Consider the following 68,140-nt stretch of genomic DNA (forward strand, 5'->3'; position numbering starts at 1 on the left):
AGATCTTTTAAATGCCCTGTCAGGGAACAAGTGGTTCAGTGTGTTGGATCTGAGGTCCGGGTACTACCAAGTGCCAATGGACTCTGAAGATCAGGAGAAAACAGCTTTCGTGTGCCCGTTAGGGTTTTATCAATTCACGCGCATGCCACAAGGGATATGCGGTGCTCCAGCCACTTTTCAGCGTCTAATGGAGAAGACAATTGGGGATATGAACCCCAGGGAATGCTTAGTGTATCTGGACGATATTATAGTATTCGGGAAGACGCTGGAGCATGAAGAGCGGTTGATGAAAGTACTGGATCGACTCACCGCAGAAGGGCTCAAGCTGTCAATGGATAAGTGTCGGTATTGCCGCACCTCGGTGACCTATGTGGGCCATATTGTCTCTGCAGAAGGAATATCTACTGACCCCGGGAAGATTGAAGCAGTGGTGAATTGGCCGCGACCCAATAACGTTATGGAATTACGTTCATTCCTGGGATTTTGCGGGTACTACCGAAGGTTTGTGGAAGGCTACTCACGCAAAGCGAAGATTCTTAATAACCTTCTGAAAATCTACCCCGAGGATACGGGTCGGAAAGCCGCTTCCGCTCAAGCACCCTTCGGGGATAAGTGGACTCTTGCATGTGAACAGGCATTTCTGGGGTTGAAGAAGAACTTAACACAGGCTCCTGTGCTGGTGTAAAGCCTGAATGCCTGCAGACCTGGCCAGTCCCCAGTACTGAGGTGGGTAAGGGTATAATACGCACCCACAGCAGTGAGGGCGTGCCCGGAGTGTGGTAAGATGCGTTGCTGGGCCTGGTGAGAAAGGGTTAGCCTGATACTTGCTGCGTCCGTGGTGCCAGAAGTCCGAGGGTCAATATCGAAGAGCCGTAGGTCAGGGGCAGGAGAGAGCAGTGTAGTGAGGTCCAAAGCCGAGTCCAGGGGTAGCGAGGTACACAAAGTCAAATGAAAGCCGAGATCAAATCCAAAGGTATCCAACAGGGCAGGGACAGGAATGTGAGCTGTAATACAGAACAGAGCCAGGCATAGACAACCGCACACAGAAGAACTATGCAGAGCGAGGAAGGAGGGGGCAGACTGGGGTTATATATGCAAGAGGACCAATGGTAGCAAGAGGTGGAACGGAGGCCTGTCTGAGCAAGCCCAGGGATAGGTTCAGGTGCGCAGAGTGGGAGTCAGCCAGGTGAGTGGTGGAGATAGCCTGCAGCCGATGGGGGGGACAGAGCCAGCAGTGCGGGAGGACGGCCAAGAGGATCAGGTGCGCGCGCGCCCTGTAAGGTTCCCGTGTGCGCGCCCTGGCCGCGTGTGGGAGGATGCAGCGTGCGCCGCGGAGAGACAGCATGGCGCCTGATGGAAGGAGGTAAGGAGCCGATGGGGAAGGGGTCCAGAACGAGCAGGGAGCTGGGGTGACGGGGACCTGCTGAGAGGCGCGTGTCCCCCGATCCCTTACAGCTGGCCTATGCAGATTCTGATCGGCTGTACATCCTACATGTTGATGCCAGTTTTAACGGTTTAGGAGCCATGTTGCACCAGAAATACGATACCGGACTTCGACCAGTGGCCTATGTTAGTTGGAGTTTAACGCCCAGCGAACAGAACTCTCCTGTGCACAAGCTGGAGTTTTTAGCCCTCAAATGGGCTATCGTGGACAAGCTGCATGACTATTTGTATGGGGTATATTTTGAAGTTAGGACTGATAATAACCCGTTGACATATATCAACACGTCTGTTAAGTTGGATGCTACGGGCCATCGCTGGCTGGCAGCACTCTCGAATTATCAATTCACCCTTAAGTACAAGCCTGGGCCTATGAACATTGGCGCTGACGCCCTATCCCGTCGACCGGGACTAAATCCTTCTCCTGATGAGGGTGTTTGGGAAGAGATTCCGGGACCAGGAGTACGGCCTTGTGCTCCCTAGCAGCGGTGGTGCAAGACAGAGTGACTTTCTCGGAATTGAGGATAGTAGACTCCTTAGGGTGTCAAGCAAAGGCTATTCCAGGAGCATACCGTCACCCGGACGGCATGAACATCACCCCAGACAAAATTATTGCCTGGAAGGATCTGGTAAAATATCAAATTCACGATCCAGTGGTAGGAATAGTCCGTCAAGCTCTTCAACAAGGAATCCTTCATTGCTCAAACGGGCCCCTAAAGAAATGGTAGCCCTGTTAATGAAAGAAATGAACACGTTCGAGATGGATAACTGTCTATTGTATAGGGTAGTGCCGTTTCACAACCATCCAGATAGACGACAGTTGTTCCTACCCAAGATCCTGCAACCTATGGTTCTCCGCGCATTACATGATGACCATGGTCATCTTGGGGTTGACAAAACATTCGGGCTACTTCGTGACCGTTTCTTTTGGCCCAAAATGAGAGAGAATGTGGAGCTACACTGTAGGCGATGTACCCGCTGTATACAGCGAAAGACGCTACCCACCCGGGCTGCACCCATGGCACATCTGAAGAGCTCAGGACCCATGGACCTGGTGTGTATGGACTTTCTTTGCATCAAACCTGACACCCGAGGTATCGGAAATGTATTGGTGATCACAGATCACTACACCAGATATGCTCAAGCCTTCCCTACTAAAGACCAACAGGCTGTTACTGTAGCTAAACTCTTATGGGAGAAGTACTTCCTTCATTATGGACTGCCGAATCGATTGCATTCAGATCAAGGTCGGGACTTTGAAAGTAATCTTATACGAGAATTGCTTAAGTTGCTGAGTATCACCAAGTCCCGGACGACACCTTATCACCCAGAAGGGGACGCTATGCCTGAACTGTTTAACCGAACGCTGCTCGACATGCTGGGCACGCTGAAGTGCTCACAGAAGACTGAATGAAGTAAGAATGTAGTGCATGCGTATAACTGTACTCGCCATGAGTCCACTGGGCATACGCCTTATTTCCTGATGTTTGGACGAGAAGCTCGGCTACCAGTGGATGTACGTCTGCGGATATCTACCGATGGGTTATCCACCGGGACGCATTTCAAGTATGTGCAAAGGTTACAAGACAGTTTGCAGCAGGCATATAAATTGGCAGAGAAAGCTTTGGCTCAATTAAATGCGAGTAATAAGAGACCCTACTATCATAAAGTGAGGCATAAGGAAATTCGTCCAGGGGATGCTGTTCTCCTTCGCAATCTGGGCATCCCCGGAAAGCATAAATTGGCCGATCGTTGGAGAGATGGTGTATATGAGGTGGAGTCACAGCTTCCTGGCCTCCCGGTGTATCGTATCAAAGACTCAGAAGGCCGGGTAAGGGTATGGCATAGAAATCATCTACTCCCTGTACCTTAAGTAGGAGATGAAGATATGGAAATAACAACTGCTTCCCCAGATGGGGAGCCAAACGCAACAGAGGTTGGTCCAGAGACTGTAAATAATATCAACTCTGAGGACTCTATGGAGGGAACCTCTCAAAGGGGCCTTCCGACCGCAGGGGCATCTCCCGAAGGAGCCCCATAGTCAAACACCAGATGAGGTGACTCCAGTGAGTCAGCCTTTAGATCCACAGAGCCCATGCTTTGTGCCTCAAAGAGGCTGTGTTGAAACATTGAGCCCCTCAAGGGAAGAGACTGAGTTGCAAAGTGAGAAGTTGCTGCGTAGAAGCCAAAGAGTGGGTCAACCTCCCATGAGAATTACTTATGATCAATTCGGGGCACCCCATTATGAGGCTCAGCAGTGGGCTCGCAATAGAGTGAGATCTGTGATTGGAATGTTCAATGAAATGTATAATCTTATGTAGAGTATACAGTGATAAGTTGTATTTCTATATATGCATTTTTATTGCGTAACTGTGTGACATTGGTGTACGTTCCAAGTGGGGCCGTTGGATTCTACCAGGGGAGAGTGTAGTGGTGTTCCCCTGGCACCCCCCCCCCCATTGTACCTCCGTTGCGGGTGCTGTAGTGACGAGCGGCAGACCCGCTGGAAATTCAGGAGGGTGGGGGCAGAGCAGGTAGCGCTCAGGTGCTTCGGAGGCTCCGCGGCGGCCCGGAAAGCATAAGGCGCCACCATGTTTGATTGTTACGCATGCGCAATGCAGATGTGCGGCAGGGTCCTCCTGGTAGGTCGCGCATGCGCAGTGTAAGCGTGCGAACGTCTGGCCAATAGAGAGGAGGCTCTGAGGTGGGACTACAATTCCCATGAGCCTCAGCAGAGCCACATGACACCAGGGAATGAATAGGAGTGAAGGGATTGCTGGCAGGCAGGAAAGGGAAGCGGGGGGAGGGACCATGCTAGCAGAGGGTCCTAGAGGAGCAAGGGGAGTGGAGGTGTGTGTTGCAGGGGGTCAGTGACCCACTGCATATGCCAGAGATTCCCCTTAGGCCCTAGTGCAGACCCTGAGTCACCACCAGCTTGAGGTACTGCAGGGAACAGCCATAGATAGGGACAGCATACCCTTTACTGTAGTAGCAGACAGGGACATTCTTCCTGCGCTGATGTGCTGCCAGTGGTTTGGGATCAAGGTGCTGGAGTCAAGCAACTACTCGTAAGAGACTACGCTGGATCGGTGGATCCTTTGCGAAGTACTGTTACCGGCTGCTGGAGCGGTCGGAAGGTAGTATACAAGTGCACTGTGACAGAGTGAAGTCAACTCCTATCAGTTACGCCTGGGAGACATATGTCTGAGTGCTTCATCCAGCACTCATAAGGGTTAACTCAGGTGGAACTTGGGTAGTCAGGAAGTAAGCTGACACCTGAGAGCCAGAAAGGTAGAAAAGGATCTTGTTACCAGCAGTAGCTGGCTCCCTCAGACAAGAGCACATGGAGATGTGCTGCTAGCCAGAAGGATACAACACACTATTTACTGCAGTCAAAGTAAGATTTGTTTCATTTGTTTTCATGACTGCTTAAAAGACTCTTAAGGTTTGGTTATGGTTTAGCCAGCCAGCCTGCTAGATAGGTCTGCTGTGTTAGTCAGTTTTTGAAGTGAAACTTCTTTAGTGGCACCTATTCTGAGTAAAACGGGAGAGTTGGGGGAGAAATGTGAAACGGAAGTGACGTCACGGCTCCCCCTCCCCCTGCCGCCACACGCCTGCTGTGACATGCGGCGGCGGCGGCGATAGCCGCCGGCGCCGCTCCTAATGGCCGCAGCTTCCCCCACACACCCGCTGTGACATGCGGCGCCGCTCCTAACGGCCGCCGTTACCCCCATACGTCCGCTGCCATGGGTGTAGCAAGATGGCTGCCGCAGAGCTTCCGGTGCTTTTGACTGAAAGGTGTAGCAAGAAGGCAGGCGCGGGGATTTTAAATCAGTCACTGGTGTGGGCCAAGTGGACTCAGTGAGCAGCTGCTCAGCATCTCTCCTCCCTCCGCTTCCCCTTCCCTGTGTCCCGCTGACTGAATAACACCCTCAGAAGCGTCCTCATCTCACCCGGGGGCGGCGCTCATCATCATGGGGACGGCTGTGACGTCACGCAAAATAAGACGGGCTCTGTCACTCCATAGCGAGTGGAACTGCTCCAGTAACGGGAAGGGGGGGGAGTTGAGTGCGCAGCACCATCAGAAGGGGCATCGCTGCAGCGCTCCCCTCCGAGCCGGCTCGAGCTAACTATGACGCGCTGCCCCCCTCCCCCCTGCCTCCATGCCGCGATCTGGTAGAAATGGGGTGGAGGGAGAGAGGAGATTGCTGAAAGGTGCTGGGGACAGGAAAAGGTGCTGGGGACAGGAAAAGGTGCTGGGGGCAGGATAAGGGTGCTGCAGAGAAAGGATAAGGGTGCTGGGGGGAGGACAAGTGTGCTGGGGGGGGGGGAGACTGCTGAAAGGTGCTGGGGACAGGAAAATGTGCTGGGGGCAGGATAAGGGTGCTGCAGAGAAAGGATAAGGGTGCTGGGGGGAGGACAAGTGTGCTGGGGGGGGGGAGACTGCTGAAAGGTGCTGGGGACAGGAAAAGGTGCTGGGGGCAGGATAAGGGTGCTGCAGAGAAAGGATAAGGGTGCTGGGGGGAGGACAAGTGTGCTGGGGGGGGGAGACTGCTGAAAGGTGCTGGGGACAGGAAAAGGTGCTGGGGGCAGGATAAGGGTGCTGCAGAGAAAGGATAAGGGTGCTGGGGGGAGGACAAGTGTGCTGGGGGGGGGGGAGACTGCTGAAAGGTGCTGGGGACAGGAAAATGTGCTGGGGGCAGGATAAGGGTGCTGCAGAGAAAGGATAAGGGTGCTGGGGGGAGGACAAGTGTGCTGGGGGGGGGGGAGACTGCTGAAAGGTGCTGGGGACAGGAAAATGTGCTGGGGGCAGGATAAGGGTGCTGCAGAGAAAGGATAAGTGTGCTGGGGGGAGGACAAGTGTGCTGGGGGGGTTGCAGGACACAGACAGACATACATTGACTGACACACTGACACACTGACACACATACACACATACACACACACACACACACACACACACACACACACACACACACACACACACACACACACACACACACACTGACTGACACACATACACACACACACACACACACACACACACACTGACTGACACACATACACACACACACACACACTGACTGACACACATACATACACACACACACACACACATACACACTGACACACACACACACACACCCGCACACACGAGGAATTCACACTTAGTGCAAATAGCTAATACAGGCGATGTGTGCAGAGCACGCGCATTCTAAGTCAAATTTATTTGCGTTTTGTCAATGAAATTGTATTTTGATTTTTAATTAAAACATCACCAACACAAATACAATTTCTGTGACAAAAGTCAAAGAAGTTTCACTTACTATGCGCGTGCACAGCACACACAGCTTTTTCTCCCATCGTGGAGCAGGATTTATTTTGTTAAAGGGACAGAGTACCCGCATGTTATGTTACTGTGGAGAAATAAAGCCATTGAACATTTTTCATTATCCTGAAACTACACGTGTGGACTGTTCCCTGACCTCGGCTACAGGCCGTCCTGCCACATGCACCAACACCGGTACCTGCAGGCACTGATCCCGCCTTGGGGAGGGTTCCTTGGGGACACTGAGGGTTAAGTGACCAAGGGACTGGTCCAGTACATTGGACATGGTGTGGGCGCACACGGTGGTGGGTAAAGGACATTATTCCAAGGTGGAGTGTGGCAAGGCCACTGATATCTAACTATTGCATTGCTATATATATGTATGCACTGTGGTTATACGAGTGATATGTGTATGTTGATGCTCTGCATTCAATTAATAGTAAAAGGTTACAACGTTGTGGATTATTATCATTATTCTTGTCCAGGGGAATCTTACTTATTGGGGATCCTGGGCAAGTGGAGGCGCTGCCAAGTACATATTGTTACCCCAGGCTCCCAGTTAGCGGAGGCTAACTGATTGGCTGGCATCATTCCCTTTAAGTGACGTCATGTCCAAAAAAAATTTAAAGTCGGAACATGGTTTGAACAGCCAATCAGGTGGCTGCTTACCATTTTGAGGCTAAATGTGACGTCACAAGCCCTATTTAAGGACGTGACGCCTCATTTAAGCCCAAGAAGCCGACGAGACAGCATCAGCTGGGATTTAACATGGGGTATTTTGGATTGACAGATGAAGAAAGAAGATAAAGAAGAACAAGAAATGGTGACAGATGAAGATAGAAGAAGGAAAAGAATTAAAGAAAGAAAAAAGAAGTTTGGGGTACCTGATCCAGATCTTCATGGCGGATGGCATCGGATGCTGTTGGAGGCCTTCAAGGTACGTGAGCTTCCTGTTTCCCCGGGAGTCGGAGGGCCACCGCTTCTAATGGTAAGTAATATATTGAATGTTTGTAAATGTCTTTTTTTACAGGTTTTTTCATTGGATGTGATTGTTGATTTTTTGGGGGAGGCACATTGACTGATAATATATTAATCTGTACCACTTTAGGGTACAGATTAATACATTATTATTACAATATTTAGGGGGCATTTCTGGCTTGGTATTGCTGTTGGTTTTTTTAATGTCAGTTTCTTATGTGGATGTCATTGTTTGTTTTTTTCATGCTTAATGTAATAAAATGTTTGCGATTGGTGTTTGTTTGTAGTTAATGTTGTATTATGTTAGCTAATGCGTTTTATGGCTCTTTCAGAGATAGTTTGAATGTATTTCTTTGTCTTTTAATGTTTACATTTATTAATGTTGTTGTAATTAATTGGTTTGATTGGTTAGTGTTACTATTAATTTTGAGTTGGTTTAGGAATTAATTGGTTTCATTGGTTAATGGTTTAATTAAATAATTGTTGATGTTGTTACTGCTTGTATTGATTGGATTAGCTGGCTACTGTTTTTATTGACTTTATTTAGGTATGCTAATGCAGTGTTTAATAATAGGCAAATAATCTATTATCCCTATCTGGATAATAGTTATTTTGCACACTATTGTACTGTATGTGTTAGGGCGGAGGGGCGGAGGGGCGGAGGGGCGGAGGGGCGGAGGGGCGGAGGGGCGGAGGGGCGGAGGGGCGGAGGGGCGGAGGGGGGGAGGGGGATCGTGTATTGATGTTTGTTAATTCTTTTTTTAATATACATTTTAATTACAGTGTAGGGGTCTCCGGAGCTGACCCGCGTTGGTTTCAGGTCCGCGGACCCCTTACTTCAGGAGATACAGGCCCCGTTATGGGGTGCCGGTATCCCCTGCACTTTCAAGTGGCCGCGTCACGTGACAGGGACATTGAAATTCTGCAGGTGATACCGGCACCCCATAACGGGCCTGTATCTCCTGAAGTAGGGGGTCCTCGGACCTGAAACCAACACTGTTCAGCTCCGGAGACCCCCTGCTCATGTACACTATAATTAAAATGTATTTATTTGTTTTACGATTGCCTGTAACAGCCTTGCATGGAGATGGTAAATCTCCATGCAAATGTTACAAGCGGCTTTTTTTTCTATCAGCTAGCGTACGTAAATGTTAAGAAAGATAGCAGGGAGGAAATACATTGCACGCACAATAAGCCAGTTTTGGGCACGTCCGATAAAAAATGGGCTTAGGTCCTTAGTGAATCGCGCCGCCGGCATCATTTTTTATCAGACGTGCTATTTTTTTTCAGGCCGGCGCGAAAGCTCGGAGCTTAGTGCATAGCCCCATGTGCTGGGCGATAATGGTGAAAGACAGGGTTGCAGACCTGTCTAAAACATGCAAACGAACATACAGTAATATTTCCATTTGCTATATGCTTTACTGTGGAGGGTATTTGTCACTTTTTTTACCCACCATAACCTTAATATATATATGTATACCAGTGAGCACAATTACATTATTGCGCTGGATATCCGATACGGAAACTACAGCGCATGCGCAGGAAACTGAACTCTGCACAAAGAGTTTTAGCAAATGTGGCTGCACCATTCTGAATGCTCTCTCCTTCTGGGCATTCTATGTGTTATAAACTTACTATTAGGAGATAGGGATCTCCACCCTTTTTTCCTTCATGGAGCAGCATAACCAGACGCAACATTATTGCGCTGGGCATCCGATACGGAACCCACTGCGCATGTGCAGAGCATGGAACTCTGTACTAAATGTATTAAAACACGGTTTCACTGCATTATGTACTACAAATTGACACACAAAATTCCTATGTAGACATCTGCATCTCCTTATGCCTAACTACACTGTGTAAAAACCATTAAAAACAGACCACTACAATCGGGCAAAAGGATACCTAGGAGGATATAAGTCAAGCAGATATTAATTTCAAGAATAGACTACTAAGCCCTCTATCTTGAGCACTATGGGGGCTATGTACTAAGCAGTGATAAGTCAATTTAAGAGCGCAAAGTGCTCTTAGAACGTGAAGCCACGCAAACAGGCACTTTGCGCTCTAAAACTGACTTTTGCTTGAAATTTTTTCAAAGTCCAACTTTGCTCGTACGATCATCTATTTGCGCTGAATCCTGCCCTTCTGCGGGATTCACTAAGCAACGCAAACTGATCGTACGTGAAAGTTGCGCTGAATAAAGCTCACCAGCTAAAGGCTGGTGATAAAAAAGCAGGACTTAGAAAAAATTCTTTGTTTACCTTTTTGCATGCGCAACGCCAATACAACAGGCCGGCGGGTGTCCCCGGCTGACCCCGCGCGGTCCGGGTGTCCCCTGCTCACCAAGCGGGGGTCCCCGCGGGGGGGAGGTCCCCGAGGGAGTCCCGGGGTATCCGCGGGCCTGTGGTAACAATGTTGCGCCTCCAAAAATAATAAACAATATTAATAACTAAGATGACATGTCAAGGATACAAGGTCCCCCTGAGGAAGGTCACATTTTGGAGGACCGAAACGTTGGGTTTCTTGATGTACCACTATTTTCACTAATACACTTTATGAAATTTTCTACAATTGAGTGCTGTCTCTTGCTTTACCAGACCTCGGAACGGTAACGTATGTCTATATATAGATATCTATATATATACTGTATATATATATATATATATATATATATATATATATATATATATATATATATATATATATATATATATATTTAAGGATGTTTTGTTGTCAGCGCTTCTCCACTACCATAAAAAGAAAGTACAAAAAGTGCTAGTGTTGATACTGAAGAATATAATATTAAAAAGTGTTACTCAAACGATACCACATAAATATTAAAGTATTGGAAATACCGTATAAATATACCATGATATAAAATGCAATGTAAGCCTGGTGATTCATTAAGGATATAAATACATAAAATAACAGTTTGTGATAGTCCACAGGGTCTCTAAAATGTTCAAAATATTTTGTGGATTTCAATTTTCAATGAGAATTCTAGGGCTGCTTCTCTGGTGATAGACCACATCCAAAGAGCACATTCTACAAAACAAAGTTGAGAAGAGCACGTTATATAGTGTAAAATAGTAACAAATACATTTTAATAAAAAGCAGAGACAATTTCGCACTCGAAGGGTAAAGGAATTAAAATTGCAGTGAGTATACGTAACAGGATTGTTGCCGGACATCCAACACGCACAGGTGTCCAGGAATCAAGGAAGCTCCAAACAGATGTTCATCAAATTTCAGGATCTTCTCTGTCAAAGTAGTTACTCTCATGCGCCAAATCACCCCAACACGTGGGAGATATTATTAAGGTCAACCCAGTAGGTATAGCGAGGACAAAAAAGCTGTGTGTGCTGTGCACGGGCATAGTAAGTGAAACTTCTTTGACTTTTGTCACAGAAATTGTATTTGTGTTGGTGATGTTTTAATTAAAAATCAAAATACAATTTCATTGACAAAACGCAAATAAATTTGACTTAGAATGCGCGTGCTCTGCACACATCGCCTGTATTAGCTATTTGCACTAAGTGTGAATTCCTCGTGTGTGCGGGTGTGTGTGTGTGTGTGTCAGTGTGTATGTGTGTGTGTGTGTGTGTATGTGTGTCAGTCAGTGTGTGTGTGTGTGTGTATGTGTGTCAGTCAGTGTGTGTGTGTGTGTGTGTGTGTGTATGTGTGTCAGTCAGTGTGTGTGTGTGTGTGTGTGTGTGTGTGTGTGTGTATGTGTGTGTGTATGTGTGTCAGTGTGTCAGTCAATGTATGTCTGTCTGTGTCCTGCAACCCCCCCAGCACACTTGTCCTCCCCCCAGCACACTTATCCTTTCTCTGCAGCACCCTTATCCTGCCCCCAGCACATTTTCCTGTCCCCAGCACCTTTCAGCAGTCTCCCCCCCCCCAGCACACTTGTCCTCCCCCAGCACCCTTATCCTTTCTCTGCAGCACCCTTATCCTGCCCCCAGCACATTTTCCTGTCCCCAGCACCTTTCAGCAGTCTCCCCCCCCCCCAGCACACTTGTCCTCCCCCCAGCACCCTTATCCTTTCTCTGCAGCACCCTTATCCTGCCCCCAGCACCTTTTCCTGTCCCCAGCACCTTTCAGCAGTCTCCCCCCCCCAGCACACTTGTCCTCCCCCCAGCACCCTTATCCTTTCTCTGCAGCACCCTTATCCTGCCCCCAGCAACTTTTCCTGTCCCCAGCACCTTTCAGCAGTCTCCCCCCCCCAGCACACTTGTCCTCCCCCCAGCACCCTTATCCTTTCTCTGCAGCACCCTTATCCTGCCCCCAGCACATTTTCCTGTCCCCAGCACCTTTCAGCAGTCTCCCCCCCCCCCAGCACACTTGTCCTCCCCCCAGCACCCTTATCCTTTCTCTGCAGCACCCTTATCCTGCCCCCAGCACCTTTTCCTGTCCCCAGCACCTTTCAGCAATCTCCTCTCTCCCTCCACCCCATTTCTACCAGATCGCGGCATGGAGGCAGGGGGGAGGGGGGCAGCGCGTCATAGTTAGCTCGAGCCGGCTCGGAGGGGAGCGCTGCAGCGATGCCCCTTCTGATGGTGCTGCGCACTCAACTCCCCCCCCCTTCCCGTTACTGGAGCAGTTCCACTCGCTATGGAGTGACAGAGCCCGCCTTATTTTGCGTGACGTCACAGCCGTCCCCATGATGATGAGCGCCGCCCCCGGGTGAGATGAGGACGCTTCTGAGGGTGTTATTCAGTCAGCGGGACACAGGGAAGGGGAAGCGGAGGGAGGAGAGATGCTGAGCAGCTGCTCACTGAGTCCACTTGGCCCACACCAGTGACTGATTTAAAATCCCCGCGCCTGCCTTCTTGCTACACCTTTCAGTCAAAAGCACCGGAAGCTCTGCGGCAGCCATCTTGCTACACCCATGGCAGCGGACGTATGGGGGTAACGGCGGCCGTTAGGAGCGGCGCCGGCGCCGCATGTCACAGCGGGTGTGTGGGGGAAGCTGCGGCCATTAGGAGCGGCGCCGGCGGCTATCGCCGCCGCCGCCGCATGTCACAGCAGGCGTGTGGCGGCAGGGGGAGGGGGAGCCGTGACGTCACTTCCGTTTCACATTTCGCCCCCAACTCTCCCGTTTTACTCTATCAGAATAGGTGCCACTAAAGAAGTTTCACTTCAAAAAGACAAAAAGACAAAAAGAGGACAAGCGCAACCTTTTCTTAGAAAAAAATATATATATTTAAGTGCCACATATTCCCCCAATTCTCACTTACTCAGGTATCATCAATTATCAAAAATTAGAAGGAGAGGTGTATTTAACACCTGTACCCTCTAGCTAGAAGCTCATTTAATGTAGCACTCCTGTACATGTATTCTTTATTTTCAATAAATGTAGACTTTATTTTATATTAGACTTAATAAAAGTTATATTTTAACTGTCCCAGGAGTGCTACATTAAATGAGCTTCTAGCTAGAGGGTACAGGTGTTAAATACACCTCTCCTTCTAATTTTTGATAATCTATCATATTTAGCTCATGGTATGCACCCGATGCCAATCTAGGCATTTCTGGATGAACCCATATTCCAACCCTATATTTCCATATAATCTGAGAGCAGCATATGTTACTTGTATTTGTGTTTAAGGTATCATCAATCTGCACAGCAAAGAAACAGACATCTGTTAAGCTACATACCAAGAGGTATATTCACTGTTGAATGGATCTTTGAGTGGGAAAAGCACACGGCAGATGTATTTTCTCCCTTTCGGTCCTGCTGTAGCCGGCTTAAGGGAAAACTTCTGGCATCCGCGTGTTTGCCCGTTCTCTTCCATCTTCACAGTGCCACCAAGTGACCCTACGCATTATGCTGTATGCAGCTTCATCAGGGACTCCTCTCGGTTTGGAGTGCCAGTAGTCACGCCGCGATTGGATGCCTCTGCACCGCTAAGATTCAGAGAAAGTGCGTCCTAACGTAGGTGCATTCTTGTGTTCAAATATTCCAACGTGTTTCGTCACTAGTATCGTGACTTCATCACGGTATGAAACGCATTGGGACACGCGTGCAGGAATGCTATTGTGTAGCATGCACCTACTCGAGGACGCAATTACTCTGAATCGTAGAGCTGCAGAGGCGGTCGATCATGACGTGGTTACTGGCACTCCAAACCGAGTTTACCTTTATTATACCTCCCCCATGTTGAGGTGGATTTGTCACGTAAGAGTAACTACTTTGGCAGTGAGGATCCTGGAATTAGACAGACATCCGTTTGGAGTTTCCTGGATTTCTAGACACCTGTGTGAGTTGGACATCCGTTAAAATTTCTGTCACATAATACCCACTGCATTTTTAATGACTTTAGCTTGTGAGAGCAATAGTCTGCTGTTTTTTATTAAAATGTATTTGTTAATATTTTACACTGTGGAGCATGCACTTCTCAACTTTGTTTTATATATATGTGTCTATATTGCAGCCCTCAGAAAAAGTCCAGGTCACTGCAACAACAATTGTAACACTATAAGAGAAGGAGGCAGGCACTCACAAAACTTGAAAGAAATGAATAAGTTTATTTGAATGATCAATGTTTCAATGCACCCAGGGACCTTTCTCAAGAAACAAAGTATAAGTGTGTAAATACACCCATTATAAACCCCACAGATGGATAAAAGCATGCAAGCAGCTGCCACAAAACCACAAAAAAAATCTAAAAAAAAGTGTGACATAGCTTTGAAAATGCATGTCGCAGCATTATCATTATCAATCTAAAAAAAAAAAAAAAAAAGTAAAAATGGAATCAGCAACTAAAAACACAAATATTATTACTTTCTATGCATTATTATACCGTACATGGGGTGGTGGCCCATAATCATAAAAAAGAAGGACCAAGTATACAAGATATCCCCGTATGTAAGCATAAATGATGTTTCCTCCAATGGGACCATGAGATGTGGGAATGATGCCCATGATTTCAAGAGTGGAGTACGAAGTCCATAAACGGCAGCACTGGGGTGCATGGGTACAGAAACAGAATTTAAGTACAAGGACTAACGTGGTGGAGGCATAGTTAGGAAGGAGTGGGTAAATTGTATCCAAATAGAGCAAGCACAACAGTTTTACAAAAGTGGTAAACTGGTGGCGCGGCCTGTGCGCGCGCTCCCTCAGCTCACGGAGGGCGCACACACACGCTCCTCCTCTAGGCCCTGTCGCCCTTCTGCTCCCTCCTCTCAGTCCCTGCGGGCCATCTCCCTGTCACAGCCTGTGCGCGCACATCCTCAACTTACAGAGGGCGCGCGCAAACGCTCCTCTTGTTTGGCCGGTCACGTTTCTGACTCCACCTCCAAATCCCTTCAGGCCATTCCCCTGACTGCCCCTCCTGTCTCCTCCTCTTCTCTCCCTGACATATCTCTATTGTCTCCCACTTCTCTCTCTGCTCCTCCCCTTTCTCCTATTGGTGTGTCTCCCTTTATAATCCCTGTCTGTCCACTTCTTCCTCGCTCTGCATAGTTCCTGTTTCCCTGTGTGTGCTGACCTATGCTGTGCTCCCTCTGTGTCCCTGCTGTATCCTGCTCCTGTGTTTATCTTGGATTTCCCTGGCTTTTGACCCCTGCTTGTCCTGGACTAGTCTGCTCTCTGGTACCCCTTTGAACCTCGCTACGAACTCTACCTCGCTTACCTCTGGCATCCTTGGACCCGGATTGTACCCTGACGACTCTACCCTCTGGACCCCTGGACATTGGCACACGGACACGACCATTCTTATGCTTACACCATCAGACGTTGCAAGTATATCTAACAAATCTCTCTACAGGCCCAGCAACGCTATACCACACTCCGGGCTTGCTCCCACTGCTGTGGGTGTGTGGTGTAATACCGTTCCCACCTCAGTACTGGGGTCTTGCCAGGTCTGCGGACATACAGGCATGACAGTTATCAAGTAGTAATGCAATCTTCAAGTGGGGCCGCCAGGGCACAATATTTGCCATCAGTCAACCTGTTCATTTACTAGTGTTACCTTTGCCAATTAGCAAAGGTAATATCTTTGCATATAATGTAGTGTGTATGTGTAATGGGGAAGATAGTCTTTATTGTCAACTTCAGGACACAGCTGGACACAGTTCATGTTCCTGGAATGCAGGTACCTGTCATCAGTTAAATTAATCCAATGATCATCATACTGTTTGCCTTGAGAATCACTGTCAGACAAATCAATTGTATTATTTCTACTGTATAATATGTTATCAAGTAAAAACAAAACAAAAATAAATAGTTGTTTTAAATAAAGTATCCAAGTTGCAGTTCGTTTAAATCCTCGTGGGGCTAAAGTGTCTAGAAAGGAGATTAATTTGGCCTCCAGGTGTACTGTAATAGTAGGTAAAATCTACTATGTATACCTGATCAATGAGCATATAAAAAAGTACTGGAAGTTGGTGGCCTGCTTGTTGAAAGTGGGCTGCGACCGGTTGATCAGTTTTTCCATTACACAGTACATACCTGCTGGCCGATCTATGTAAGGCCATTCTTTGACGAAAGGTTCTTTCACTTTTGTCAGCATGGTATGCAAATAATAATGTAAATAGCAAACTGTTCTCTCCATTACAGGCGTCTGGTAATTTGAATAGGTCAACCTTAGTGGGGATGTTTAATTCAGGCAATTCATGCATCCAAAATATCCTGGTTTCTTTAGAGTGTGTCTATCGATACTCTTCTCAACCTCTCTAAGGTGGTTACCCCTCAAGAGAAAATGATTGGTCATGGCTCGGATTTTGCAGCTGAATTGTACATGGTCACTGACTATTTGTGAGACTCTTAACATCTGTGAGAATGGTAGTGCTCTCTTGAGTGCCCGGAGATGGTAGCTCATAGAATATGAGAGGGTGTTCCAGTCAGTGCATTTTTTTATAGATATTTGTAACACGTTTGTTATTAAATCTACAAAATCAATGGAATCTTCGTCGCACATCAAACTAAGCTTAATGGGGGGTATCCGAAGAGTTCAGATCATTAAGGAAGGTTAGACAGACTAAAGAAAATAGTTTCCCTTTGGTCACAACTGATACTACATCCTCTTCTTCTATACAGAAAGCCAACTGTGAAAATGAAGATATGTTATCCACTGATCACAGTTTACCTGCAGGTTGACAGAACCCCTACTGTGCTACACAAGGGACAGCAATGGAAAAGATCTTCTAGTTAAGACTGATTTTTCAGAACTATTGTCAACTTCCTCTCAATTGTTAACAACTGTCATGAATATTTAACGTTAAAACTGCATTTAAGTAAATATTCCTCCTATGTCAAATTCATTTATTTCTAAGCCAGTTTAATTACACCTTATCATTGCCATGAAGCCAAATAGAAACATAAGATGATATGCATACTGTATACAGATGCAGTGTTATCAAAGTTTGTTTTGAGTGCAAGGAAACTGCAGCTGAACGGAGCTTGAGCACGGCACTATTGTGGCTTCCCCACACCCAAAAACCCGGTAGACTGCTTCAGATCGTTTATCTTATGCTAGAGTCAGAGAAATGTTTGCTGACAGGACTGTTTCTTGTTCCACATTTGATTCTGTGGCGATGCAGATTCATTCTTTTGTTTAGCCCTGTCCTGTCACCTATGTAGTAGCAGCCCCCTGGGCATTTCATGCACATGATGAGGTACACAACGTTGTTGGAGGAATAGGTGAACTCTCCTCTGATTTTGTACTCCAGATTCCTGTGTGGTATTTGTATTGTGCCCGCTGTGTGGAGCATTGCACAGGTTTTGCATCTTGCATCCTGGCCTCTCTCTCCCCATCCCACCTCTCTCTCCCCCCTTCCCACCTCTTTCCCCCCTTCCAACCTCTATTCCCCTTCCCACCTCTCTCCCCCCTTCCCACCTCTATCCCCCTTCCCACCTTTCTCTCGCTCCCCTTCCCACCTCTCTCTCCCACCTTCCCACCTCTCTCTCCCCCTTCCCACCTCTCTCTCCCCCCCTTCCCACCTCTCTCCCCCTTCCCACCTCTCTCTCCCCTTCCCACCTCTCTCTCTCCCCCCTTCCCACCTCTCTCTCTCGCCCTTCCCACCTCTCTCCCTCCTCCTCCCCTTCCCACCTCTCTCCCCCCCCTTCGCACCTCTTTCCCTCCTTCCCACCCTTCCCTCCTTCCCACCTCTCTCCCTCCCTCCCTCCCCTCCATTCACTCTCTGCTCATCTGATACTGTCTCTCTCCCCATTCTGTGTCTCTCTCTCTCTCTCTCTCTCTCCATTCTGTGTCTGTGTCTCTCTCTCCATTCTGTGTCTGTGTTGGTCTCTCTCTCTCTCCATTCTGTGTCTGTGTCTCTCTCTCTATTCTGTCTGTTTCTCTCTCACCCCATTCGTTTCTGCCTTTCTCTCCCCATTGGTTATTGAAGGGTCATGACCCTGCTCAGAGCTTGGAACTCAAATTTCCTTGTCTCTCCAAACGCTGAGCTTTGGAGAGCATACGTGCACGAGCGCATGAGCACCGCGTGAGCATGGCCGTACATATAGAGTTTAATTGAAGTGAAAGCGGCAAGCAGCAAGCGCCAAGCCACAGCCAGGGAGCGAGCGTGCTGGCGCTCGAGCGCCATGACATCATGCACTCTGCTTGGCCATTCTTTTCCTGGCCAGCTAGTTGCGTGTGTGTGGGGGCGTGGCCATGACAACAAGGAGCTGATTCGCCCTCATTGGGTGGACCCCTCACGTGTTGTGCCAGCGAGCGGCATAAACAACCGTGCTTGCCTCTGCAAGCAGCTGAGCACTATATTGTCATGGGATTTTTCTTTTAGTTTTTCTGGCTCATTTTTGAACGACAGTTGCACCCGTTTTGTACCAAGGAAATTTGATCGACAGTATATGTGACTTTGGCTGTGTCTAAAGTTCCAAGGAGTAAATGTGTCAATGTTATCAATAGAGATGTGCACATTTCTTTTGGTTTGCTTCATAACAATTTTCGTGACTTCTACGAGAAATTTGCATATGTGCAATGCTTTTGCAAAGATCTTTTATAAAGCAAATATTTGTCAATTTGCTGTGAAAGTTTTGGATTTTCTCCAAATTTACATGCATACAGTGTGATCATATATAGGTGCTGCTAAAGCCCGTTCAGCATTCATTCCTGTTAACAATGCTCGAGGATTAGATGTTTCTTATGGACATTGCAAAAAGTGTCCCTAGTGCCCTTGAACATAGAGGCAGGGCCGCCAACAGGGGGGGGGGGGAGGTTGCCGGGGTTGGTGTCCCGGGCCTGCTGGCTGGGTGGGCCCGGCCGGCCAGTGCTGCACAGTTCCCCGACCTGTGGCTTGACCCTGCTGCCAGTCGCGGCCGGGCCCCGGCTCTCAGCTGCCTGTAAGCCTCTTCTTTTCTCTGCCCCACGCTGCTGGGCTTGGGGGTATTGTTATATGTATTGGGAAGCTTGGGTGAATTGTATTTTTATATGTATTGTGGGGCCTGGGGATATTTTGATTTGTATTGGGGGTGGTTTGGGGGTATTTTTCTATGTATTGGGAGGGCTTGGGGGTATTTTTCTATGTATTGGGGTATTTTTTATATTAATTGGGGAGGTTTTTTTTAATATGGTGTGTGTTTGTATATACATATATATATATATATATATATATATATATATATATATATATATATATATATATATATATATATATATATATATATATATATATATATATACTGTATATATATATATATTGGGGGGTGGGGATGTTGTATATATTTGGGGGATGGGGATTTTATTTGTATGTATTTGGGGGTGGGAAGTTTTTTGCATTGGGGGATGGGAAGTTTTTTGGTATATATCTTGTGGGGGGAATTGTGTGAGGGGGGAGGGAATGAGGGAGCATGGAGTAATTGACTTGATGTAGGGAGATCCGGATTTAAAAATGGTTTTAAAAGATCAACCACAAACAGGCTATAGGAGAGCAAAAAACTTTAGAGATAAACTAGTACATAGCCACTTCCAAATACAATCTCAAAAAACGTGGCTAGGGGACAAACCTGTAGGATCTTATCCATGTGCTCGGTGTAAAGCATGCAAATTAATGGCCAAAACTAAAACCTTCACTAATTCCATGAGAACAATGACATACAAAATCAAGAGCTTTATAAATTGCCAAACCATGGGAGTAATTTATTTGATCATATGTAAATGTAGCAAAATGTATGTGGGGAAGACAAGGAGACATCCTAAAACGAGAATTTTGGAACACATGGGAGACATTCGACATACTCAAGACAAACCAGTGGCCAAACATGTGAATGAAGTACATCAAGGAAATACATAATTATTTCAATTTATTGGAATTGAACATGTGGCACCAGGTCCTCAAGGAGGAGACTGGGATAAACGTCTCCTACAAAGAGAATGTCGGTGGACATTCGATTACAAACAGAGTCCAGAAGGTTTGAATGAGGGATTTATTTATTCAGCATATTTATGAAAAATAAAAAATCATACATAAAATAATTATACCTCAAATCATTTGTTTATATAGATTATCATCTTTAAATTATGTTAAATACAATGTAAATATAAACATCATTTAGATCACTTATCTACTTGATTATTCACATTAATATTATTTGATTTTATATAGAAGTATAAATATTATATATGAAAAATAAATTTAGTTTGATTTACACTGACCATTAGGGGTACACTAGCATAGATAGTTTATTTTCATCAAATCCCATTTTTAGTGTTAATAATTCATTTCATTAAACTCATTATTTATATTATAATACTTACCTGATTTACATACACTTTATATCACTTACACAATTTTATTCACCAATTTTTGATTAATTCTAGATAGAATTTAAATATATTTAATTTAGTCTGATTCGCATTGACCATTAGGGGCGAATCAATATAGATAGTTTCACTCCTACACACTACCACAAACCCTTTTTTTATCATAAATAGTTTATTTTATTCACCCACATTCACATTTTCTGTATTTAACATAATTCACAATTTTACAGAGGTAGAGGGGAGGTATATAGTTAAACTTTAGATTCGCATTGACCAAAAAGGGTGGATCAATATGATTAGAGACATTCCTACATTATAACTTATATTTGCTATAAATATACCAACATGTAAACACCATAACTCTGTTAAGCATTCTGGACCCCTAAATATAAACACTATATCTCTACTCCTTGTCTTCTATTCTGCCTCAAACTCATAAAAAGTTATTTTTTATGTTCAGTCATCATGATCAGAAAGAAAGAGAAAAAGAAAATTACTCTATACATCCATAAATTACTCTTCTGACACTCTGATTTAGTCAATAAACATCAAATGATGAATCCTTTAGTGAACCATGCATATCATAGGTCTCTCTTACAAAACCTGTTCCGATAGGAGAACAGAGTGATGTACCCCCAACAATAGAGGGTATATAAGCAAGGCAAGGAGATCGGTAAATCAGACTCCTCCCATCTGAAGAAGCGTGCAACATGCGAAACGCGTCATACGTCGAGTCCGACGTTATAGGGGCGACACCTCAGCTTCAGGAACTTGGCCAGTATACCGGTGTTACAACACCGCACTTTCCACCTACATTTTATGGCTATTGGGTGATCTGTATACCATATATACAAAACAGACACCCAATAATAGCCTGTAACTTTGGTCCGCTGTGACCTCTAAGTGGAATTGAACAAACTTGGTTACTAGTATATACTGTAGGTCTGCCGTGACCTTTAAGTGGAATTTATGCAAACTTAATTTTGCACACTAAGTCCGCCGAGACCATGTGTGTCTGTGTTTTTTGGGATATGTCTACACTCACGAATGTACTTAGTGAGGCTTATTTTGGCCAGACACACAAAACATTGTATTATTGTGTTATTTACCATCTTTGGTCTTTGTGAGACGCTAGGCTACTATAACTATCGGATCATATGTGGATATACCTTATTATAAGGATACTATGTACATATACTAAATTATATCTATATTGTGTGATTCTTACATACATTTACTGATATTTACTGCATGTTTGGTTGACAGCTATGCATATATGAAATCAGTTACACATATAGATTTAGAAGGGTTTTAAACACCTCTTATGTTATCAATATATGTTTATTTCCACTATGTGATCATAATATCATAATATAGGATCTAGAACCAATAGATGTGCATAAACCAGTTTGTTACTAAAGGCAAATATCCATTGCCTACTGAGCCGTTATTCCCATATATATGCATCATTTGAAATTATACTGAGCTGTCTGAGTGGATATAAAAGAAATACAGACACACATATTAATGTGTTTTATAGTCTGAATAAAATATAGAGTCTCTAAACCACTCCACCCCTAGAGAGGATTCTTTTTAATTCTTTTAAACCTGTATCACTATATACTGTATTTCACAGATGATTATTTTTGATGTAATAAAACTTTTTTATTTTCTTGGTTTTAACTGTGTATACCGATTTAATAGCCTTAATGGCAATAATAGCACACTTGTTTTGCTAGGACAACTTTGTCCTATACTTGTTTAAATAAAATAATATAGAGTGCAATAAGAGGAATCTTTTTTATCCCCTTGGATAATTTTTGTGTGTTGATGTAGAGAGAGGAGAGAAGGGGTGAGTGAGGAAAAGAGGGAGTTAAAGTTAGACGCAGGGGAGAGAAATACATGCAAGGGGGGACAGTGAGAGAGGGTGAGACGGAAGGGAGAGAAATACATGTGAGGCGGGACAGTGAGAGAGGGTGAGACGGAAGGGAGAGAAATACATGGGAAGAGGGGGTGGAAAGATCGGGGGCTCGTGAGGTGTGAAATGGGGGTGGCGGCTCCCAATACCGCCCGCTCGTGGGGGGCCCTGCTTAAAATGTTTGTCCTTGGCACCACGATTTCTGTTGGCGGCCCTGTATAGAGGGGTTGAGAACATGTTGTTCATGATCCTCCTTTTCACACTGTGTGGTGGAGTGTTCAATAGTGCACTGAGTAGAAGTAGCCAAGACATAAACTGGGCCCGCCTGTAGGAACCTGCCTTGGCACACAAGAGTGTGAAGCCTGTTATTCAGGATGCCCCAGTAATCATTATCATCATCAGCCCCAAGCTGATTGCGTAGACAGGAACTTTATAGTTATCTCATCACTTATGCTTTATACAGTGCCCATCCTTGCCCTTGATAGACAGTCACACTGGTGATAATTGATACTCAGAATGATAATTACAAGCTCTAGCTGCATATTTTTCCTTTGGCAGCCCAGTAGATTCTGGTTCACATCAATAGATGTCACACAACAGTAACACGCACAAATAACTCAAACACTAGTAAGCTCGTGGAGTCTGTTCCCAATGTCAAGCAAACTTGTAGAAGAGAACACTTCTCGACAGGAATTGCAGTGCATAATTATAGTAGTTACTAATGATAGGAGCATTTTAGTGAATGTTTATGACTTTGCAAAATAATTGGCAAAAGTCCAAAATTTGCCAGCATTATGAACTTGAGTGAAAGTTTTCCACTTCTCTAATTATAAAGAAAAATTTATTAGGCATTTAGATTTATTATAGGGATTAAAGAAATAGATAACAGTAACAGATTGAGAGTACAATAAAAAAAATCTACTTGAAAGCTTAAAGGTGTTTAAAATATAATGGCCCTACCCACATATTGGATCCGTGATATATCTTGTTCTCTTGCAGATATCATGTGTCCTGTTATCTGTGACTTGCATACAAGAACAAAAACAATGAAGGCATATTACCGTGACAACCACCTGAGTCCTGTCATCACTCTACTTTATAACTCTGAGGTCACCTTCCCATTTAGCATCTGGCATGGGCCTTGGAAAATCTCAAATATTTTTGTATAGTAAAAAAAATATTCTGTTAGGAGAGAGCATTGCCATTGTAGGCAAACTAACCATGTCAGTGCAGGGGAGCATTATCCAGATGAAAAGAATTCCATATAGAGTTTAAAAAAAATATATAAGATGTTGAATGTGAGGAGATGCTTACTCACACCAGAAATGTTTTTGCTCTATTAAGAGCAAAGTAACATATATCCCATGTGTCATTTTACATATATTCTGGGAAGATCAGGAAATACATTCATAGTAGAGCAAACTACGTTAAATGGGACTATCCCACACACACATATATATATATATATATATATATTATATATATATATATATATATATATATATATATAATCAAAAAAAAAAATTCCATAATTTTTTTGATTATTGAAGCTCGGCTAACACGGTACTGATACCTCTACATATATATATATATATATATATATATATATATATATATATATATATATATATACAGTACAAGGGATAAAGGGCTTATGAGTTTCAGATTGAAATAGAGCAGCTTTAACATCACCGAACATCAGCGAACGGCTGCAAACGGCTCACACCCTTTGGCTGCCCTTCGGCAGCGCCAACGGCTGTTCGCCTTTGGGGCAACGCAGATGTACACTGGGGTGGTTGAGATTGAATTTGCTGCAGCTGTGAACAAAAAGATCTTTGTGTCCTCTTGGCTCATTAACATTCCAGTGGTGGGGGTTGATGTTCCACAAAGTACAAGCACATGTCAACCCTTAACACGCTGGTCCTGTGCAGAGGGGAGTAGTTCTTGGGGAGCCTCATCAGGCTGTCCGCCTTTGGGGCAACGCAGATGTACACAGATGTACACAGATGTACACAGATGTACACAGATGTACACAGATGTAGATAGATATATAGATAGGATAGAAAGGATAGATAGATAGATAGATAGATAGGATAGATATTATCATCTCTATGCTGATGACACCCAAATCTACTTCTCTTAACCTGACCTCTCCCTCTCTCTCTTGTCCCGTGTCACCAACTGTCTATCTGCAATCTCATCATTGATGACTCACTGTTGCCTGAAATGTAACATGCCCAAAACAGAATTAATAATCTTTCCCCCTTCCACTGTCACCCCGGCACCAACTCTCCCTCACTGTCAATAATACAACAATCTCATCAACACACCAAACTCGGGGCCTAAGGGTCATCTTTGACTCTATCCTCTCCGTCATGCCTCACATTCAAGCCAATGCTAACTCCTGCCACTTTCACCTCAGAAATTTTACTAGGATACACTCTTTCTTACTCATGACACAACTAAAATCCTAATTCACTCACTTATCATGTTCCACCTTGACAACTGCAACCTTTTCCTAGTTGGCATTCTTCTTGTCCGCCAATCCCAACTCCAATCAATCCAAAATGCTGCTCCATTACTGCTGTTCCCCTATATAAATCCCTACATTGGCTTCCCATACCTTTTAGAGTTACATTTTAAATCCTAGTTCTGACTTAGGCCTCGGCCATGTTAGTTGCTTGCTGGCGGAAGCGCGCTGAGGCGCGCTCCCGCTCAGCACTGAGCCCCTACAGCCGCAATTAGAGCGGCTTTAGTAGGGGCTCACCTGCGCTTCCGCGCGCTTGCGGAAGCGCAGGTCTTAGGGGAATTTAAAATTCCCCCGCTTGCCGGTGGGACAGGCCGGTCACGTGAGCGGTTTGCCCAATGAGGGCGAACCAGCTCCGTGACGTCACTGGCCCGCCCCCGGCCAGTGACGCGCCCGCCCCCGGCCCGCCCCCTGCAGGCCCGCTGATGGCGCGTGCGGTAAGCAACCGCAAGGCCAGGGAAAGCACCCGCTTTCCCTCAGCCTCAGCGCGCCTCAGCGAGCAATCAGGGAGCATGGACTCAGCCTCACAAAGCTCTCATCGAAATTGCTCCACCTTACAACTCAGCCCTCATCCCCAAATATATCCCTAACCGCCCCTTCCATTCTGCCCAAAACATTTACCTTTCCTCCCGCCTTATTACCTCATCTCACTCCCGCCTACAAGACTTCTCCTGTGCTGCCCCCTCTCTCTGGAATTCCCTAACATGCACCATCACACTCTCCCCTAGCATTCAGACATTCTCTCAAAACTCACCTTTTTAAGGAGACCTGGCATACTTGTAACATCCACCCCCCACCCCCCAACCCTATCTGTGCAGCTGGGCCAAACTCCATGCTATATAACACCCCCTAACATCCACCCCCCAAACAACAGTAGATCCAGTTGTGCGGCTGGACGTACCCCATCCTGAGGCACACTCCATCTCAGGATGAGCGGCCATTTTACCTTTTGTTTCAACATTGCCCCTTATTCCCTCTAGTTTGTAAGCTCTCACGAGCAGGGCCCATATTACCTTCTGTATCTGTTTGCACTTGTTTGTCCTTCTTTGTAGAAATAGGAACTTTTTCAAGATTTGGATCTGCTTCGATGGCCGGTTCCTTTGGTCCATGGAATTCCGCAGATCAGTCTCAGAAAGGCAAATCCGCAAATTCTGATATTTTTTTTTATTTTAAAGAACAATCTGAAATCCGTGGCCATATTGTTAAAATTCCTGACATGGATTAATCCGGGGGGGGAGGAGGGGGCAGGGGGGTAGGGGATCTCTCTCTCTTGCCCTCTGTATATTAATCCGCATGTGAATTTTTATCAAATGGCGGATACATGGCGGATTTTTTGGTGCCCAATCCGCAGTCACATTTTGCTGAGGGGACGGATTTGGTAAAAAAAAGGGAAATTCTGGGAAAAGGAATTTGGACTTGTTCTTCCATTCCATAAACAATAATAATAATAATAATAAGGTGAGTGTTTCCCTCCTCCGCTAGTCCTAGTATATATAACACTTCATCAACTCACCCCCACTGCAAAATAGCCCCAGGAAAACTTCTCCCCCCAGTAACTCCTACGTGCCCCGCACAAGCCTAGAGGAGCGGCACTGCCACCCCTGTCGTGGTTCATATTTCTTTTTTACTTTATCCAGAGTATTCTTTGTTATATTTCTAGCAAAAAAAAAATCAGATTTGCAAATAAAATAGCTGTAATATTTGCAGCAAAACCTAATGAAATGTAGAAAAAAAGTAAATAGTTTATAACCTCATTGATACAAGCAAAACTTTCTAATCCGGTCACAGCTGGACCTACACTGTAGATATAAATATTATGGAGGTTAAGTATCAAAGTTTTCGGTGAAGCAAAAGAATGCTCTAGGTTTAGCAAAGACAAAAATCCCATTTCTTCTCATGGACCATTTTTCTTTATTAAATCGGTTGCAATTTTTTGTTCCAGTTGTGCCCCAGTTTTGCAGCTGGGAATGGCATTCATACACATGTCTCTATACCTCTTTTCTACTTAGCCACTGTAAAACCGAAATCCCCTTCCCCAAAAGCCTATGTGAGTTTAAGGCTAAGGCCCCGGTAACTCCGCTGCAACGCGCGCCAGCGAGATTGGCGACGCGTGCAGCCGATTCCCTGGTCTGCAGCTCACTGCAGGAAGAGAGACTGGGGGGGCGTGGTGGGGGCGTGGCGGGGGAGTGACGGGGGCGCGGCCATGACGTCACCCGGCAGGTTCGCCCTCATTGGCTAAACCGCCGGGGGGCGTGCCGTATCGCTCGTCGCGAGTCCTGCTCTCAATTCTAGAGAGCAATGGCCCGGCGCCATTGAGGGGAGGGCTCTCGTCCATGCGGCGGACGCTGTAGTAGGCAGCGGGGTCAAGGCCTTACTCATACAATGTTATTATTTTGTCCCAGAGCATATCCTGCTCAATTAATTTTTTTTAAATGTTTTTCTACTGTTAAAAATCATTATTTTCTTAATCTACAGCTTCAGAGGTTACCATGGTAACCTTTAAACTTCACTGGCTCTGGCGAGAGTTCCATTTTAACCACTTAATATTTCAGACGTTTACATCTTCTGAACAGAGCATCAAATAACAATGAATTGCAAAAATAGATGACGATCAGTGCAGTCTGCTGCTTTAAAAAACAATGTTGATAGTTTTCAGTGTGGTCCAATCACACTAGAAATGAGGAATTAATGAATCTTCAATAAATTACTGAAAAGTAATGATAAAAAAAAAGGTGAAATAAGTGTTGATCAGAAATCCTGATAATATGCTATTTTGTATTCACTTTGTATTGCTAACCAATGTTAAAGAAGGGACAATGTCACAGTACATAGTACCTGTGACAGGGTGAATGAAAGTCACCAGCTCTATGCCTGGCAGGCGTATATAGTGTAGATGCAGTGCAGCAGTGACAAGGTTAACTTTCAGCTGGGAAGCTCCTGACAATTAGAGTGGTCCCAGCTGCATAATCAAGGTGTTTTAAAAACCCAGGTTGTACACACATGCAGCTAGCTGGTCAAGAAATAGGACTGAAATGCTGAAGTAAGATTACTGCTATAAGGTCTGTTTTCAAATGACATGTTTGATGAACTGTCTGTGTCCTGCATGCTGAAAAGAAGCTGTCTTGTTTTTGTATGCTGAAAAGAAGCTGTTTTGTTATGCTGAAAAGAAGATTTTGTTTTTGTGTGCTGTATTTTTTAAGGCTCAATAAATAAGCATTATCAAGAGAACCTGTGTGTGGTTGCATGTACCCTGCAACATATGGTGTCAGACGTGCCGGGATTTTGAGAGGCCCCTGCAGTTGAAGGGCCACACACAAAAAAAATGGAAGAATTTTTAAAGCGTTTCTGTGCGAGCAGGCCCAACTACAGGCAGAGAGAGATGAAAGACTATTGCAGCAACAAACCCAGCTCCTAATCCAGCAGCAGGAAGCACAGGATGAGCAGATGGCCAGGTTGCTGACTCAATCCCAGGGGTCTGCCAGTCCAGAACTTGCGAACAAACCCCCGGTCCCCCTGAGGAAAATGGCTCCGAACGAGGATCCAGACGCTTTCTACTGACGTTTGAAAGAGTTGCCGAAAACCCAGGGCTGGTCTGCAGATCGCTGGGCAACCGCTTTGGCCCTGCTCCTCATAGTAGAAGCCCAGGCCTCATATCAGAGCCTCCCAGCAGACCAGGCAATAGATTACAAACAAGTAAAAGCCGCCATACCGGATCGTTTAGGTCTGACCCCAGAGACCTACCGGCAGCAGTTCCAGAGCCTGAAGTACACCGCTAAGATGAGACCCCGGGTCCTCGCTCAGCGGTTATTGGACTTGTGTACTCGCTGGATACAACCAGAGGAGCGCACTAAGGAGGCAATTCTTGAGCAAGTTGTTTTGGAAGAATTCCTACAGGTCATACCCCCTTCCGCACGCTCTTGGGTAAAACACCATGCTGCTGAAACCCTAGCTTTGGTGGTCCGACTCGTTGAGAACTTCCTTGGGGCCGAGGAGCAGGCGAGTGTCCTGGAGCCGACGGATCCGACTCCACCGGCACTTGCGGATGCCCAAAGAGGGAGGTCGGACCAACGGGGAACCTATGGCCCATCCATACGCAACCGCCAAGTCCCACGGAAGGAGCAATCGTTCAAGCAAGGGAAGGGTTCAAATGCTGGTCCCCGTCGAGACCCTCATCTACTTCCTGATGTCGGCTCATCGCCAAATGAGAGGAACTTCAGAGGACGTCGCACACAGGACCCTTCGGAGGCCTGGTCTCCAGTATCCGGTCCCGCTGAGCGGTATCCACGGCACCCTCCGGCAAGGGAACCCTCTCCATGTTTGGCCTGCGGAGAACAAGGCCACCGTCATGTGGACTGTCCATATATGGAATGCTCCTTTAGCAGGACAGTCGCCTCGGCCTTCCCCAGAGAAAATGGCAAGCCCTGGCTACTTCCAGTCCAGATTGGTGGTAAAACCGCCAGGCCCTTATAGATTCAGGCTCTGGAAAAACGCTGGTCTTCCCGGAACTGTTACCGCCTGACGTGCTTTCCTTTGACTCCCCATGGAGTATAGAGTGTATACACGGCGATGTAAAATGGTATCCGACAGCCAAAATCCTGCTACAGCTGAAAGGTCAGGAGGAGTCGCTCCTTGGCTCCCTGCCCCCGTTTTGCTCGGCCGTGACTGGCCCTTCTTTTCAAACCTAATGGCTCCAGTCACTCAGGAGGAGCCACATTCTCTGACTCAGGAGAAACCTGGTAAACTGTTTCCCTTTTCGGCTGACCTGTTCCCCAGTAGACACCGGGTTCCAAAGACTCGGAGGCAAAGACGCTGTGACAAACAGGACTAGTTGCAGAAATCTTGGACTCAAGGTGGCCATACTAATAGGCATAAGTCACAAGTCATGACTGGGGATGGCCAGAAAGAGGAGAGATAGGCCCTGGGAAATTACCAGAGCTATGTCTCCCTGATTTTCGCCAGAGGCAGAGGGAAGACCCAGTCATGGTCAAACAATATGATAAAGTGGTAAAGTGGTAAAGATTGATGCCCAGTTATTGAATGTACAAAGGGTAATGGTGTTCCCTCATTTTGAATTGTCGAATGATATCCTGTATAGGGTGAACAAGCAGACACAAACAGGGGAGGTCACCAGACAAATATTGGTTCCCAAGGCGTTTGTTAAAACTGTCTTCACCCTAGCCCATACTGTCCCTTGGGGGGGTCACCTGGGTAGAGATAAAACCTTGGACCGTATTTCGTTCTGCTTCTATTGGCCAGGGATGCATAGTGACATTGCTAAGTTATGTGCGGCATATCCTGAGAGCCAGCTAACTAGTCTGAAGGGACAAAAACCAGCCCCCTTGGTTCCTCTACCCTTGGTGTCCATTCCCTTTGAGAGGATTGGTGTAGACTTGGTAGGACCGCTGGAGCCTTCTTCAAAAGGACACTGGTTAATTCTTGTAATAGTCAACTATGCAACAAGATATCCTGAGGTATTCCCCCTGAGGACAGCAATGGCTAGGCAAGTAGCCAACAAATTGTTGGAGCTGTTCTCACGGGTTGGACTTCCCCAGGTTATGTTGACAGACCAAGGTACAAATTTTATGGCTAAACTGATGCAGGATGTCTTAAAATTACTAGATGTCAAGTCTGTTTGGACATCGGTCTACCATCCACAGACTGACGGATTGGTGGAAAGATTTAACCGAACTCTAAAAGGTATGCTGAGAAAATTTGTAGATTCAGAGAAGAGAGCCTGGGATGAACTTCTTCCTTTTCTGCTGTTCGCAGTGCGGGAAGTTCCCCAGGCCTCCACGGGGTTCTCTCCATTTGAATTATTGTATGGCCGTCAACCCCGGGGAATCCTAGACCTCCTAAAGGAGTCCTGGGAGAAACAGCGGTCCCCTTCTAAGAATACCCTGCAATATGTACTAGACCTTAGGAAGCGCCTAGATGTGGTCGGCCATTTTGCTAGGGAGAATCTTAGATCAGCCCAGGACAGTCAGGAGAGACATTACAATCAGAATGCTCGCATGAGAGTGTTTCACCCGGGAGACCAGGTGATGTTATTATTACCCAGTTGTGAGAGTAAACTCCTAGCCAAATGGCAGGGCCCATCCGAAGTACTCCGCCGTACGGGTGATGTGGATTACGAGATCGCTCAACCAGGGTCCAGGAAGGGTAAACAAATTTACCATGTGAACTTGCTGAAACCCTGGAAGGTGCAGCGGTCTCTATTCATCCACCCGGTGGAGGAGGAAACGGACCTGGGTCCTCAGCCCCCACGGGAGAACATCGTGGGTGACGATAAAATCCCAATGGGTAGACAATTGTCCTCTGAACAAAAAGGGGACTTGTTCGAAATAATTACACAATTCAATGATGTTTTTTCTGATTTACCAGGGCAAATTAATTTAGTTTCCCATGTGATAGAGACAACAACTGGGGTAAAAGTACATTCTCGTCCTTACAGGTTGCCTGAAAGCCGTAAGGCCCTAGTAGAGAAGGATGTACAAGAAATGTTACATTTAGGCGTGATTGAGGAATCATGCAGTGAGTGGTGTAGTCAACTAATTATGGTCCCTAAACCCAATGGGAAGGTAAGATTTTGTGTGGACCTCCGAAAGGTCAATGCGGTATCCAAGTTTGACGCATATCCGATGCCAATGGTGGACGAGTTAATTGACGCCGTTGGTAACGCGGAATATATATCCACGCTGGACTTAACAAAAGGATACTGGCAAATTCCTTTATAGGAAAAGTCCAAGTGCAAAACAGCCTTTGCCACTCCCATGGGGTTATACCAGTTTGTGACAATGCCATTTAGACTGCATGGAGCCCCAGCCACATTTCAGAGGCTCATGGATAAAGTACTGACACCTCATAGGGCTTATGCCGCGGCCTATCTAGATGACATTGTCATTTATAGTAAACACTGGCGGGCCCATCTAAATAGGCTGAAAGCGGTCCTCAAGTCGCTAAGAGAGGCAGGGCTCACAGCCAACCCTAAGAAATGTGCCTTAGGTAAGGTGGAAACCAAGTACCTGGGGTATGCAGTGGGTGGTGGAAAAGTAAGGCCACTAGCCGACAAGGTAGCTGCTCTGAAAGAAGTTCCGACCCCCCGAACAAAAATGCAGGTACGCTCCCTGTTTGGTTTAGCAGGGTACTATCGGAGGTTCATCCCCAACTACTCGGAAGTTGCAGCCCCACTAACAGACCTCACAAAAAAGTGTGCCCCTACACAAGTGGTATGGTCAATGGAGTGCCAGAGAGCCATTGAGGAGGTAAAAAGGTGTCTATCAGAGGGTCCCGTCCTTAGAACCCCAGACTTCGATAAGCCTTTTATTGTACAAACCGATGCCTCAGAGATAGGGCTAGGGGCAGTGCTCTCGCAACAGTTTGAGGGAGTGGAACATCCGATCCTTTTTCTGAGTAGGAAATTGTTCCCAAGGTAAAAAAACTACTCAGTAATTGAGAAGGAGTGTCTCGCAGTAAAGTGGGCAATCGAGGCCTTGAGGCACTACCTGGCGGGAGTCCATTTTACATTGGTAACAGACCATGCTCCATTATAATGGTTAAATACTATGAAAGACTGCTAGGTTGACCAGGTGGTATATGGCCCTCCAACCCTTCTCGTTTGAGATTCAGCACAGGCCTGGAAAAGAAAATGCCAATGCTGATTTATTTTCTAGAGAAGGGGTGGATGGCCGGGCTTCGGCCATGCGTTGCCCCAGCCACACACTAACAGGGGAGGAATGTGACAGGGTGAATGAACGTCATCAGCTCTATGCCTGGCAGACGTATGTGTAGGTATGCAGTGCAGCAGTGACAAGGTTAATTTTCAGCTGGGAAGCTCCTGACAATTAGAATGGTCCCAGCTGCATAATCAACACAGGGAAGCTATCCCTCAAACTAACAATCATCTTATTGTTGTGGACACTGAAGGGATAAAGTGCCCAGGCACATTATTATCAAAGGGACTGAGGGTGATGTGATGATGGACATGTGGGCTGAGGGGATGGTATGCATTCAGGGGGATGCAATGTTATTCATATGCAGTAATGATGTATTGATGTTATGCAAGTAGAGTTTCATTGAAGTTACCGTTCATGCTCAGTAAATACTGTTTATTCACATTGTGTGTATTTACTGTATGGTTGTTCTGGTGAGGGCACACTCCCACCACATTGGGATCCCTCATCAGTGGTGGCACTGCACCGAGTGTAAGTATATACCCCAGGTTCCCCGTGGCGGAAGCTCAGCCCTCCTGGTTGCCAAACAGGTACCGCACCACACTGATAAGTAGTCAGATACACCTACCCACCTCGATCTCCCTTTGGGTTGGGGTAAGAGGGCTACATATATATATAGGTTTGAAGCAGGGGGTCTCTGGAGCTGAACCCCATTAATTTCAGGTCCCGGGACCCTCTACTTCCGAAAATACTTTCCTCTGAAGTAGGTGCTGATAGCTTCTTCTGCTTAGCAAGCAGGGCTTTAATGTTTAACGTTACCGCATCATATGGGCCAATATGAAGCCACACCGAGGACGTCCCAGCTTCCTATTCATCCAAAGGGTGCGAAATCTTTGAACAGCGGACATATTGTGAACCCTCTACATCTACTTCAGAGATAAGTATGTCTGGAAACAGGGGTTCCCCGGAGCTGAAATTAACACGGTTCAGCACTGGAGCCCTGCTTCAATCTTATACTATATTAGTGAAAGCACTGTATGCCTGCCTGCCTGCCTGGATGTCCGGTGTCCCTAGGGGAAATCTCATTGGTCCCTTGGCCCGCCCCCACACACCTCTCATTGGCCTGAGGCGGAGTGACGGGCCAAAGGACACACACACACACACAGACACACACACACACGGACACGGACGGGGACACACACACACATACACACACACGGACACGGACGGGGACACACACACACAATCCCCTCCCGGTGCCCCTCACTCTCCCCCGTCAGCTGGACCGCACCTCAACTTCCACACCCCCCCACCCTCCCTGTGCCCGAACTTACCCGGAGTCCCGTGTACACACACACACACACACACACACACACATACATTCCCACCCCCCCAAGCTCACACACACCTCACCCCCCCCCAAGCTCATCCCCCCCCAAGCTCACACCCCGGAGCCGCTACAGTCAGCGGGGGAGCGGAGCGAGCGCCCGGGACACACGCGGGGGAGCGGCCACAACACGCGGCCTCCCGCCTCACATCCACGTGGGAGCGGCCGGATGAGTGAGGCAGCGGCCAGATGAGTGAGCAGCGGCCGGATCAGTGAGGCAGCGGCAGGATGAGTGAGGCAGCGGCAGGATGAGTGAGGCAGCGTCAGGACGGGTGAGATCCCCCCCCCCTCCACATGCTACGTGCTGCTCTTGCCCCTCCGCTCCCGGCTCCCCCGTCACCGCGTGACAGGCCGCGGGACGTGAGATGGGAGGGAGGATGCCCCTTCGCTCCCGGCTCCCCCCTGTCACCGCGGGACGTGAGATGGGAGGGGGTATGCCCCTCCGGTCCCGGCTCCCCCCTGTCACCGCGTGACAGGCCGCGAGACGTGAGATGGGAGGGGGGATGCCCCTCCGGTCCCGGCTCCCCCCTGTCGCCGCGGGACGTGAGATGGGAGGGGGGATGCCCCTCCGGTCCCGGCTCCCCCCTGTCACCGCGTGACAGGCCGCGGGACGTGAGATGGGAGGGGGGGAGGGGGGATGCCCCTCCGGTCCCGGCTCCCCCCTAGGCCGCGGGACGTGAGATGGGAGGGGGGATGCCCCTCTGGTCCCAGCTGCCCCCTGTCGCCGCGGGACGTGAGATGGGAGGGGGGATGCCCCTCCGGTCCCGGCTCCCCCCTGTCGCCGCGGGACGTGAGATGGGAGGGGGGATGCCCCTCCGGTCCCGGCTCCCCCCTGTCACCACGTGACAGGCCGCGGGACATGAGATGGGAGGGGGGATGCCCCTGCGGTCCCCGCTTCACCTTCTCCCCACCGGTTCCCCGCTGCCTGCGCAGGAGGAGGGGGGGGGAGCGGGTGTTGGTGCTGTTGTGTGTAATTGTGTGAGACTGTGTGTGAGTGTGTGTAAGTGTCTGTGACTGTGTGAAACTGTGTGAAAGTGTCTGTGACTGTGTGTGACTGTGTGTAACTGTGTGTGACAGTGTGTGTAAGTGTTTCACAGTGTGAGAGTGTGTGAGTGTGTGTAAGTCTGTGTAAGTGTTTATGACTGTGTGAAACTGTTTGAAACTGTGAAAGTGTGTGTGACTGTGTGTGACTGTGTGTGAGTGTGTGTAACTGTCTGTGATTGTCTGTAACTGTGTGTGTGTGTGTGTGTGTGTGTGTGTGTGTGTGTGTGTGTGTGTGTGTGTGTGTGTGTGTGTGTGTGTGTGTGTGCAGTGTGTGCAGTGTGAGCAATGAGCAGTGTGTCAGTGTGTGCAGTGTGACCAATGAGCAGTGTGTGTGCAGTATGCAGTGTGTGTCAGTCTGAGCAGTGTGTGTGCAGTGTGCAGTGTGACCATTGAGCAGTGTGTGTGCAGTATGCAGTGTGTGTCAGTGTGTGCAGTGTGAGCAGTGTGTGTGCAGTGTGCAGTGTGTCAGTGTGAGCAATGAGCTGTGTATGTGTGTGTGTGCAGTGTGAGCAGTGTGTGTGCAGTGTGCAGTGTGTGTCAGTGTGACCACTGTGTGTGCAGTGTGTGTCACTGTGAGCTGTGTGTGCGCAGTGTGCGTCAGTGCGACCAATGAGCAGTGTGTGTGCAGTGTGTGTGTGCAGTGTGCAGTGTGAACAATGAGCAGTGTGTGTCAGTGTGAGCACGGTTCACATCCCGGGCAACGCCGGGTCTCTCAGCTAGTCATATATATAAAACTGAAAATCTTGGTTGTGAGTATCTGTAGACCATTTGATTGGTCCTTCGGTCTGTCCATTGGTCCGCCCACCCTCCCACGGCTCTCATTGGCCGGTGTGTCTCGCCCCCCTGTGTGTCCTGCACCCCCCCCACGGCTCTCATTGGCCGGTGTGCTCTAACCCAGGGCTCCCCAACCCCAGGCACACTACTGCTGCTGCTGCTGCTGCTGCCGCCTGAGGTGAGGAAATGCTCCCTGGTGGTGGTGGTGTCAGCTGTTGCTGCTGGGGGGAGGCTTAACTGAGACTGTGACTTTTTTTCCCCCACCCCTAACCGTTTTTGCCCCCCCCCCCAGATCCGTTTTTGGCCCCCCAGCTCCGTTTTTGCCTCCCAGCTCCGTTTTTGCTTTCCCCCCAGTTCCGTTTTGGCATATCCCCCCAGTTCCATTTTTGCCTCCGCAGCTCCGTTTTGCCCCCCCACCCAGCTCCGTTTATGACCCCCCAGCTCTGTTTTTGCACCCCCAGCTTCGTTTTTGCTCCCCCAGCTCCGTTTTTGCCCCCCAACTCCGTTTTTGCCCCCCAGCTCCGTTTTTGACCCCACAGCTCCGTTTTTGCCCCCCCAGCTTCGTTTGTGACCCCCCAGCTCCGTTTTGCCCCCTACCCCCAGCTTCGTTTTTGCCCCCCCAGCTCTGTTTTGCCCCCGCCAGCTCCGTTTTTGCCCCCCCAGCTCCGTTTTTTGCTCCCCTCAGCCCTGTTTTTGACCCCCACCCCCAGCTCCGTTTTTGACCCCAGCTCTGTTTTTGACCCCTCTTTCCCCCCCGCCCCTGCCTTATGCCCTTGCCTTCCCCCCGCCCCTGCCCCCCCTACCTTCCCCACGTCCCCCCGCCCCTGTCCCCCTGCCCCCCATCCCTGCCTTGCCTCCCGCCCCTTTGCCCCCACCCCTGCCTTCCCCTCACCCCTCTCCCTTGCCTGCCCCATCCCTGCCTGCCCCCGCCTTCCCCCGCCCCCCCTTCCCCTGCCCCTGCCTTTCCACCCCAGCCCCTGCCTTTCCCCCCCAGCCCCTGCCTTCCCCCCCCAGCCCCTGCCTTCCCCCCCAGTCCCTGCGCTCCCCTCCCAGCCCCTGCCTTCCCCCCCAACCCCTGCCTTCCCCCCCAGCCCCTGCTTTCCCCCCGCCCCTGCCTTCCCCCCACCCCTGCCTTCCCCCACAGCTTTTGTCTTCCCCTCCAGCCCCTGCCTTACTCCCCAGTCCCTGCCTTACTCCCCTGCCTTACCCCCCCAGCCCCTGCCTTACCCCCCTAGCCCCTGCCTTCCCCCCCAGCCCCTGCCCTACCCCCCCCCATCCCCTGCCTTACCCCCCAGCCCCTGCCTTCCCCCCCAGTCCCTGCCTTACTCCCCGGCCCCTGCCTTACCCCCCCAGCCCCTGCCTTCCCTCCCAGCCCCTGCCTCCCCCCCCAGCCCCTGCCTTCCCCCTAGCCCCTGCCTCCCCCCCAGCCCCTGCCTTCCCCTCAGCCCCTGCCTTCCCCCCCAGCCCATGCCTTTCCCCCCACTTTCCCCCCTGCCTCCCCCCGCCCTTGCCTTCTCCCAGCCTTCCTAAGCCCCTTCCTTCTCCCCTGCCTTACCCCAGCCTTCCTAAGCCCCTTCCTTCCCCCCTGCCTTCCCCAGCCCCTGCCTTCCCTCCGCCCCTGCCTTTCCCTCCTGCCCTACCTGCCTTCCCCCCCTGCCCCTGCCTCTGCCCCCCCTTTCCCCTCCATGCCCCCCCTTCCCTCTGCCTTTCCCCCTGCCCCTGCCTTCCTCCCCTGCCCCCCTGCCCCTGCCTCTGCCCCCCCTTTCCCCTCCATGCCGCCCCTTACCCCCCACACCCGTATGCCCCTGTCTTCCCCCTTCCCCCCGCTCCTGCCCCCCCACCTTTCCCCCTTCCCCCCCTCCCCTGTTCCCCTGCCCCCCATCCCTGCCTTCCTACCTTCCCCCCTGTCCCTACCCCCTGCCCCTGCCTGCCCCCGCCTTCCCCCGCATTCCTCTGCCCCTGCCTTTCCGCCCCAGCCCCTGCCTTCCCTCCCCCCAGCCCCTGACTTCCCCCCCCCAGTCCCAGCCTTCCCCTCCCAGTCCCTGCCTTCCTCTCCCAGCCCCTGCTTTCCCCCCCCCCAGTCCCAGCCTTCCCCTCCCAGTCCCTGCCTTCCCCTCCCAGCCCCTGCCTTCCCCACCAGCCCCTGCCTCCCCCCCAGCCCCTGCCTTCCCCCCACCCCTGCCTTCCCCCCAGCCCCTGCCTTCCCCCCCAGCCCCTGCCTTACCCCCCCTGCCCCTGCCTTACCCCCCCAAGCCCCTGCCTTCCTCCCCAGCCCCTGCCCTACCCCCCCATCCCCTGCCTTACCCCAGCCCCTGCCTTCCCCACCAGCCCCTGCCTCCCCCCCAGCCCCTGCCTTACCCCTCAGCCCCTGCCTTCCCTCCCAGCCCCTGCCTCCCCCCCAGCCCCTGCCTTCCCCCTAGCCCCTGCCTTCCCCCCAGCCCCTGCCTTCCCCCTAGCCCCTGCCTTCCCCCCAGCCCTTGCCTTCCCCCCCAGCCCCTGCCTTCCCCCCGCCCCTGCCTTTCCTCCCTGCCTCCCCCCGCCCTTGCCTTCCCACCCAGCCCCTGCCTTCCCCCCCAGCCCCTGCCTTACCCCCCCTGCCCCTGCCTTACCCCCAGCCCCTGCCTTCCTCCCCATCCCCTGCCTTACCCCCCCAGCCCCTGCCTTACCCCCCAGCCCCTGCCTTACCCCCCAAGTTCCTGCCTTTCCCCCCCAGCCCCTGCCTCACCCCCAGCCCTTCCTTCCCATCCCCTGCCTTCCCCCCGCCTCTGCCTTCCTCCGCCCTGCCCCTGCCTTCCCCCCACCTTCCCCCACCCCTGCCTTCCGCAGCCCTTCCTTCCCCCCTGCCTTCCCCAGCACCTGCCTTCCACCCCTCCTGCCTTCCCCCCTGCCCCACCCTGCCTTCCCCCTGCCCCCCTGCCTTCCCCCCCTGCCCCTGCCATCCCCCCCACCCTCCCTTTCCCCTCCCCTGCCTCCCCCCCCCGGAATTTGGATCTCTTGTTTTTAGTACATTTTAGGATTGGTTAGTGTTTTAAATTAATTATTTGTTTTGTTGGCTACTGGTTTATATGAATGAATTGTTTTGTTGGCTAGTGTTTAAAATTAATTAATTGTTTTGTTGGTTAGTGCTTTTATTTATCAACCATGTGGGAGTAGAGGTATTAATCATGTGGGGGTAGAGGAGGTGGATATTAGTGTTTAATGTGGGTAGCGGGGTGGGTGAAGGGGGTATTTGGCCTTGGTTGGTAGCGGGAGTGGTTAAGCCTTTCATTGCCGTTGCGGTTTGCCGCTAAGGTAATGAAGTTGCCTGTAAATGCATTTTTATTGCATGGAATTCTTGCTGGGTGTCTCTGGTGCTGATATTAATGGGTATCAGCTCCGGAGACTCCCAGCATCAATTTGATGCAGGAAAAAAGCATTTTTTTTCTGTCCTGAATCGCCGCCTCTCAGTAGCTTCTCACCAGCCTCACGCCAACTTTTCCTGGCATGAGGATATTGGGAGAAACTCGACATTCTAGATTAGGTTATCGAGGCCTATCACGGCTACTAGAATTGCACGAGTTTCAAAATCTGCCGATAAGTGGCTTTACGCCGCTCACCCGGCGATTTTTTTTATGACGGCTAAAATTTTTAGCGATTCATGCCTTTATTGCCCACTTATCGAGGCTTACTGAATAGCAGTAGGCATTTTGGCCGATAAGTGCTAGATAAGTGGCTTATCGGTGCTTAGAGCATAAGGTCCTTTGCTCTTAAGGTTTTTGGCTTTTGTGAAAATTATACTGTATTTGGTGGATTGGGAAGATCATCTCCCAAAATGGGATAATTTTGTAGTATGTGCCAATGTTTAGTAAGTACTTGTTTTATTTTCTTTGCATCCCTATTATATTGTGTGACAAACGCAGTTTGAAAATCTTTTTTTGTTATTGTTGTTTTTAGTCCTATAGTGTTTGGAGGGTGTATTAGAGTTTCTCTATCCAAATTATCAGTTTTATTTATAGCTTCTTTTATGACACTGTTCCTCTATTTTTTATCTTCAAATTTTTTTTATCAAGATTTTATATATGATGTGGTGGGTTTTGGAGTTCTTGAGCTTACTGGGATTGTGTGATTATTCATTTGGAATTTTCAAATGGTATCAGTTGTTTGGAGGTTGGTGGCCCCTCCTCCCAGGGTTTACGCTTGCCCGCCCCATTTTCCAATTAGCCGTTTTTGAAGTGAAACTTCTATGCTGGCACTTACCATATGAAAATTTCCCTTGGAGTAGATTGCCTTGTTGGTGACGGAAGTGCATTCCCGGAAGTGACATCACTGCTGGCAGAAGAGGCCTCCTGCGCTCTGCGTGTACTACTCCTTGATGAAGCTTCCCGAAGCTATTGCGTGAAACGCGAAGAGGTAGGATTTTGCTGTCTTTTTGCACCAATAAAGCCTACATTTTGTGACCGGTTGGGTATTCAATCTTATCATTGCCTTGTTTTGCTCTGGAAGCCTTCGTCTCTTTACCTTCAGTCTATGCACCGGGTCCTGGAGGAGCGCTACTGAGGGAGCGTGGGAGTCTTGTCTACACACTGCTGAGAAGGCTGCAGACACGCAGCTGCCAGGACTCACGGGACCAGTATTCCAGTGTTACTACAATGGCCAGGCACAGCATTACCAGATGGCAGTGGATAGATAGAGAGGTAAGATTACCTTACTTACCTCTTAGTCCACATCCCTTAGCTGGGCACACTTCGCACCCTTAACTCCCTCTCACAAATGAACAGACATACAGACACACACACAGAGACACACCTCTACCTGGCTGTCCGGAGCCCTGCTCTCCCTCCTCTCCCTCTTCTCTCTCCACCGGTTGATGCCAGGATCCAACTTCCGCCCGACTAAAGGGGAGAGCTGGAGGAGGGGAGGCCCTGCACTCCCACCTCCAGCTCCCCCCTCCGGTCGAGTGGAAGCTATGTCCCAGCGTCGACAGGAGGAGGGAGAAGATGGAGCATGGGGCCCCCCAAAGGCGTGGGACCCAAGGCGGCAACCTTGCCCTAAGACCATCCCTGAGTCCCTATTCCCTTTGCCAGGGAAGAATTTATTTGTAGTGGTGATATAGTTTCACTATTAGATTCCGACGTGCAATATGTTTTTTTTTGTTCTTCTAGGGAATTTAACTGAGCTTTTTAATTTACAAAAAGCATTATCTTGACCAATGAATTAACAGTCAGACATAATAGCTACACCATTGTGGAGATTAAGCCATTTGAAATCCAAAAATCGCTCCTTTTGTATGTTTTCATTAAACAAAACAAAAAATGCCAAGATTTTTCTGAAAAGTCACAATTGTACAAAATAAGTCACCATGGTGTCACACATTGCTGGCATTCTTCTGGTGTCTTTAAATTTTTACTGGGCCTTTTAAAAATATATATATTTTTATCAAACTTGTCTATGAATGGCAAAGGTCCTGGTTTTACATGGAGAATGTTGGGTCATCTGTGGATGGTTACATTCCTGCTTATACAGTACATGCATTCATTTTCGATTGATATAAAAGCAGATTACATCATTTTTTTAAACCATTGTTTCTTTTTTTTTTTTCAATGTTGTTATTGTTTTTTGAGAGAATGACATCATATAACATGTTTTAACATACATCTGTTACAACTTCATATTTTACAGCGAGAAGAAATATTTAACATTACATTACAACATAAGTAGCATTTTGTTGTCTTCATTTCTTACATATTAATTTTCATCTGTTGTATTCTACAGAACTTTTGTTATTTTGTTTTCAATTTTTACAACATATTGGGGAAGCAGCCGCTTCCGGACATATCTCTCTCAGAGAAATTCAAGAATAGTAGAGAGAAAAGCAAGAAAAAAGAGGGCGGGGAGGGGGGTGAGGAGGGATAAGAGAGAGGGAGGGGGGGGGAGTGGGTGTCTTATTGACTCCAGACTTATGTGACCCAGTTATTAATTTGTTAATTGTCTGGTCATACTGACCAAACCTTATGAAATGTATCCACCTTTTGACCCAATTGTGCAGAGAGGAGTTCCATTAATCTTATTTCTCTAATACGTCTCAATACTGTCTGCTTGGAGGGGGCGTTTATCTTTTTCCATGCTGCGGCAATCGAGCAGCGGGCTGCTGTGAGGACATGACTTATCATTTTATTCTCTTGTGGTTGTAGGCCCTCTATTGGTTTAGACAGCACCAGGGACAACGGGTCCACCTCTATCTCCACTGTTTCTTTTTTCTAATAATGGCATACAAATATTTTTGTTAATGCATTAATTCCAATATTTAGTATTTCCTTATGGCGTAGAACTGCTTAGTGAAAATAGCCCTACATGTTTTAAAAAGTATGCCCAAAACTCTTCATTTCATTGTTTTGTTGTAAACCCTCTTCTGTATGCTGCTTTTATCCCACTCATGTTTCTTATTTCTTGGCTAATAGAACAAACAGACATATACAGCTTGAAAAGTTGTTGGAGAGGAGAAATCAATGTGAGCTATCAATGATCAACAAATGATAAAGATACATTTGCACAGCATGGTTTTGCTTTATGCGATTTTCCTTGGATATTACAGGACTGATGAATATTTAACGAATGACTTTATATTTGAAATGTATTTTCATCTTGACTAAGAGTGAATCACTGTTAGGAATTAGATTTCTAAATTAGAACCTGGAAGTCTGTATCATTTTATGATCTTACTTCCTTGACTGAAGCAATTATGTTTACCTGGTCGCAGCAAGAAAGCAGAGATGGGAATTTGTTTGAGTCTTGAAAAGAAGCTTTTATGTGGGGAAAAAGAAATGAAGAAGTGAAGCGTGTAAAATGGAAATCTAAACTAGTGGAATAGTTATTCTATTCAGCCCAAGGCTGGCAGTGTTGTGGCTATGATTATGTGATAGAAAGGCTTGAATATCTAAACCAATTTCTCATTCCAGCTAACAGATTTATTTCTATTTCTTAGTCACTTATTGAAGCCATAAAGAGTGCAAGCAAATTTTGCATGAAGGATTGCAAAAGGAATAAAATAATCAGTAATGTAACACTTTGTTTAAAAATGTAAGATATGTTTGATAGACTAGAAAGCCTAATTCTGTACAGCTGTGCCAAGTATACCATTAAATGTACAAAACCATAATGATTTTGTTACAGTAGGTGCCAGTTAACACCATACTGACCGACTCTTCCAATTTTAGAGGGAAACTCCCTTATAATTTACAGTACCATAAAAAATAGTAATAGACAAGGAAAGGCCAAACAGATACCAAAATATAGTCAATCCATAGACTTCTCTGATGTACAGGTGTAATGGACTCTAGGCAAAAAACGTGGATGGCTTACATTTCCACAACCTCCTCAGAGGCACGTGCAATTAAGAGCCTCTATGGTAAGGAGTACATGTATACATATATATATATATATATATATGTATTGTGACAGAAACCAGGGGACGGTAATAAATTCCATATACAGGGCTATGGATCTAGTAGGACCCCTAATAAAGTCTGCTAGGGGACATCAGAATATATTGGTAATATTAGATTATGCCACCCGATATCCGGAGGCAGTTCCCCTACGTAGCACCTCTGCTAAAAACATAGCAAAAGAATTAGTAGTTCTGTTTTCCCGGGTCGGAATTCCTAAAGAGATCTTATCTGACCAGGGAACACCATTTATGTCCCAAGTAACAAAAGAGCTATGTAAACTCCTAAAAATCAAGCATCTCTGAACCTCAGTCTATCATCCACAAACAGATGGTTTAGTGGAAAGGTTCAATAAAACCTTAAAGAGCATGTTACGCCGGGCAGTCGATAAGGATGGGAAAAACTGGGATTGTTTGTTACCATACCTGTTATTTGCCATTAGGGAAGTTCCCCAATCATCCACAGGCTTCTCCCCGTTTGAACTATTGTATGGCCGACACCCAAGGGGCTTACTGGATATAGCCAAAGAGACTTGGGAACACGAGGTTACCCCTTACAGAAGTGTAATAGAGCATGTTGCCCAGATGCAGGACCGCATTGCTGCAGTCCTACCCATAGTGAGGGAACACATGGAGAAAGCTCAAGAAGCACAGAGAAATATGTATAATAAGGGTGCTAGGGTCAGAATTTTTTTTCCAGGTGATAGGGTACTAGTTCTGGTTCCCACCGTGGAGAGTAAATTCCTTGCTAAATGGCATGGGCCATATGAGGTCTTGGAAAGAGTGGGAGAAGTAAATTATAAGGTAAGACAGCCAGGTAGGAGGAAACCTGAGCAAATTTACCATATAAACCTACTCATGCCCTGGAAAGATAGAGAGGACTTGTTAACCCTAGTACCCCCAGGTCCATCAGAGAATCAAGAAACTGACCCAGAGGTTAGCATAGCTGAAACCCTGTCCGTGCATCAGAAACGAGAGGTCCAGAATTTAGTGAGAAGAAACACAGAAGTCTTCTCTACACAGCCAGGTAGAACTAGCGTAATTGAACATGACCTAGTCTCTGAACCGGGGGTCCGAGTTAAACTTAAACCGTACCGAATCCAAGAGGCCAAGAGAGAGGCTATAAGTTTAGAGGTTAAAAAAATGCTAAAACTAGGCGTAATTGAGGAATCCCAAAGTGGGTGGAACAGCCCTATAGTTTTAGTCCCAAAGCCAGACGGTACAACAAGGTTTTGTAATGACTACCGGAAACTAAACGCGGTGTCAAAATTTGATACTTATCCTATGCCCAGGGTGGATGAACTTGTAGAGAGACTGGGCAAAGCCCGATATCTCACAACCCTAGACCTAACAAAAGGGTACTGGCAGGTTCCCCTCACAGAAAGGGCAAAAGAAAAAACAGCCTTCTCAACCCCAGACGGCCTCTTTCAGTATAAGGTGCTGCCTTTTGGCATACATGGAGCTCCCGCCACATTCCAAAGAATGATGGATAAAATTTTAAAACCACATGCTCGGTATGCTGCCGCCTACCTAGATGATGTGGTAATCCATAGTGAAGATTGGCAGTCCCACCTTCCAAAGGTCCAAGCTGTGCTCGACACAGTTCGGTCTGCCGGACTAACTGCTAACCCCGCTAAATGCACTATTGGTCTGGAGGAGGCCAAGTATCTGGGGTATTCTATTGGTAGAGGGTTACTCAAACCACAAACACTAAAAGTAGAGGCGATACAAAATTGGCCAAGGCCAGTTACAAAAAAACAAGTAAGGACCTTTTTGGGGTTAATTGGCTACTATAGAAGGTTTATTCCCAATTTTGCAACTAAGGCAACCCCACTAACCAACCTCACAAAAGCAAGAGGACCGCTAATGGTAAAGTGGTCCCCCGAAACCGAACAGGCCTTTAGAAGCCTGAAAGAAGCTCTCTGTGCCCAACCAGTGTTGGTCACACCTGACTTCTCCAAAGAGTTCGTAGTCCAAACCGACGCATCTGAGGTAGGGCTGGGGGCGGTACTCTCCCAGGAGTCTCAAGGGGAGAGCACCCCATCCTTTATTTAAGTAGGAAACTAAATCCCCAGGAGAAAAATTACTCCATAGTCGAGAAAGAGTGTCTCGCAATAAAGTGGGCTGTAGAGACGCTCAAATATTATCTGTTGGGGAGAAAATTCCGGTTGGTCACAGATCATGCACCCCTTACCTGGATGTGTCAAAACAGGGAGAAGAATGCTAGAGTGACCAGGTGGTTCCTAAGCTTACAACCCTTTAAATTTTCTGTGGAACACAGGTCAGGGCACAAACATGGCAATGCCGACGGGTTGTCAAGGATGCACTCCCTAATATGCATGGTCGCTCATCCCTCGAGGTCTGAGCTGGGGGGGGAGGATATGTGACAGAAACCAGGGGATGGTAATAAATTCCATATACAGGGCTCCCAGGATACTGAACAGTTTCTGTCCTTTCTAGGCTGAACAGGGCAGCCTCGTGGTACATGCACTCCATTCCACAGTTTGTCTGCTGCCTGTTTTCTGTCACCTGTCATGCTGATTAGAGATCAGGTATATAAGACCTGTTTCCTCTCCCCCTCCCCAAGAGCCTGGAGGCTGGAAGGCTGCTGAACTACAGAGGGGGGAGAAGCCTCTTCCCCAAACAGGTTCAATCATTCTGTTCGTTTGTCTAAGACTGCAAAGGTACTTATTTTGTTGTTGGAAGTGGACAAGCCACTTCCAACTCTGAGTCAGGGAATATCTAAGTTTAAGTTATCGCTCAGATGAGCAGCTTTTTGTTTGGCTTTGTTTTCTGTTTGCACTGTGGCAGTCTCAGTGCCTGGGACTAAATAAACCAGGCATAGCCTGTTTAAAGTGACAAAAAGAAAAGAGGTTGGGGCGCTCCCTATTTGTATAGGCTTGTGATGTTGCCTGTGTGGTAGTGTGTAACCAAAGAAAGGGTAGTGTATACTTGCCCTTGTTGTTTTCTGCAGCTGGACCAGTAGAGAAGATAAAGCCCGGAATCTTCTTGTAGTTGCAGTGGAGGTGGAGGGTTGGTCAGCGCACGGGATTTTGCTCAAACGTAGAGATAAGAGGATAGGAAGATATGGAACACGGTATTAGTGTTTTAGTAATCGAACGGTACAATACAGCCAAAAGAACTTTGGAATTAAAAATGTATGAAAAATATATTTTTAAAATAGCTTAAAACTCTTTGGAATTAAAGAACCTTGGTAATTAAAAGTAAATATATGAAAAAATATATTCTAAAATAGCTTAAAAATCCTTAAATAAAATCCTTAAATAAAATTTAAATGGAATTGTGTGGTTTTTTTGTGAACAGAAGCAGAATACGTGCTATATGTGGATGACTAACAGGGTGTGTTTATATAGCCTGTTGTTGGTCTGAGGTAAAAAGGGGATAATGAGGCTGGTTAGCAGAGTTTAATGCGCAGTCTTTCCTTCACGGAATGCTGCTAAAAACAATAGCTTTCTCACCCTCCTGGTGGAGGCAGTACGTGAGTTGCTTCTCTCCCGGGGGCCCAAATAGGAAGAAAAGGGCCGAACTCGGTGAGTGAGCAAAATAGAATTTATTAGGTACAGAAAACAAAGTCAAAATAACACTCACGGTACAGCTTTAAAACAGCCCAGCATCAGCCTGATCGTCCGGTGATATTCCTCTCACCAGTACAGCTCCCGTGGTCGCGTCCGACGGCGGGACCGGAAGAGGAGGTCTTACCGGATGTCAGCAGGCTGGCTGGGTCCTTCAATCAATGGGCTCCGGCAGGGAACAACTAGTTTCGCAATAATGCTTCGTCAGGTTCCTGCCAGATGCCCTGTGTCTTCCCTCTTTATAGGCAAATACCTAATTGATGATTGGATTGGTCATCAATTGGTATTGGTACAATTAAATAATAAAATGTAAAAACGACCTTTATTGAGTGTTGGGTGTTGGACTAATGCCCAATAATATGAAAGACCAATAATGCTAAACTCTAAATACATACATAAATATGTTACAAGTAGTGACAATGTTATACACAGTAGATAATCATGCACACATGATCTCTATCAGTTCTATGAGACCTTCCCTCGCTCGAGGTGTAGGCAATTAGTAATTTGTGCAATCTACAGACATCTTTAAACAAATCTCTTAAAATTGGTAGCAGGTGCAGCACAATAACTTGTGAAGTAAACCTCTAAGTAATTCCTTCAGCAAATTAATTTCATACCTAAAGTGGCCCTTGCACTTAGAACTTCTGTGATGTGTGACATTTAAACTAAATGCAAAAAAGCTTATGCTCAGATGGATGGATTTTGAGTGATATATAAAAAATATAGAATAATAAAATAAGAATATAAAAATGTATTGTAAATAAAAATATTGTATAGATGAATATATGTGTAGTTGGGGCTACCATATGGTATCGCTTATATGTTTAGACTATTTGTCCTGAAAAATATATATATATATATGGTGTATTACCCAGGTGTAGGTGATATATGTTAAAAAGTATCCCTGTGTGTGTCGTGACTCCCCCTTTAGTTTGGAGAATGTCAATGGTGACTGGAATAGAATTGGAAAAGAATTATTCCTACAAATGTGATAGTTCAGTAATTCAAACATAATGGTCAGTAATTTAAAGATGTATAGAACTTGGATATATTTTCAATATGATTCATTGGGGATTTGACCCCACGATCATATTAGGCCTTAACTTAAAAGCAGAGTGATAAGTTGGCTGTGCAATACAGAGGCAGATGGACTTCATGTACTTGTTTGCACATATGCGAACAGAGAGAGTACAGAATTCTGCAATGAGAATAACAAATGTGGGTAAAGAGTATTGTTGTGTTACCCAGGCTTAGGTGAAATGTTAAAAAGTATTAAAAAGTATCCTTGTATATGTCTTGCCTCCCCCTTGTTGGTAGTTTTAGGGAATGTTGGTGGTGTCTGGAATTGGATTTGGGATAAAAGATATAAAAAAAGATATAAAAAAATATAAAAAAATATAAAAAAAAAAAAAAAAAAAAAAAAATAAAAAAAAAAAATCTTTTTATAATGTTAGTTCTAAATAATAGTATAATAGTAATAGTAATTAAAAATGATGCTCAATAATTGAGAAATGTGGGGTACTTGAATTCTTAGTGTGTGTTTCTAGTATTTCATTGGGGATTTGACCCCACGATCATATTGGCCCTTACTCAAAAGCAGTGTGATAAGTTAACTGTGCTACGCAGAGGCAGATAGATTTCATATACTCGTTGGTGCATATGTGAACATAGAGAACGTAAACATAGAGATAATGTAATTGTGTACGGTTAAGCGAATGTAAGTGAATCATCCAATTGCGAAGTTACTGGTTCCAAATTCGGGAGGGGGAATGGTAGAAAGAAGAGAAGAAGGGAGAGAAGAAGAGAAACGTGATTAGTGTGTTAAATATACATGTTTCATTCTAGAAAAGCCCCAATGTCGATGTCAATGTTAAGTCCTTGGGGTGCTAGCGTCTTTAGTTTATAAATCCATAGTGTCTCCTTTCTTGCTAGTTTTGTAAGTCTATCTCCCCCTCTCCAAAGGGGGGGAATCTGTTCTATGGCTCTATATGTCAAGCCCGAGGGGTCCCCCTGATGCTGTAGTGAAAAATGTTTTGACACGCTGTGGGTCATAACCTGTCGTCGGATGTTACCAATATGTTCCAATATACGAACCCTCAGTGGTCGGCTGGTACGGCCGACATACTGTAGTCCACAGGGGCAGCTTAGTAAATAGACCACGTAGTCACTCTTGCAATTGATAAAGTGCTTGGTTTTAAATTGTTCGCCTGTTACATGGGATGAAAAGTCTATTTTGTCGTTTGACCCTTGTTTGCAAGCTTTGCAAGTACTGCACTTATAAAAACCTTTGGCTGTTGATAGCCAATTCTCGTCCCTTTTGGAGTTATCAGTTCTAAATAGGCTGGGTGCTAATTTATTCTTTATATTATCTGCTTTTTTAAAGATGACCTTGGGTCTTTCTGGGAGGTAGTTTCTAAGGGTGTCATCTCCTTGTAGAAGGTGCCAGTGTTTATTAAGAATTTGTTGTATTTTGCCTGAATCCTGGCTGTACTGAGTTAAAAATGCGACGTTAAAATTTTCTGTCGGTTGTTTTTGTGTTGTTTTTAGGATATCTCGTCGTTGTAGGAGACCTGTCTTCTTAATGGATTCATCTAGTGAGTTTTTGTTGAATCCTTTGTTAATAAACCGATTTTTTAAAATGTCTGCTTGTTCTTTAAAAGTGTTACCGTCGCTGCAATTCCGCCTGATACGGCGGAATTGGCCTGGGGGTATGTTAGATAGCCACTTTTTGTGGTGGCAGCTTGTTCTCAGTAGGTAGTTGTTGCAGTCTACTTTCTTGAAAAATGTTTTGGTTTTGAGAGAACTGTTCTCGACATAGATGGTTAGATCTAAAAAATCTACAGAGATGGGGTTTGTGCAGGCCGTGAATTTTAGATTGATTTCGTTGTCATTGATATATTCTAAGAACCGTTTTAGATCCTCCTCGCTACCTTTCCAGATGAAGAAGATATCATCTATATATCTCCGCCAAAGCGCCAGATCTGCGCTAAATTCATGTGTTGACCAGATTTTGTCCTGTTCCCAGGCGTCCATAAAAAGATTGGCGTAGCTTGGTGCAAATTTCGTGCCCATTGCGGTGCCGCATTTTTGTAGGTAGTACTTTCCATCAAAGTTAAAAAGGTTATGTTTTAAAATAAAGTTAATACTCTCTAGAATAAAAGATTTCTGTTCTATAAGAACGTTTGGGTCATTGCTTAATGTCCTATCAATGGCTGAAATACCATCCTCGTGGTTAATGGATGTGTATAGTGATGTTACATCACATGTGCATAGTATAAAATCTGGGCTCCATGCTGTTTGTTCTATCATATTGATAGTTTGTGTGGTGTCTCTGAGGTATGATTTCATCCCCACGACGTAAGGTTGTAGGGAAATGTCTATGTATTCTGACAGTCGTGAGGTGAGAGAGCCTATACCCGAAATGATCGGTCTTCCTGGTGGGTCTATCAGACTTTTGTGTATTTTGGGAAGGAAATAGAAAATCGGCATCACAGGGAATTTGATATTTAAGTATTCATATTCCTTGGTGTTTATTACCCCTATTTCTTTACCCTTGTCCAGGTGTTTTGAATATTCTGTACAGAAATTCTTATGGGGATTTATTCTTAGACTCTCATATGTAATAGCATCTGAGAGGATCCTGTCTGCTTCTTTTTTATAGTTGGTAGTATCCATGATAACTACGCCCCCCCCTTTATCTGCTTGTTTGATGGTTATTGATTTATCATCCTCAAGTTTTTTGAGCGCAGTCTTTTCTTTAAGTGTTAGATTGTGTTTTATTTTACTTCTTTTGCTATGGGTTAGTTTTTCGAAGTCTCCTTCTATTTTCTGGTGAAATGTCTCGATATTATGGCTCTTAGCCCAGCTTGGATAGAATTTAGATTTTTCTTTGAGAGTTGTGTGTTTGAATGTGTTTTCATCTATTGTTGTAGGTGTACTGTTACTTGTGATTTCCCTACTTTGTGCATCTTTGGATAGGAAGAATTTTTTTAGGGTCAGTTGTCTTATAAATTTATGTGCGTCTATGTATAGATTGAAACCGCTGGCTACAGCGGCTGGAGCGAAGTTAAGGCCCTTTTTGATGAGGCTACATTCATCAGCATTCAGACTTTTATTGCTAAGATTGAAGATGTTACTGGTTTCTATTGTGTTGCTGGCCTTTTTCTGCTGATTTCTTCCTCCCCGTTTTCCTCGTGTGGTCTTTTTTTGGCCCTTGTGTTCGGGGAGTCTTGTTCCCTCTGTCCTTCTAAGAGTATGTGTCTGTTCTGTGTCGTTAGAGGGGGGGCTTTCCTCACTGGGGCCTTCTCTAAAAAAGGCCCAGAATATCCTGAGTGTCTAGGTGGTGACCTACGATCTCTTCTTGGGCTACGTTCCCTTTCATATCTATTTTCTCTCTGTTCTAGCGGAGATCTTGCTCTGTGGTTCTCTATGGGAGATCTGGCCCTGTGGTGGTGCTCATGGTAATCGCTGTGTTTGGTGGTGTAGGGTTTATATTTCCATTGGTCATCATATTGGTGTCCCTGTCTGTGTTGTCTTTTCTCTTCGTCCCTTCTGTATGTGTCTGTTCGCTTATTATCTCTTTCGTGGTATGTATATCTACTCTCATTTGAATCTCTGTGGTTCTCGTGTTCCCTTGGTGCCCATTCCCTTGATGGTGCTTGTTTTTCATCATGCCTGAATTTTACATTCTTATTACTCGTGTTCTTTGCGTTGGATTTATTGTGGTCTGTGTTTGTTTGGTGGCTTGAAGTACTAGGACCACTTTCTATATTTATGTCCCTACTCTTATATTCAAATGTTCTCTTACGTTCCCTTGGAGTGCTTGGTGGGATTAGTGTGACTTTCTGCCATCTTGGATTTGAGCCGACTAAGTAGTCTTCCTCATCTCGTCTATATTTTTTGTTTTTTGATTCTATTAGAAGTCTTTCTATCGTGTCAATTTCATCTGCTAGTTTTTTGTCCCTACTTTGGAAAGTTGGGTTTTCCATTATAGGTTCTAGTCTTTTCTGGATCAAAACCACCTCCCTGTCTATATCTGACAGGGTTTTGTTGTGATGATCTATGATGAGTTTCATGAGGGTAAAGGAGCAAGTGTCCATACTCTCCTCCCACATGACATTAAATTCTATATCTGATAATTCAAAGGAGGCTTTTTTAGAAAAACGCAATCCTCTTGGGATGCGTTTTGCATCTAGGTATTTCTGTAGATATACCTTGTCCCAAACTTTTTTTGATTCTTTTTTGAGGAGTGTCTCTAGTTTATCAAACTCGTTGTTGATGGTTTCTATGTCCCCCATCTCGGCCGTCTCGACTTCCTTCATTTTATTCTCTATATTATTGCTTCTAAACAATCTTTTAGTGAATATACTTTCCATAATTTCATTTGTGTTTTCTGTTTCTAGGGTTTCTTCTTCCATCATGTGAAGGTCAGGGTGCTGCCACCAAAGCGGGTTTAGAATAATGTGACAAAAATAAAAGAGGTTGGGGCGCTCCCTATTTGTATAGGCTTGTGATGTTGCCTGTGTGGTAGTGTGTAACCAAAGAAAGGGTAGTGTATACTTGCCCTTGTTGTTTTCTGCAGCTGGACCAGTAGAGAAGATAAAGCCCGGAATCTTCTTGTAGTTGCAGTGGAGGTGGAGGGTTGGTCAGCGCACGGGATTTTGCTCAAACGTAGAGATAAGAGGATAGGAAGATATGGAACACGGTATTAGTGTTTTAGTAATCGAACGGTACAATACAGCCAAAAGAACTTTGGAATTAAAAATGTATGAAAAATATATTTTTAAAATAGCTTAAAACTCTTTGGAATTAAAGAACCTTGGTAATTAAAAGTAAATATATGAAAAAATATATTCTAAAATAGCTTAAAAATCCTTAAATAAAATCCTTAAATAAAATTTAAATGGAATTGTGTGGTTTTTTTGTGAACAGAAGCAGAATACGTGCTATATGTGGATGACTAACAGGGTGTGTTTATATAGCCTGTTGTTGGTCTGAGGTAAAAAGGGGATAATGAGGCTGGTTAGCAGAGTTTAATGCGCAGTCTTTCCTTCACGGAATGCTGCTAAAAACAATAGCTTTCTCACCCTCCTGGTGGAGGCAGTACGTGAGTTGCTTCTCTCCCGGGGGCCCAAATAGGAAGAAAAGGGCCGAACTCGGTGAGTGAGCAAAATAGAATTTATTAGGTACAGAAAACAAAGTCAAAATAACACTCACGGTACAGCTTTAAAACAGCCCAGCATCAGCCTGATCGTCCGGTGATATTCCTCTCACCAGTACAGCTCCCGTGGTCGCGTCCGACGGCGGGACCGGAAGAGGAGGTCTTACCGGATGTCAGCAGGCTGGCTGGGTCCTTCAATCAATGGGCTCCGGCAGGGAACAACTAGTTTCGCAATAATGCTTCGTCAGGTTCCTGCCAGATGCCCTGTGTCTTCCCTCTTTATAGGCAAATACCTAATTGATGATTGGATTGGTCATCAATTGGTATTGGTACAATTAAATAATAAAATGTAAAAACGACCTTTATTGAGTGTTGGGTGTTGGACTAATGCCCAATAATATGAAAGACCAATAATGCTAAACTCTAAATACATACATAAATATGTTACAAGTAGTGACAATGTTATACACAGTAGATAATCATGCACACATGATCTCTATCAGTTCTATGAGACCTTCCCTCGCTCGAGGTGTAGGCAATTAGTAATGACTAATTACTGTCTTTCATATTATTGGGCATTAGTCCAACACCCAACACTCAATAAAGGTCGTTTTTACATTTTATTATTTAATTGTACCAATACCAATTGATGACCAATCCAATCATCAATTAGGTATTTGCCTATAAAGAGGGAAGACACAGGGCATCTGGCAGGAACCTGACGAAGCATTATTGCGAAACTAGTTGTTCCCTGCCGGAGCCCATTGATTGAAGGACCCAGCCAGCCTGCTGACATCCGGTAAGACCTCCTCTTCCGGTCCCGCCGTCGGACGCGACCACGGGAGCTGTACTGGTGAGAGGAATATCACCGGACGATCAGGCTGATGCTGGGCTGTTTTAAAGCTGTACCGTGAGTGTTATTTTGACTTTGTTTTCTGTACCTAATAAATTCTATTTTGCTCACTCACCGAGTTCGGCCCTTTTCTTCCTATTTGGGCCCCCGGGAGAGAAGCAACTCACGTACTGCCTCCACCAGGAGGGTGAGAAAGCTATTGTTTTTAGCAGCATTCCGTGAAGGAAAGACTGCGCATTAAACTCTGCTAACCAGCCTCATTATCCCCTTTTTACCTCAGACCAACAACAGGCTATATAAACACACCCTGTTAGTCATCCACATATAGCACGTATTCTGCTTCTGTTCACAAAAAAACCACACAATTCCATTTAAATTTTATTTAAGGATTTTATTTAAGGATTTTTAAGCTATTTTAGAATATATTTTTTCATATATTTACTTTTAATTACCAAGGTTCTTTAATTCCAAAGAGTTTTAAGCTATTTTAAAAATATATTTTTCATACATTTTTAATTCCAAAGTTCTTTTGGCTGTATTGTACCGTTCGATTACTAAAACACTAATACCGTGTTCCATATCTTCCTATCCTCTTATCTCTACGTTTGAGCAAAATCCCGTGCGCTGACCAACCCTCCACCTCCATAGCCTGTTTAAAGGAACAGTACGTGACGTCTCATAATTTAACCTACCCTAAAGTGTGTTCTAACAGTCCCGGACAGACGGCGGAACCCCGGAGTAAGCCGTTTGTCACAGTATATATATATATATATATATACATTTACACGCCCGGGACGAGTGGATTTAACCCCCAGGCGAGTAAATATTAGCCCAAGCAGCACACGTGTTTTTTATTTTAAATTTCCCTGCTCGCGCTGAAATTTTCCCTGCTCGCGCTGAAAAAACAAAAAACTCCCCCTACTTGACAGCTGATTGGCGCGCGCTCCCAGGCTTTGTGGGCGCGCGGCCAGGCTCTATATGAGCCCACCCCCAACGAGCGGCCATTCTTTCTGCCCGGACATCTGTTGGAGGGTAAGTACTCTCCATGCTGCGGCCCCTCTGCTCCTTCCCTGCGATCCCCCTGGTCCCCACATGGCTCCCTACTCCCCACCGCAGCAGCTCTCCTGTCCCCTGCTCCTGTCCCCTTCCCCTGTTGCTGTCCCCGTCCCCTGCTCCTGTCCCCTTCCCCTCCTCCTGTCCCGTCCCCGTCCCCTGCTCCTGTCCCCTGCTCCTGTCCCCTGCTCCTGTCCCCTGCTCCTGTCCCCTGCTCCTGTCCCCTGCTCCCGTCCCCTGCTCCTGTCTCCTGCTCCTGTCCCCTTCCCCTCCTCCTGTCCCCTGCTCCTGTCCCCTTCCCCTCGATCCACAGATCGCTGCCCGGGGCGGGAGGCCCCACTGCTGCAGCCCGATACCTGGCCACGTGCCTCCCACCCACCCTGCTGATTGGGGGGGCGGGGGGGATGTCGGCCTGCCCCCCCCCCCCCGAGCGGGAGATGGGCGCGGGTGGGTGGGGGAGGAGCGTGGTGCTGGTCGCGGCCTTTCCTCCCGTGTGTGTGTGTGTGTGTGTGTGTGTATGGGTGTGTGTATGGGTGTGTATGTGTGTGGGGGGGGGGAGTATGTGTGTGTGTGTGGGAGAATGTGTGTGTGTGTGTGTGTGTGTGTGTGTGTGTGTGTGTGTGTGTGTGTGTGTGTGTGTGTGTGTGAATGTGTATGGGAGTATGTGTATGTGTGTGACAGCAGAGGTACCCCTCAATCAGTAACCCCCCCCCCAATTAGTAACCTCTCCCCCCCAATCAGTAACCTCTCCCCCAGTCAGTAACCTCTCCCCCCCAGTCAGTCAGTCAACCTCTCCCCCCCAGTCAGTCAGTCACCACCTCCCCCCCAGTCAGTCACCCCCCCAGTCAGTCACCCCCCAGTCAGTCACCCCCCCAGTCAGTCAGTCACCCCCCCCAGTCAGTCACCCCCCCCCTCAGTCAGTCACCCCCTCAGTCAGTCACACCCCCAGTCAGTCACCCCCCCAGTCAGTCACCCTCTCTCTCTCTATATTACCCACCCTCTGTGTGTCACCCACCGTTTCTCCCCTCTGTGTCTCTCCCCCACACTCTCTCTCTCTCCCCCACTCTCACACTCTCCCCCACACTCTCTCTTTCTTCCCCACACTCTCTCTCTCTCTCTCCCACACTCTCTCTCTCCCCCACACTCTCCCACACTCTCTCTCTCTCCCGCACACTCTCTCTCTCCCCCACACTCTCTCTCTCCCCCACACTCTCTCTCTCCCCCACACTCTCTCTCTCCCCCACTCTCTCTCTCTCCCCCACTCTCTCTCTCCCCCACACTCTCTCTCTCTCTCCCCCCCACACACACTCTCTATCTCCCCCACACTCTCTCTCTCTCTCCCCCACACACTCTCTCTCTCCCCCACTCTCTCTCTCTCTCCCCCACACACTCTCTCTCTCCCCCACTCTCTTTCTCCCCCACTCTCTCTCTCCCCCACTCTCTCTCTCCTCCACACTCTCTCTCCCCCACACTCTCTCTCCCCCACACTCTCTCTCTCTCTCCCACACTCTCTCTCTCTCTCCCACACTCTCTCTCTCTCTCCCCCCCACACTCTCTCTCTCTCTCCCCCCTACACTCTCTCTCTCTCTCTCTCTCCCCCACACACTCTGGATCTCTTATTTACCCTATATATCTTATTTGCCCTATACTTCACCAAAATAACCTATACTGCTTTCTTCCAGATCTGACTCAAGCTTCACACGGAAGACTCAGAACCCCCCCCTAACCCAGAAGGCAGGTAGGGAACACCTCCCCTCCAATGTATAACATTGCGGGAATGAGGGTACCTGGACATTGAGGGACTGCGGATCAGGTAAAATCCCAGGCGGGATTGCTGCTTTAGATATTGTGAAGCGGGGACGTCCAGACACTGGTTAAGGGGTTCAGGAAACTAGTCATTCACAACGGGCTTTTATTTCTAGATCCAAAATTTACACACACACACACACACGTAACAAGGACTAATTGTAGTATAATGTAATACAATAAATACATTTATGTCAAAAACGAATGTTGTTCTGACTAGGAATTTATTAAATGTATTTTATTTATATATTTTATTTTAAAGCGGGGTTGGGGGCGGGACTAGGGCGGGGTTGGGGGCGGGACTAGGGCGGGGTTGGGGGCGGGACGAGGTGGCGAGTATATTTTTTGGTTGGGCGAGTATATTTTTGGGTGATTTGTCGAACACTGTGTATATATATGTACATATATGTATATATATATATATATATATATATATGTGTGTATATATATGTACATATATGTATATATATATAGATGTGTGTGTGTATATATATATATATATATATATATATATATATATTATATATAGTATATGGGTCCAAAAGATACTATTTAGATGAGCTGTCTAAAAGAAACAGCTCAAATCTAGCTCCTTATTCATGCGAAAAGGAGTAATTGTATTCAGTCTTTCTATCCACTCTGCTTCTCGTTAGAGCAATAGTCTAAACCTATTGCCCCCTCTCCGTGATCTCTCAACCCCATCGATAATTTGGAATCTTAGCCGACTAAAGTTATGTCCCTTAGAGATAAAATGGTGGGTCACCAGTGCTTCCAAGTCCCCCCTGCATATAGCCGCCACGTGCTGTTCAATCCTCTCTTTCACCAATTGGGTGGTCTCTCCCACATACCCTAACCCACAAGGACATTTAATTAAATAGACAACATATTTGGAGAGACATGAATAGGGATTTTTTATGTCGAACTTGTGTCCTGTTTGTGGGTGGGTAAAGGTGCTGCCCTCTTGTACACTGTTGTTGTACAAAGTGTTCTACGGACTCTGCTTCTCCTGTCCAGATCAAGAAGACATTATCAATGTATCGCACCCACATACTCCTAAACTCCCGAAACGCGGGATGTGTATAAACAAAGAAGTGTTCAAAATCATCCATAAAAATGTTGGTGTATGGGGGTATGACATTCGATCCCAAATCCGTACCCGGTCTCTGTTGTACACAGATGCTAGCATATACTGTGCCTCCACTATGGGAAAATCATCAATCTTACATAGAAAATACGATGTGTCTTGCATTTACGATCTGGATGAGACCACAAGGGGTCTTAATAACTTGTCCAAGAAAATAGTCACCGGTTGAAAAACCAAATCTGATTCAGCCACAATAGGGCGGTTGGTTACAAATTTCTGTGGATCTTGAGGAGGCTGCATATAACAGAAACATTGGGGTTCTTTTTGTTCAGAAATTCATACTGTTTTTTTAGAAATGATTACTACTGATTACCACAAGATTACTGTTATTAAACATGTTACTAAAAAGTATATATCTCATTCAAATACTCTGCTGCTTTATAAAACCACACAGATCATTACAGAAAAACAACTTGTTATGCTTTCTGTGCTATTTATTAATTTATCTTTATAGAAGGGTGTTACGAAATCTTGTGTTGTGTAAGCTATAATACTCATACCTGGTATCCTATTCAGTGTCACCCAGTAATGCTCATCTGGGCTGTAGGTGTCTTTGGATCATTCCAACAGATCAATGGCTCTCTGGTCTTCAAGACTAAACTTTGTAAATTCCCCTGTGAGCGCAATGTATGCAGAGCCAAAGTAAATGGTGATATTATGAGGAGGGGAAGGCTTGAACATATTTGGTCCTTGGTATTGCATGGTCGGAAGGCACCACCCCTAGGATAATATATTTTGACCATTACATTTTTTCACATGCTATATGATTTCCTTATTTTTCTTCAAAAGGAAATCCTGCAGACACGTATTGATAACATACTTTCACTGTACCTTTGATTCAGCAAGGTCTTTCATGCTGTGCAAATCTGCATTGGGGAAACATTCCATTAAGCTATGTACAGCCTGTAAGAAGTCAGCAATCACTGTGTCATCAATGTTAATACAAGACATATTTTGAGGCATGTAGATAGCCCTTAAAAGTCACTCAAATTGATCAAATTCCTTGTGCAGTGTCATTATGTAGGCTAAAATAAAAGCAGTTTCATCTTCAGAGTCGGGTTGTGATGTAGTGATTCATGACAAATAGATTGTTTAGAGGATGATATTAGTGCATTTCCCATAATAGAATATTTCTTCTTTTTGGTCCGTGCTTCACAGGCTTTGTCTGGCATGGCTGTCTCTTGGGAAAAGTGAAATCTGTTTAAGCTTGCTTGTTCTTTCATCAGATTGCTATGGCATTGGAACAAAAATATAATTCCCCGTTCTGGTAGGGAGAAAACTAAATGTATTGGAGGAGCAATTCATTCCAGTATCTCCTAAATAGACAGCTACAGAACACATACTATAATATTTACCAAACACAATCTTCTTTTGCATTACATTCCAGGTCTTGATGTCTTCGAATTTTTTTTTTCATGAAGAGGGTGTTTATCAGTCTATTTAATGGTGTCTGTTTCCTCTGTATCCATTGTTTCAACATAGGTGTTTTTCTGCCAGTCTAAACCTCTACTTAAACATGTAGTAGTGTTCAGTCTTCTGTCACTCAGTGTTTGCATATGAATGCAGCACTTCCATGACTGGTGCTACAAATATCAATGAATACCAGATCCTCTACCTCTTCACATCCTAAAATGACTTGTTTTTTTGTATTTACCTTTTCCACACTGGATCGTTTTTATTGGCAATAAATCTAGTCTCTTAATCTCTAGCTCCTTGTGACCTTAGGGAGGCAGTCCCATTTCTCTTTCATAGGAACCACAATTAGATTTTAGACTCTACAAGACAAGGACTCATTTATAGTGAAACAGGAAAATAATTGATATGGTGCACCATATTAAAATTGCAAATGTATCCCTAAAGACTTTTTCCTTTGAATAGTGCTTACAATCTGAGTCATGTCACACTTTTTTTTACCCAATATAGTATAGTATTGATACCTAGATAACAATACCTAGATTTTAAATCCATGGAACTCAATAGATACTAAAAGAAAATAAATTGATATCTGCTAAAGCTTTAATATATATATATATATATATATATATATATATATATATATATATATATATATATATATATATATATATATATATATATATATATATAAATCATACAATACCGTTTGAAGCACGAGATCAGGAGACAGCACTCTGGTAAGTTTGATCACAAGTTTTTGTATTGAAAAAGACACATAAACCGACGTTTCGGTCCCCCAGTGGGACCTTTCTCAATTTTTTCTACTTGTAAGTGGAGTGCCGGCTGCTTCTGTGGATTCTATATATGTGTGTGTGTATATATACATATATATATATATATATATATGTAACAGAGCAGATAGCACACAAATACAGATGAAGACAGGTGCTTAGTCCCATATGAATGAATATAATCAAAGGCTCCTTACCAGGCAGACCAGAGAATCCAGGGAATCCAAAGTAGGCACAGCAAGGAAGAGACAGCACACTTATTAGCAAAAAGAATTGTATTAGTAAAGCAGGCACAAACCACCAACGTTTCGGTCCTAAAAACAGGACCTTTATCAAGGGAGTGCTTACCACAGATAGACCATAACCACCAATATATACCCATAACTAACTACCTTAATTAAAAACAAAATTGCACACACCTGTGTAACTGCAACCTCCTCCGGTGAGGAACAGATGACGTCATCACCTGGCGTCTATCTCATGTGCTCACTGCAGTAAGGAGCATCATGGGTAACTAGGGAAACTATGGGAGACCCCCCTCAGCCACCGGAATGGGCTCTACTGTGCATGTGTGGTGCTCAAGTTCTGGGTTGCCTCGCAATGACAGGCAACAGGAACTAGGGAGGAATGAGCAGTGAAGGGAGGGGGGCGGGCCAGAGTGCTCCGTGACAGCAGCTACAGAGCACATGGAAGTAGAGGCTGCAGGCAGAATCACATGTATACAGTAAAGATGCCAAAAACACCACTAAAATGCATACATACCAGCTGGGCAAAGGGACAGCAGGGAGAAGGGGAAAGGGGGGGGGGAGGGGGGAGGATGGCAACAGGGGGAAGGGGGAAAAGGGGAAGGAGGGTGGTAGGAAGCAGGGATAGGGAGACATGGTTAGAGATAAGTAACATGTCAGAGATGCATCTGGGTCAGAACCGTGCAGGTCCATAATGAGGACAGTGCCAAAAGAAAATGCCACAAGTCAGGGAAACTGAAATGAGCAAAAAGGCAGAAAGGAGGAGGGCTAATCATCCAGCATCATGATCATAACAGTGGGGGGAGGAGGGGTGGGGGGGGGACACACTGGAAATAGCATGTAGCAATAATGACATTATAAAATACAGCCATTATTAAATAAAGCAATGATAACATTATTAAATAAAGCATCCAAGTCTGAAGTCCTCGTTAAGACCAAACGGTGACATGGTTTTAAGGTCATGGATCATCTTAGCCTCCAATTGCAGCAAAAGTTTATTGCGATCACCTCCTCGAGATGAAGTATCGGCTTGTAAGATGGGCATGCACCTTAATGTCGACAGACTGTGTTTTTCTTGTTTGAAATGTCTTGCGACCGGGAGCAATTTGTAATCCTCCACTGTGCTTGTGTCCAACAGTGCTTTCCTGATAGTAGATCTATGAACAGCCATGCGTTCTTTCAACATACGGCTAATCTTGCCTATGTAATAAAGCCCACACGGACACCTGATGAAATACACGACGAACCTTGTCTCACAGTTCATGGGTGTTTTGATGTGTATTGTTTTACCAGTGTGTGGATGGGCATAAGATTGGCCAGTCTGTAAAAAGCCACAGTTAATACATCCATGACATTTATATACACCAGGTTTTTTATGTAACCATGTTGTAGTAGGTGCATATTTGTTAGAAGGATCAGCCTCCACTAGATAGTCCCTCAGGTTTCTACCCCGACGATAGCACATCCTAGGTGCTCCCTGACAGAAATCGCCTATTTTGGGGTCAGTGCTCAGGATGTTCCAGTTCTTTCTAATACTCCGTTTGATCACATTAGAAGCGGTGGTAAAAGTACTACTGATGTTAATGCGGCTGGTCTTAATTTCCGCAATGTGTGGTGTGAGGAGAGAATTCCTATCCACGCCCTTAACTTTAGTGAGGGCTATATCAATTTCAGATCTAGGATATCCCCTGTCAAGAAACCTATTGGCCATTTGGCATAAAGCACCCTCTACTAGATCTGGATCGCTAGTGATGCGCTTTACCCTCAGCAACTGGGAATAGGGTAGTCCCCGTTTGAGAGGCTCAGGGTAATGGCTCGTAGCACAGAGCAGGGTGTTTTTATCTGTAGGTTTCTGAAAGATTTTAGTTGCAGGTAATCCACCTTTTTTATAGACCACGGTATCCAGAAATGAAATACTGTCCAAACTATGGTTCACCGTGAAACGTATGGTAGATGGGATCGTGTTCAAGTATGAAATGAATTGTGCTAGTTCATCCTCATTGCCTCCCCATATCAAAAAGATATCGTCAATGTAGCGGGTATAGTGGACAATATTTACCGCAAACGGTGCATCATTTAGGATATGTAGTTGTTCATAACTGTCCATGAATAGGTTAGCATAAGCAGGTGCCATGTTGGAACCCATGGCTGTCCCTGTAAGTTGGAGGTAGAAGTCGCGTTCAAACCTAAAAAAGTTTTTATGAAGAATAACTTCAATCAACAGTAGGATGAATTCGGTAGGTGGACCATCATACTCCGAATAGTTGGAGAGATGTTCCCTGATTGCCTCCAGTCCCTCACCATGTGGAATATTGGTGTAAAGACTGGAGACATCCAGCGTAACCAAAAGCATGTTGGTCATATCAAAGGTGATGGTGCCCAGTTTGTTGATAAAGGCCGTTGTGTCCTTGACAAATGATGTCATATTGATGACCATTGGTTGTAACAAAAAGTCACCATAATTCATGACCACAATGCCTCCGCCCTTGTCGGCTGGTTTGATGATAATGTCTTTATTGGACTTCAAAGACTTGATAGCGTCTTTTTCTGCAACTGTCAGGTTAGAAAAGCTTTTCTTGTGAGTCTTGATTTGTCTCCTAGTGTCGTTACCCAAAAGCCCCATAAAGGTAGCAATGCTGTGATTAGCTACCGTTGGATCAAAGGTGCTCTTGGATTTGAATTTATTACAAGTGCACTGTGTCTGTTCAATACTCGAATGAAAGAAGTCCTTGAGACGCAGTTGTCGGTCAAGTTTATACATATCAACTTCCCATAGGAAGGGATCTTGGGAGGTTGTGGGGACAAATGACAGTCCCTTCTGCAGTATGCTCGTCTCTGCAGTTGTCAGTAGATGGTTGGAAAGGTTGAAGATTACCTCATCCTTGTCTTAGGACGCCATCTCCCCTTCTTGGCTTCCCTTTCTAGGTACCTTACGCTCCCTGCCGCCTCGCCGGACCGCTCGCCTACGTCGGAGTCCGGTATGGGCGGTTTGTGTGCTGTCTCTGTGCCTGATCCTAAAAAAGGCTCCAGATGTGTTCCGTCTGGGGCATCCGATGCATCTGTGTCTTTGGTGTTGTACCCGGCACCGGTACCGGGAGTTCTTTTGGACCGCGGAGGGTTTCTCCTCCGACCACCTCTTCCAGTGCCTGGTTCGTGCAGTCCCAGGAGCCATCGTATACTCTCTTGTCCTGGTAATCACTGATCACCTGTTTGAGTTTCTCCCGTTTATACTTGGTGAGACTATCACGGTATAAATCGATTGTCGTCTGTATTTTATCAGTCCAGTTTGTAGAGATATTTAAAGCAAGTGTATCACCGTGTTTGTTGTTAATCACCTGTATCTCTTTTTTAAGGCGCGTGATTTCCTTACTGGACTGCTCAATAACAAGGATCATCAAATCATAGGAGCATTTATTAAGGATTCCTATCCACTTGCGGCAGAATTCAGTATCTGTCCGCCCTATTGTTGGTTGATTTTTGATGCGGAACCCTCTAGGGATCAATTTTTCCCTGTGATAATGTGACAAAGTCACTCCGTGCATATAGTAATCTACCTCTCTCTTTTTCAATTTAATGAGGTCATTAAAGACATCAGAGGCTTTGTCTGAGCCCAGTGCTGCCTCAAATGTTTCCGTGAATCTGATTTTGGCAACGTCAGCCTCACTGTAACTAACACTGTCAGAAATGTTAGACAAAATCCCAGTAATATCTGGATACTCTTCCATCCCACAATAGGTCACTCCGTGTAAAAAAAGGAAAAATAGATAATAGATCTCCGACGTAGGCGAGCGGTCTGGCGAGACGGCAGGGAGCGTAAGGTACCTAGAAAGGGAAGCCAAGAAGGGGAGATGGCGTCCAAAGACAAGGATGAGGTAATCTTCAACCTTTCCAACCATCTACTGACAACTGCAGAGACGAGCATACTGCAGAAGGTACTGTCATTTGTCCCCACAACCTCCCAAGATCCCTTCCTATGGGAAGTTGATATGTATAAACTTGACCGACAACTGCGTCTCAAGGACTTCTTTCATTCGAGTATTGAACAGACACAGTGCACAGGTAATAAATTCAAATCCAAGAGCACCTTTGATCCAACGGTAGCTAATCACAGCATTGCTACACTGGCGACACACTTTATTCGAGCTCGGCTAGTCCCACGAATTCGGGTATACCCGGGTGTATTGAGGTTTGTGACTGTTTTCTGCCCGAGTGCATTGGGTTATTTTCCAGGCAGGGATTGAAGCATTTTATTCCCGCTGGCTGCAATACTGCACAGTATATATATATATACTGCATTACAATTCATGAATTTATGCCATCTGGTAGACACGCGAAGCATTGCAGCCTATTAAATATTAATCATTATCATTTAACAGATCAGCCGCCCGTCAGCCAGGAATGAACCCAGGCTGGGAAGGCAAACGCAACGGGGCTTGTCAGAGGTGAGGAGCGGCGCATTCCAGGTATCTGCCAGGTACATACTGAGTATTTGCTCGAATAAAGTGTGTCGGTGCAGTACCTTTATGGGGCTTTTGGGTAACGACACTAGGAGACAAATCAAGACTCACAAGAAAAGCTTTTCTAACCTGACAGTTGCAGAAAAAGACGCTATCAAGTCTTTGAAGTCCAATAAAGACATTATCATCAAACCAGCCGACAAGGGCTTTGGCATTGTGGTCATGAATTATGGTGACTACAGGGCAGAGATCGAGAGGCAACTGATGGACACCAATTACTACAAAAAACTACAGAAAGATCCCACCCCAGACTATAAGACAGAAATAGACTCCATCATCAGGCTTGGTGTTAACCACTTGTGGATCTCTGAGGAGACTGGCTCTTTTTTTAACCCAGGACCACCCCTTGACTCCCGTGATATATGTGCTACCTAAAGTGCACAAGTCCATTATTAATCCGCCAGGCAGACCAATTATTGCTGCGAGAGGTTCCCTTTGCCACCCACTCTCCCAATTTGTTGACTTTTTGTTACAACCAATGGTCATCAATATGACATCATTTGTCAAGGACACAACGGCCTTTATCAACAAACTGGGCACCATCACCTTTGATATGACCAACATGCTTTTGGTTACGCTGGATGTCTCCAGTCTTTACACCAATATTCCACATGGTGAGGGACTGGAGGCAATCAGGGAACATCTCTCCAACTATTCGGAGTATGATGGTCCACCTACCGAATTCATCCTACTGTTGATTGAAGTTATTCTTCATAAAAACTTTATTAGGTTTGAACGCAACTTCTACCTCCAACTTACAGGGACAGCCATGGGTTCCAACATGGCACCTGCTTATGCTAACCTATTCATGGACAGTTATGAACAACTACATATCCTAAATGATGCACCGTTTGCGGTAAACATTGTCCACTATACCCGCTACATTGACGATATCTTTTTGATATGGGGAGGCAATGAGGATGAACTAGCACAATTCATTTCATACTTGAACACGATCCCATCTACATACGTTTCACGGTGAACCATAGTTTGGACAGTATTTCATTTCTGGATACCGTGGTCTATAAAAAAGGTGGATTACCTGCAACTAAAATCTTTCAGAAACCTACAGATAAAAACACCCTGCTCTGTGCTACGAGCCATCACCCTGAGCCTCTCAAACGGGGACTACCCTATTCCCAGTTGCTGAGGGTTAAGCGCATCACTAGCGATCCAGATCTAGTAGAGGGTGCTTTATGCCAAATGGCCAATAGGTTTCTTGACAGGAGATATCCTAGATCTGAAATTGATATAGCCCTCACTAAAGTTAAGGGCGTGGATAGGAATTCTCTCCTCACACCACACATTGCGGAAATTAAGACCAGCCGCATTAACATCAGTAGTACTTTTACCACCGCTTCTAATGTGATCAAACTGGAACATCCTGAGCACTGACCCCAAAATAGGCGATTTCTGTCAGGGAGCACCTAGGATGTGCTATCGTCGGGGTAGAAACCTGAGGGACTATCTAGTGGAGGCTGATCCTTCTAACAAATATGCACCTACTACAACATGGTTACATAAAAATCCTGGTGTATATAAATGTCATGGATGTATTAACTGTGGCTTTTTACAGACTGGCCAATCTTATGCCCATCCACACACTGGTAAAACAATACACATCAAAACACCCATGAACTGTGAGACAAGGTTCGTCGTGTATTTCATCAGGTGTCCGTGTGGGCTTTATTACATAGGCAAGACTAGCCGTATGTTGAAAGAACGCATGGCTGTTCATAGATCTACTATCAGGAAAGCACTGTTGGACTCAAGCACAGTGGAGGATTACAAATTGCTCCCGGTTGCAAGACATTTCAAACAAGAAAAACACAGTCTGTCGACATTAAGGTGTATGCCCATCTTACAAGCCGATACTTCATCTCGAGGAGGTGATCGCAATAAACTTTTGCTGCAATTAGAGGCTAAGATGATCCATGACCTTAAAACCATGTCACCGTTTGGTCTTAACGAGGACTTCAGACTTGGATGCTTTATTTAATAATGTTATCATTGCTTTATTTAATAATGGCTGTATTATATAATATCATTATTGCTACATGCTATTTCCAGTGTTCCCCCCCCCACCCCTCCTCCCCCCACTGTTATGATCATGATGCTGGATGATTAGCCCTCCTCCTTTCTGCCTTTTTGCTCATTTCAGTTTCCCTGACTTGTGGCATTTTCTTTTGGCACTGTCCTCATTATGGACCTGCACGGTTCTGACCCAGATGCATCTCTGACATGTTACGTATCTCTAACCATGTCTCCCTATCCCTGCTTCCTACCACCCTCCTTCCCCTTTTCCCCCTTCCCCGTTGCCATCCCCCCCCTCTCCCCCTCCCCTATGCCCCCCCCCACACCCCCTTTCCCCTTCTCCCTGCTGTCCCTTTGCCCAGCTGGTATGTATGCACTTTAGTGGTGTTTATGGCATCTTTATTGTATACATGTGATTCTGCCTGCAGCCTCTATACTTCCATGTGCTCTGTAGCTGCTGTCACGGAGCACTCTGGCCCGCCCCCCTCCCTTCACTGCTCATTCCTCCTTTCTTCCTGTTGCCTGTCATTGCGAGGCAACCCAGAACTTGAGCACCACACATGCGCAGTAGAGCCCATTCCTGTGGCTGAGGGGGGTCTCCCATAGTTTCCCTAGTTACCCATGATGCTCCTTACTGCAGTGAGCACATGAGATAGACGCCAGGTGATGACGTCATCTGTTGCTCACCGGAGGAGGTTGCAGTTACACAGGTGTGTGCAATTTTGTTTTTAATTAAGGTAGTTAGTTATGGGTATATATTGGTGGTTATGGTCTGTCTGTGGTAAGCACTCCCTTGATAAAGGTCCTGTTTTTAGGACCGAAACGTTGGTGGTTTGTGCCTGTTTTACTAATACAATTCTTTTTGCTAATAAGTGTGCTGTCTCTTCCTTGCTGTGCCTACTTTGGATTCCCTGGATTCTCTGGTCTGCCTGGTAAGGAGCCTTTGATTATATTCATTCATATGGGACTAAGCACCTGTCTTCATCTGTATTTGTGTGCCATCTGCTCTGTTACATATATATATATATATACAGTGCTTGACAAATCACCCAAAAATCTACTCGCCGAACCAAAAAATCTACTCGCCACCTAGTCCCGCCTCTAATCCCGCCCCCAACCCCGCCTCTAATCCCGCCCCCAGTCCATCATTTAAAAAAAAAAAAAATTCCTAGTAAGAACATTCGTTTTTGACATTAGTTTATTTATTGTATTACATTATACTACAATTAGGTGTGTGTGTGTGTGTGTGTGTGTGTGTATAAATGTCGAATCTAGAAAAAAAAGCCAGAATATTTAAAGCAGCAATCCCG

General features: G+C 46.0%; 1 pseudogene; it reads right to left on the reverse strand.

The window, feature by feature from the left end:
- Nucleotides 1-20,015: 20,015 nt before the first annotated feature.
- LOC142488173 (N-acetyllactosaminide beta-1,6-N-acetylglucosaminyl-transferase-like) lies at nt 20,016-58,905 on the reverse strand (annotated as a pseudogene).
- Between the last annotated feature and the right edge of the window lie 9,235 nt (nt 58,906-68,140).

This window comes from Ascaphus truei, chromosome 2 (assembly GCF_040206685.1).
Source record: "Ascaphus truei isolate aAscTru1 chromosome 2, aAscTru1.hap1, whole genome shotgun sequence".
NCBI classification, from domain to species: Eukaryota; Metazoa; Chordata; class Amphibia; order Anura; family Ascaphidae; genus Ascaphus; species Ascaphus truei.